Genomic DNA, 69,667 nt, shown 5'->3' on the forward strand with positions numbered 1-69,667 from the left:
GACTCATGTCGAGGTTGACATAATGTTAATGGCATGGCCAGAACTAGATGCCCCCAGCTCCCTTATTGCCTGCCCAAAGTTGCCACTCCTGCATTCATGCCACCATCATAACCTGACACTCCTCGCTTCTATATCCCCCACAGTGGGAGTTGATATTCTTCATGCACCATCAGGATCCAATATCCCCCCAACGCTCACACTGCCCCCAGATGCTGTCTCCCTGCACTCCAGGATGTCCCTCAGCTCCTGTATCACCTTGAGCCAGCCAGCACCCTGTCCTCATAACAATATCATGGCATGAAGTCCTGCCACGCCCCATTGCCACCGGAGGTCATCACCCCACAAACCTGGCACGCAGGGCCGGTGCAAGGAATTTTTGCACCCTAGGCGAAACTTCCACCTTGTGCCCCCCCAACCCTGCCCCCTGTGGCAGCTAACCGAGCCCCCCACCGGGGATCCCGCCACCCCCCCGCCCAGGGAGGCCCCCCCCACAGCAGCTACCTCCCCTCTGCAGCTAACCCCCCCTCGCGCCCCTCGGCAGCTAACCCCGCCTGGGGAGACTCTCCCCCAACCCCCCGCAGAAACTAACCCCGCCCGAGGAGCCCCCCCCACGGCAGCTAACTCCACCTGGGGAGACTCCCTCCCCCCACCGCGGCAGCTAACCCTGCCTGGGGAGCCCACCGCAGCTCTCCTCCACTGAGCATGCCGCGCCGCTCTAATTCTCCTCTCCTCCCAGGCTTGTGGCAACGATTGAAGGAGACTTAGAGTGGGGGCTGCGTGCTCAGCGGAGGAGGCAGAGTGGAGGTGATCTGGGGCGGAGAGCGGTTCCCCTGTGCGTCCCCCCCCGTTACTGCAGGCGGCCCTCCCCACGCCCCCCGCCCCAGCTCACCTTCACTCCACCTCCTGGCCTGAGCGGGCTTTTAGGCGCCCCCAACCACTAGGCGCCCTAGGCGGTCACCTAGTTTGCCTAAATGGTTGCTCCGGCCCTGCTGGCACCATCGTACCCTGGTGTCCTTAAGTCAGCCCCCAGAGTATGCCATGCCTTTAGAGCCCACTGAGTGGGTTGAAAGAACATTCAAAGGGAAAGGGAGAGTGGGTAAATTGGGCTCACTTAAAAATATCCTTGCTACCAGCATGAGACACAAAGGGCCAGCCGGAACAGTGGCATGAATGCTTACAGAGATGTCGGGTGAGGACTGGGATTGCTCAAACCAGTCCCTTCCATCTCGCTCCACAGTGTTCTGCCCATCCATGGACCTAACCTACGCAAGTGCTCGCTGGCATATCATGGAGTCACTGAATCATTGTAACAGGTTTCAGAGTAGCAGCCATGTTAGTCTGTATCCATAAAAAGCACAGGAGTACTTGTGGCACCTTAGAGACTAACAAATTTATCTGAGCATCACAAATCATTGTAGCCTCTCCAAGGGGAGTGGAGTCTCTCCTAGGCCAGGATGCTAGAGTGGGAATGGCTGCAGCAAACCTCGATGCAGTCACTTCTGGGGAGTGGCGGAAGCACTGCTGCTTGGTGCCCGGATACCACGGTGATGGGAGACACTCAGATGGGTGGCCGAATGGATCACATTATAGACTCCTGTAGATAGCCTAGACAGACAGACACAATGGACAGACACACAATAGATGTGTCTAGATAGCCTAGACAGACAGACACAACGGAGAGATACACAATAGATCAGACCACATTAAGAGATCACTGAGGCACAGATTTATGATCGCGTCCACAGCTCTGTGGCTTTTCACGAGCAAGGGAGAAATCTCACTGAACCATCCCAGTCTCCTTTGTCTGTCCCCAAAATCTGCTGGCGGCCCCCCATTGTCACAGCTGTCTCCCACATCTTAGGACAGCTGAACAGGCCTGTGTCACGACTCAGCAGCATGATGGGGAGACACACACCTGGCACAATGGGTCTGGCTCGGAGCACCAGTCCAAAAGGGCAACAGGCCGAGTGGTGCTCTGGGCTTTCTCTAGGTTTGCAGGCGTCCATTTGCATCTCGCAAGAGGCGGGCTGAGGAAAGCAAGAGAGGAAGGGGCTGTCCGCAGCTAAAAGGGCCCCTCCGGGGAACAAATGAACCGTGAATTAATCTCATCCCATGCTGAGCCCGAGAAGCAGAGCCCAGCAGCTGCTGTCCCTCAAGGACAGAGTCACTTGTCCACCTCTTCTGTGCCTGTGACAGGTGCTTGGCTCAAACGCTGCTTTGTGTGTGTGTTTGCAGGTATTGGCCTTCCCCCTCTTTCTTAGGAAACCCCAGGTGGTAAATGAGCATGTTTGTGTGTATGTGTGTGGGGAGAGATCAGGGACCTTTTCCCCTGCCCACGGTAGTTTGTCGAAATAAAGGCAGGGTTGATCACAGGTAATTTCCTCCTCCCTCCCTCCTTTGCTTCAAAAGGTTTTGTGCTTGATTTTGCCTCCCTCTTGGTTATTGTTACATTTGGAATAAATTAAAGGACGTTTGGAGAGTGAAGTTGTGGGTCTGTTATTGTTATTCTTATTAGTCTGTTAGTGGTATTAACGGGGTATTACGGTACAGCCTATCGGCCTCAGGTGGGAATCAGGGCCAGTTTGCTGGCTGAGACTGGAAACTCTCCAAGGCAGGGACCGTGCATTCTTTTATCTCTGTACAGCACCACGGCCACCTATAGTGCTAGGTGAACAAAACTCTACAGTCGAGCTAGAGCTTGGCAAAGAGTTTCAGGAGCTTCCATCACTCCCCCTTGCTCATGCTCCTCAGTCCTGCTCTGCAGCATCCCCTGCTGTTCCAGACCAGAGACACACCCCAACCCCGCTCCCTCAATGCCTCTTACCTCTGCCCGGCAGCTCCCCGCTATTCCATTCCCAGGCCATGCCACAGTTCTGCCAATGCACCTCTATGCCAGCCTTCAGCTCCCCCTGCTATTCTAGTCCTTGGCTCCCAGTACAACCCATCTAGTGACCCTTAATCCTGACCTGCAGCATCACCTACTACTGGCTCTGCCATGGTACTTCAGCCTTGATCAGGATGCATGGGCTATGCCAATCAGCTGGCGGGAAGAAGATGACATTTTCCCCCCCAGACTGAAATGTAGATGAATTTGTGGGTGGTGCCCAGAGTGGGGGTGTAATTTCCTTCCTTATAGACAGTCTGGAGCTGTTGACTTCCCCATAGCGTGAAGCTGACTCTCTGACAAGCTATTAAGTTCCTTTCAGAAGGGCATGACTCAAGAACGTGCACAATTCTACATCTAGCGCCAGCAATGGAGTGACTGACAGCTTCCCTGATTGAAACCGCGTCAAAGGCTCCTCAGCAGCTGAGAACAGGGAGCTGGTGGTTTGGGGGTAGGGGAGCAACCCGCCTGGGGCTGAGGCTGAGACTTCACAAGAGACTTTAAACTGGCTATCAGATCCCAGGCAGCCAAGCCCTTGAAAGGGTTTTCCCAAGAGATGATGTGACGAACGCTGTACGGATGGTTTGCAGCCTGTGATTCTCTCTGCTCGTCTCTCAGACACATGGGCACTTATCTCCCAGTGATCATCTCATCAGGTCTGGGAGTGATAACATCGTGAAAATAACTCATTGGTGCTTTGGAGACAGAGCCAGCATGGGAACTGATATACTTAAGGACCTCACCCTGGGGTTCAATCAGCTCCTGAGCCGATCATGAGCCAAATTGTGAGCCCATGCTAGTCTGTCTCCCATCCACGTAGGCACTTGTTCCTGTATCAAACACATGCACACACATGCACTGGACTTCTGGACCACACAACCACATGTTGATATACATGTGCATGCACCTCTGTTGCAAACACACATGCATGTACCTTTATATCCCAGCATACTGAATACACAGATGCACTCCTGTGCCATTTTTAGAGTCTGATATCACACATAGCAACATGCATGCACTTCTGTAATACACACACTGTCATGCATGTATTATCTCACACATAGGCATGCCCGTGCGTAGTCTCCTAATAATGCCTCGCAAACTGACATGTACATGCATATTCTGCTACATCACATGTGTATAGTAACATGCAGCGGCATATACCCTAGAATTACACAGTACTGACAAATACAGGCACCACTGCATCACACACGACACTGACATGCACATATGTTCCTCTATATGACAGACAAGCACATGCATATTTTCCGCCACACTCAGTCACTTATTTCTATATTTCACAGAGAGAAAGGCTTCTGCACGTGGGTGCAACATGCAAGTATTTAAACGCACACTAACACAAACACACATGTTGTCCTTTATCTTCCCCAATTACACACACACACACACACACACACACACACACACACACACACACACACACACACACACACTCCTATATCATGCACACTGGCATACGCAGTCTCCTGGGGCACCCACACTGGTGCATACACACACACACTGGTGCACGCACACAAACTCTAATACACATGGTCTCCGATACCATACACGCATACAGGAGGTCTTCTACAGTATTCAGAAGTCCTGACCTCTTGCTACGCCAGCTGAAGTCAACGGGAACCATGGGTGCCCAGCACTGTTGAAAATTAGGCTTGTATTCCTGTTTCATATCGACACTGACAATCCAGTGCGCCCACCCTTATACTGCACCCGTGTACTGACAGCTGCATTTTCTCCTAAATCTCTTTCTTTCTGCCACACCCACACCCTTTCCCGTTTCATAGGCCTGCGCTGCCACATGCCTACATGTAGTCCCATATCACATACCATCTGACACATTCATGCTGGATCATATTCAGTAACTGAGCTATGCAGGTCCTCCATGTATGCCCCACTGTCACACAAATACACAGCAGCCTGCACACAGTCCTACATAGCACCCACACACACCCACACCCACATCCTTGTGTCACATACTGACACAGACAAATCTCTCCCGTGCCTGCATGCTCTTGTATGTTACATGCACAACCATCCCAGTCCCACCGCCACAGTAGGCAGCAGAGGTCAGAGAGAAGCAGAGTGTGGAAAGGGCTTTAGCGGGATAACTGCCTGAAAGGAAACGCTGAGCAAGAAGACAGCTGCTGCTGGTGTTGTGGGAGGACAGTGCCAAGAAAAACGACACCAGGCAGGCCATTCAAATTACCAGTGCCCAGATGGCTTCATGTCTGTGACAGGGCACAGGTAACGCCAGCCTGGCAGTATTACCTCTGCCACCAGCTGGGGTGGGGGGTGAGGGGCAGGGGAGCAGCTGTGCCAACACCAGGCAGCTAAAGATTCTCAGCGCAAACTGGTGGGCTGGGAACATGGTGAATGGTGCCAATGCGTCAGGGGGTGTCAGGGAGCCAAGAGCTGAAGGAGTAAGATGCTATTTCCACCCCCCTCCCCTCCCCCAGCAGCTGCTGCCGCCGCCAAGTGAAATGCTCAGATACTGTGATGATGGGATTGGGTCCATCGGGCCCGCACACACCTGGGATCTTATGCCTGCTTCAGGTGGTTACAGCCGGACCCTTGGGCTCTAGTTCCAGCTCTGCCACAGAGTCCCTGTGTGATCTTGGGCAAGTCACGCAGGTACTCTGTGCCTCGGTTTCCCCAGAATGGAGCTATTCCCTACTTTACAGGGGTGACTCACTACAGCTGAGTGCTAGTGACAGATGGTTATTCCCTCATTTGCACTGGCTCTAGCATCTGCAGGTCCCCAGTGCCTTCATAAAACCCTCCACTTGGGGGGAACTCAGCGATAAGCCTAGGAAGAAGAAGGGAATGACCTCTGGGGAAGTGTGTCTGACTTAGACTCCTCCTTGGCCTTGCATGAGCATGTGTGTCGGTGCTTGGAGCCAGCCAGCCAGCTGAAAATCCAGCTGGAGAGTCCTCCTGCTGGTCCCTTTCTCTGAACAAAGTGGAGCCTATCAAACTCCTTCCCTTTCCTTGGTGCCTTTAATCACTTCCCCCAAGCACCTTGCTTCATGCTTCTGGCCCTTTGCACCTAGTGGTACCTCCCTGAATGCATCACGGATTCTCTCCTGTCACTAAGTGAGCACTTGGCCTTTCGAGAGTGACTGACAGCTTTCGCCAGAGAGCCCAGATTCAACCTCATGTGACACCCCTGTGAGGCTAACCCTGTTTTGCAGAGGGGGAAACTGAGGTAAAGAGCTGTTAAGTGATGTGCCCAAGGCTGGGCAGGGAGTCGATGGCAGAACGAAAGGAAGCCTGAGCTGTGATTGGTGCACTGGACTGGCTCTTAGGAGATCTAGGTTAAATTCCCAGTTTTGCCACTGACTCTCTGTGCCACCTGGGGTAACTCACGTCCCCTCTCTGTGCCTTTGTTTCCCATCTGTAGAAGAAGACACTAATCTCGAGGCTTTCTTTAGCTAGTGGGCTCTTCAGGGCTGGGACCGTCTCTGACTATGTCTGTGTCCAGCACCAGGGTTTGTTGTGGGCACTCCTGCAATGCAAATAATGAATAAGGACTGAACAGAGGAATGCTGAGTCTTTAGGGCGCAACCTCTCTGCTTGTCCTTTGGCTTCCGCACACGCTCAGGAGCGGCAGCGTGTGATCTCGGGTGATCTTGTTGGTCCCTTCCATCCCTTCCATCCCTCTGGTCCCCCATCTCCCCCGCTACCAGGGCCCCTTGCAGCCCAGCTGTGGGGGGAGGGATAGCTCAGTGGTTTGAGCATTGGCCTGCTAAACCCAGGGTTGTGAGTTCAATCCTTGAGGGGGCCACTTACGGATCTGGGGCAAAAATTGGTCCCTTCCAGTTCTAGGAGATTGGTATATCTCCAATTATTACCTTTACCTTTAGCTCCTTCCATGCTCCCTCATCCCTGCGCCTCCTTAGCTCTGCTGCCATCTTTGAAAGCCAATAACAGCCGCCCTGGGGGGATGGAGCACCACACACAGTGCCACCCACCTGGGAGGCACCCTGCTACCCTATCCTACTTGCATTCAGGCTGGGAGGAGGTGGGCACCAGCCTTTCTCCAAGAGATAAAACAAGACTGGGGGGGAGGGTAGGGGCAGGGGGAAGGTTTCAAAAATAACCAAGGCCTTTTAAGTTTTCAGTAGCTGATGCCGCAGCTGTGTTGGGTTGGCGGGGAGGGGAGCGGGGAGAGAGACATCCGTATATCTCGGCTAATGCTCTCCGGCAGATTGGCGGCGCTAATGGATATTAAACGTGTCAGCGTCAAGATTTAGCAAAACGGTACCTCTCCGGATCCATCTCATCCTGGCACATGGAGCCCGAAGGGGGAGAGAGAAGAGCCAGCAGCTTGTGCATGCTAGTTGCAGAAGCCACTTCCCACCCCATCAAGGAGCTCACTTGCATGAGTCCCCACCTTGACATTGCAAATCCAGTGTGTGTGTGTGTGTGTGGGGGGGGGGGGGCGGGAAATGGCTGGGCAGGGGGTAAGGGGAAAGGAAGAGGCAGCAGGCAATTGGGTGCATCAGTTGGTTTGTTGAATGAGGGTGCCGCTCTCCTTGCTGGAGGTCTGTGGTCTCTGCTCCCATCCCAACCTGCTGGGCCTGGGCAGTGGGTTGGGCTGGTAGACACAGGGCATGCAGGTCTCCCTCTAAAGCTGGAGAAGAGGGAGGCAGGTTCTGATACTCAACGGAAGTCTGGAGCCTGCCCTGTCTTCCCTGCGCCCCATCACGGTGTTAGGCAGTGAAGTGTTGGGTAGTGGTTAGCCTATGCCTCCTGGGCGTGTTCCCTGCCAGGGAGCCCGGCGAAGCTCTCCTTCCTTATCTGGGTGTGCTCCAGCCCTGGAGGATGGAGGTACCACCCGCTCTGCTCCCCAGCACAGCACTAGGTGACAATGTGCTGCTGTCCTTCAGCATCCGGCCCTTGCTTGGGACCCCGTCCAGACTGGCTCCAGACAGGACCTGGTCCGGGGCTCCAGAGGAGACCTGGTCCAGAGCTCTTCATATGGGGGAGTGGGGGATGACTGTAATATCTTTGAGCTGGTGAGAGAGATGGAGGAACTGAATGGGATCCCAAATACCCTTCTTGGAGCAATGAGCAGTCCCCATTTCCCTCCTCCAACTACCCCTTCTGGCCTGCCCCACCATGGCACTGCACATGCCGCGGGGCTATCAGTGGAGCAATGGCGACACCCAGTGGCTAGTCTGGGTACTGTGTGGAAAGCTGAAGGAGGACAGGTAGCGTCCCACCCAGGTTGCCCACTCCCACCTTTCAGTGTCAGAGAGCAGTGTGCAGCAGGGTGGCTTGAATGGGCTCCACCAGCACCCACCCCCTGCCTGAGTGAATCCCGAAACTCCCCCCCTAGGAGTCAGAGTAAAGCCCCTGAAGGAATGTTCCTTCTTCACTAGGCAGCCTTGGTCTCCTCCCGGCCTCCCTTGGCTTTCCTATCTCTGGACCCCATGTCTCCTCCCCATGGCTGGCTGCCATGTTCACAGCAATTAGGGACAGCAGGTCAGGCAGCTCATCCCCAGCTAGCCAAAGAGCCTTCCCTCCTGGGCTCTGGTCAGTGACCCAAGTGATGGCAACTGACCTTGGCTGAAGATCCCCAGTCTCAGTTCTGGGAGGTACTCGTGCAAAGCGCCTCCATCCCTCAATGCCCCACCCATGGTACAGCCTAAAGTGCCACAACATTGGTATCCCCCTGCCTATGGTCTATGCAAGGCTACTTCCTGCCTTTGCACAAGAAGGTCTACCACCCCCGACTCCGCTTTAACCTGCATCCGTCTCTCCACCTTGTGCTGGAGGTAAGATAGGGTTTTCTGGAGGGGGAGGTTCAGCAGGAGAAGCCGGGTCAGGTTCTGCATGGGTGGTGCTGTTTCAGGATAGCTTGGGCTTGGGTAATGGGCTGAGAGGAGTCTTCATCTCCAGCGTCGTGGGGCAGGATGCTCTGAATCGGATTGGTGGGTTAGTTTCCATAACAATGATTCAGTTACCAGGACACCTCCAAAGGGTAATGAACTCATTTCAGCTTAAATGGACAGTGCTTGTTAAGAAGCAGCCAAGGAACCGTGGCCTCGTCCCTCCCAGTCCAAACCTCAGGAGAGTTGGCAGGTAGAAGCCAGAAAGAAAAGGGGGGAAGTCAAAGCGAGAGTGAGGAAAGCCACAAGCAAGCAGAAAGCTGGAGACCGGTGAGAAAAGCACAGTGGAAGAGGAGAGGGAAAGAGGGTAGACGAAAAGGAGAGAAGAGTGGGGAGGTCTGAACTCCCTCCGGGCCTCTGGTTTACTTTGCTATTGTCTGAGCTTTCATAGCACAAAGAACCAGCCATTCCTGAAACTGCAGCCCCTCAGCCCCCTTGTTAGTCTGTGTATTGCCACAGCACCTGGAGGCCCCAGCTGCAATCAGGGCCCCACTGTGCTAGGTGCTGTACATACACATTGTGAGAGAAGGTCCCTGCTCCAAGAAGCTTACAGTCTAAGCAGGCTGGAGACTGTACCTTGGAATGGAGCAGTGTCTTGAGTCTCCCACACTGAGCCCTCCCAGCCCGGCCCCTCTGAGGCAAGTCCTCCAGCTCTGCCTCACTAACCTGCTTGGTCCTTCTTCCTTCCCCTTCTCCGTCTCTTTCCATCCTTGCCCCTTGCTCGCTCTGGCTCTGAGGCAGGCATCAGCACACAGAGCTTCGTCCGGGCGGATTCACTGGTGCTCCCTGCTAGACACCCAGGGCGGGGGCGTGAATGGAAAGTCACCCAGTTCTCTCCACCCCCGCACCCAGAGCTGGAGAGAAGGGCAGCGGGTGCAGCACCGCCCATTCATTTCAGGGTGCTGGTGCAGAGCCTGTGAACGCAGTGGGGCGCTGGCGCCAGCATTCTTCACCCTCTGCCCAGCTCTGAAAGCAGCAAGACTCACCCCCCACGGGGCCTGATGTGCTTTGTTTTCCTCCCTCCCGGTGGCACTGCACTGGGGTGGATGGGAAACAGGGCCCTGCAATAGGCTGGGGGGGAAAGAGCTCCACATTCCTCTCTGCTGAGCACCCTCCCCTAGCGGATCTCCCCCTCCCCGCCACAGGACTCCCTTCCCCCTGGAGCAACCCTCCCCCCAGAGAATCTCCCCCTCCTGGGCTCTCTCTCCCCAAGCACCCCTCCTTATCTCACAAACCCACCCTCCTCCCAAGGATCACTCCCCACCTTGAACAATTTTCTCCTTCCACCTTCCCCGAATCTCCCTCCTCCCCCAAAGATTCCAGGCCATTATTGCCCAGGAAGCAGATGCTCCTTTGTGTTCTCTGTGGGAAGCAGGCCCCAGGCTGTCCCATCTCCTTGCCCCCGGTCCTGCAGCAGTGACGGCTGAGGAACATGCTGCAGAGGGGGCGGTGGCTGTCGCAGCACGAGCCCGGCGAGCCGCTGAGCTGGTTTGGGCATTCTGGTCGCGGCAGCGTGCAAAATCCCATTATGGTTTTACTACGGTGAGTTTAATACACTGAACCCTCCGCTGCTCCAGCTGCCCCTGCTAGGCGCCTCTGTAATTCACACCAACAGGTTTTCAATCTCTCAGCAATTCCAAGCTGGCAGGCCGTAGCTCGGCTGGGGAGGGAGGGGAGCATCAGCTCCCGGGCTAGCGGAGAGCGGCCCATCACCCACGGCAAAGACACGGGCAGGCCTGCTGAGCGCTGGCAGCTCCCCTTCAGCTACTGTCCTGCTCAGCAGCTGGGAAATCAAGACAGTGAGGGGCAGGGCCATGGGGCGCAGCTGTCTCCCTTGGGAGCCCCTGGAAGAGAGCCGCGGGGAACATCTGCCCGGTGCACTTCCTGGTCCTGCACTGTGATACTTGTGATGGGCCCACACCTAGGCTGGATTTCACACCCTCCTCCTCCTGGGTCAGAGAGCTGCCTGCTGAGTCCCACACCTCCAGCTGCCTAATGTCGCTGGTGTGCCGGACAGGAAGGAACGGCTTTGTGCTTACAGCACTGGCTTTGGACACTCACAACATTCCCGTCTGTGACATGAGGCCAGTTGTCCTGGTTTGTTTGACTAGCCTGCAAGGTCTTTGGGGTGGGGACTGTGTCTTGCTGTTTGTACAGCACCCAGCGCAGTGAGGTCCTGCTCTTGACTGCAGCCTCTGGGTGCTTCTAAAATAAAAATTAAGAAAAGACAGCCCAGCCAGATTGTCACCTCTCTTTTGGCCACGGATTTGCTGTCTGGCTTGAGAGTACAGTTGCATCAGCGTGAATATGCATGTAGATGTATGACAGGGTGCTCTGGGTAGGTACATTGACTCGGTGTGGAAGGGACACATTAGTTCTCCCTGTCTGGATAGCTTGGGGAGAGGAGGGGCTTGAGTCGCCACTTCCCTCAGCAACATTTTTAGCACCTTCCACCCAGGAATCCCAGTGTGCTTTGCACTCATGAATCTGAACTCAGACTAGCTCCTGTTAGTTGAGTATCTGTTTGACAGCTGGAGGGGAAATGAGGCACAAAGAGGCAAAGTGACATGCCCAAGGTCACAGGGGAAATCTGTGGCAGTGCTGGGAATAGACCCCCAGATGCCATACTTTAAACATTAAGCCATGCCTTCTCTCTAAAATATAAAACTACTAGAGATATGTGTTTGTATTGTATTGGGTAGGAGATGTAGGGCTCTGGGTGTTTAGGGGTTATATTTATGACAGCGGGCGTGGGAGTGTATTCCTATCTAGACTGAAATGTGTGTTTAGAGGCATAGGTGTGCACGCATTTAGGGTCATAGGTATTGTTGGGACTGGGTGTCTTTAGGGGTGTCAGCAGAAGGGTGGCTATGCTCAGAGGGCACAGGAGTAGGGGTGGGCAGTGTTGCCAATGCTTGCAATATTATCATGACTGCCATGATATGTGATGTTGTTCTAAAAGCCCAAGCTCCTGGAGTCATGGGGTCAATTTAAAGAAAAAAGCAAGTGCCTAGCCCCGATGGTTGCTGAGAAACACTTGAAAACGTAAAGCAAGTGCACCCTATAGACTCAGAAACCAGAAGGCAAAGATAAAGACCCGACAAGGTACAAATCTCAGGATCTGGGAGTGGAGGCATGATTGCGGAATACTGGGGGTAGGAGTGTAAGCAGCTAGTGGTGACGGAGCAGGGGGTGTATCTCTTGAGATGTAGATGTGTACGGGCAAAGGTGTGTGTGGGTTAGAATCATAGAATCAAGATTAGGGTTGGAAGAGACCTCAGGAGGTCATCTAGTCCTACCCCCTGCTCAAAGCAGGACCAACACCAACTAAATCATCCCAGCCAGGGCTTTGTCAAGCCGGGCCTTAAAAACCTCTCAGGATGGAGATTCTACCACCTCCCTAGGTAACCCATTCCAGTGCTTCACCACCCTCCTAGTGAAATAGTGTTTCCTAATATCCAACCTAGACCTCCCCCACTGCTACTTGAGACCATTGCTCCTTGTTCTGTCATCTGCCACCACTGAGAACAGCCGAGCTCCATCCTCTTTGGAACCCCCCTTCAGGTAGTTGAAGGCTGCTATCAAATCCCCCCTCACTCTTCTCTTCTGCAGACTAAACAATCCCAGTTCCCTCAGCCTTTCCTCATAAGTCATGTGCTCCAGCCCTCCACACATTTTCATTGCCTTCCGCTGGACTCTTTCCAATTTTTCCACATCCTTTCTGTAGTGGGGGGCCCAAAACTGGACACAATACTCCAGATGTGGCCTCACCAGTGCCGAATAGAGGGGAATAATCACTTCCCTCAATCTGCTGGCAATGCTCCTACTAATACAGCCCAATATGCCTTTAGCCTTCTTGGCAACAAGGGCACACTGTTGACTCATTTCCAGCTTTAAATAAATAAATATTTTGAACTGGAAGGAACCCTGAAAAGTCAGCAAGTCCAGCCTCCTGCCTTCACTAGCAGAACCAAGTAATGATTTCCCCCCAGATCCCTAAGTGGCCCCCTCAAGGATTGAGTTCATAATCCTGGGTTTAGCAGGCCAATGCTCAAACCACTGAGCTATGCCTCTCCCCTTCTTGTTGACTATAATCCCCTAGTTCTTTTCTGGAGAACTACCGCTTAGTCAGTCAGTCCACAGCCTGTAGCAGTGCATAGGATTCTTCCATCCTCCGTGCAGGACTCTGCACTTGACCTTGTTGAACCTCCAATCCTCCAATTTGTTTAGATCACTCTGGATCCTATCCCCACCCGCCAGCATATCTACCTCTCCCCCAGCAAACAGATAATTAATGAAGATGTTGAACAAAACCGGCCCGAGGACCGACCCCTGGGCACTCCACTTGATACCAGCTGTCAACTAGACGTTGAGCCATTGATCACTACCCATTGAGCCCGATGATCTAGCCAGCTTTCTATCCACCATATACTCCATTCATCCAATCCATACTTCATTAACTGGCTGGCATGAAAACTGTGAGAGAACACGTCAAAAGCTTTGCTAAAGTCAAGGTATATCACGTTCACTGCTTTCCCAAATCCACAGAGCCAGTTATCTCATCATAGAAGGCAATCAGGTTGGTCAGGCATGACTTGCCCTTGGCGAATCCATGTTGACTGTTCCTGATCACCTTCCTCTCCTCCAAGTGCTTCAAAATGGATTCCTTGAGGACCTGCTCCATGGTTTTTCCAGGGACTGAGGTGAGGATTCTCCTTCTTCCTCTTTTTAAAGATGGGCACTATATTTGCCTTTTTCCAATCATCTGGGACCTCCCCCGATCACCACAAGTTTTCAAAGATAATGGCTAATGGCTCTGCAATCACATTAGCCAACTCCCTCAGATGCATTGCATCTGGCCCCATGGACTTGTGCATGTCCAGCAGACTCCGAGCTGGGGCAGGCGGTTGGGGTGCGGGAGAGGTTTCAGGGTGCAGGGTCCCACGGTGCTTACCACAGATGCCAGAAAGCGGCCGTCATGTCCCTACAGCCTCTAAATGCCTGGGTGGCCAGGAAGGCTCTGCATGCTGCCCTCACACCCGCAGGCACCTCCCCCACAGCTCCCATTGGTTGCAGTTCCTGGCCAATGGGAGCTGCAGAGCCGGCCCTGGGGTAGGGGCAGCGCACAGAACCTCCCTGGCCCCCCATGCATCTAGGGGCTGCAAGTATCTGGCAGTTGCTTCTGTGAGCTGCGCGGAGCTAGGGCGTGCAGGACCCTGCCTTAGCTCCAGCCCCCCACTGCGCTGACAACTGGACTTTTAATGGCCTGGTCGGCAGTGCTGACTGGAGCCGCCAGGGTCCCTTTTTGACTGGGCGTTCTGGTCGAAAACCAGACACCTGGCAACCCTAGCCGAGTGTCAGCGATGTAAATCCAGAGGGACCCTGCAGGAGTCAATGTCGTCCTCTCAGTGGAGGAGACAGTTCCCCTCTCTCCTTGCAGGCCTGGGCTTTCCAGGTGCTCAGCCCTGTGCAGTGCTGGCTTCTGGAAGAGTGGTGAGGTGTTTTCTCCAGTCAAAAGGCAGCAACTGAGGCAGAGGAACCCTGCCGGCTCCAGACAAATCACTATAATCTCTGCCTCCACTTTCTTCTGCTTGGAGAGAGCCATGTATCTTTTCCATTTAGGTAATAACAGACTGCTGGCAAAGCTTTCAGCACAGAGCCGAGCTGCAGGTGATCAGCCGGCGCTGTGGAGTCTGGCTCCAGTTCAGCGGCTTGCCCTCCGGTGATAATCGGGGGCTTTCCCGGGGCCCTGCCAAGGAAAGGCCTTCACTCCCTGAAGGCAGCCTGCTCGGGGAACCTTCTGTGCCCTCAGAGAGCTCTAGGGGCAGCACCACCCCTGCTGGGGGGCCAGATGGGGCTCTGGGGAGGGGCGAGGGCAGAGAAGGGGCGAGGGTACAAACTCTTGGGTTAGCAGCTAGTTGAGAAACAATAGGGGTGTTTCATGAAAAAAACCACTAGTTTTCTTGAAGTGATTGTGGCAAACCTCCCCTTGAGCATGGAACCTGGTTTGATGATTGAAACCAAACATTTTTCCCAGATATTTTTCTTGTTTCCTTTTTTCTCTCTCTCCCTCCCCCATCCGTTCCTCTCTCATTTGCCCCTGAAAAAGGACAGGGAAAGGGAGAGAAGTGGAGGAAGGGGGCAAGAAAACAAACCTAAACTAGATTTTTTGAGGGGTGGGGGAGTGGATTGGGCAGTTGTTAAAATAGCAGAAAAAAATAGGAAAAAAACCAACCATTTTACACACATGTAAATTCATGTAGAAAAAGGCCAATTTCACACACTCCCATTGCACCACAAAAATCAACCAGCTCACAACCCCCCCCCCGACACAGATACAATCTCCAATCTCCCTGACACAGACACACTGGCCCCTCTTGGACCCCTCACTCCAGAGGCCTCCGCGCTGCCCAAAGAGGAGTGTGGGGAGGGGAAGTGGGGGGGGGGCGCTCTGTGTGTGTGTGTGTGAGATGCCAAACTGTCAGGGCTGTGACTACAGCTGACAAGTTTGCTTAATAGAAATAAATATTCATATAATTGATTAGCCATAATTACAACCCAAATCACCCCCTCTTCACCCAGCTCAATGAGCCTGTGACCCGCACGGGGAGAAAAGGCAGCAGCAAGAAGTGTCTCTCCTGCCAGTATTATTAGGAGGTCTCTGTCCTTAATAGGAAAAGGCTGTCTTGGATCTTCTCACCCTACAGCTCCTTGTCCCAGAATAGCCCCCACGCCCCACCCCAGAAATAGGCCTGTCTCAATAGCTGCCCCCTCCGAAGAATCCCCTGGGCCAGACTGGAATGGTGCTGTATCTATCGATCTCTCTCTCCAACTCAGCTGGGATGTGTCTACACTGTGGAACACCCCACTCAGGACTTAAGCCCATGCCTTTTTGCAGTGTAGACATATCCTCCGACTCCCCTCCGCCCCACGCTAGCAGCCCTCTCACTAATCTCAACTCCCCATTCCCCCACTGGGGTGAGTCTCTACAGGCCAGAGATCCACCCCGGCTGCGGCCCCCTGGGAGGTGAGACGGGAGCTGTGACTGGGCCTGCAGGCAGAGCTGGGGTGAGGAGCGGAGGCAGGCAGGTTTCCAGCCCCATTCCTTCACCTTGCCAGGAGGGGGCCAGCGCTTGGCTCCCCGCTATGCTTAGACAGTGATGCCTTTGCTGGTTTTGCGGCTGCCCCCAGCTGGGCGGGGGGAGCGGGCGCATGCAGAATGGCAGTGCCCCCCTGGTGGCAGCAGGAAGCGGCCCAGCCAGGTGAGGGGTTGGGGAGGGGCCCCGGAGCACAGAGATATGGAAGGAGGGCCGAGTGCCTTCTCCCCGGGAAGGAGGGGGCTATGGCTGGTGCCCCAGTCTCATGGTCTGTACAGTACCACAAAGTCCTGGGGAGGCACAGCCTGCTGGAGGTAAGCAGAAGGACCCATAGCCAGGAAGGCCTTTTACTGCTATTCCTGGCCGTGCAGGCAACCCAGACACCCGGGGTATCATGGGGGTGCTGGGTGGCTAATGAGGACCCATCACTCCCCCTGCCCCTTCCACTGCATCACGTCCGGTCTCCTGGGGCAGCATGCAGTGGGAGGAGAAGGTCCAGGGGACACATTCTGGCCCGGCGAGAACGAAATGACGTGTGAGTCCCTGAGACAGGCCCCATTCATCTTCGTCAATGGGCAGGGGAAGAACTGGAAATGGCAGGGCGAGATTAGACTGCAGCGCATCCCTGTCACAGTCATTTAGATCCCCGCCACCTCGCCAGTGTGTGAGAGCGTGGGCACCTATGGTGCTGTCCATTCAGGAACCTCGGCACTCCCCCCACCTCTGGAGCCAGCCTCCCCTGGGGGGTGGGGAAAGCCGCTCAGACCCTCTGACATTCGGGAATGGGAGGGGTGGGTGGCTCATAGTACAAATGAGCACCACCCTCAACCCCTGTCCCAGTCAGATCCTCCCCTTTCCCCCTGTGCTGCACCCCTTCCCCTAAAACGCAGATTCTCCCACTCCAAAAGCAAAAAGCACCCACTTCCCTGCCAAAGGAGAACCCTCATTTGTTTCCGGCAGTACGGGGCATATGACACATAGTTGAGCAGTGCTGATTCCACCCAGTAGGGGGCTAACATGCGACAGCAGCACTGAGATGCTGTAGTGAGGGGCACTATAGCCAGGCCTCAGAGAGAAATGCCCCAGTCAGCTCATTAGAATGGGGGACAAACCACCCCTGGTGACAAACTACAGAACTAAATTTGGTTCAGAATCCAACCCCCTGAGCTCAGGCATGGCTGGGCTTGAGGACCCAATGTGTCCTTTCTATAGCCATAGGTGCAAATGGCATTTGGCTCCGGAGCAGAAGGTTAACCCGGAATACAGTTTTGGGCCCATCCAGGTGTCCAGCTCTCCTATAAGCTTCCCCGCACCTTCCTCTGTGCTGTGCTTTTAATGTACCTTGCTATATATACACTTCTCTAAGCTGAAGTGCCCGAAACCCCTGGCTTCCCTCCCAGCTGCCACCTCCCTTGCTGGCAAATGATTTCTAGAAAGCCATTTAAAATGTATTATCCTTCCAAGGAGGAGCCGATAAACAGGCGTGGGAGGGGCAGGCGCGGGAGGCACAATGCAGTGAGCTGCCATATTTCCTGGCTTTGCGTTGTTCCCCTCCTGGCCTTTTACCAAGATCGATGGCCATTTATTATGAAAATAAATTACCAGCTGTGTGCAGGAGTCCTTGATGGGAGGGGGACAAGTGTCAGCCTGCCCTCCTTGTGTGTGTGTGTGTGCACGTCACCCGCGCCGCCGGTGACGAGAGAGCGGCGCGTTTTTGCTAGCCATCGATCTGTCAAATTTACTATCTAATGGCATGTGTGCGCGTGCTGTGATTTCTAGCAGCGAGACAGGAGGATGGGTGTCTGTGGCCAGTGAGACACAGCAAACGTCCAGTGTCTGGCTGTTGGAGCCACACAAATCACTCATGTAGTGAGTTTGTGGGTGCTGTGAATGTGTGTGCCAACAGCACGCTGATTTGGGGTTGGGGGAAACTCAAGTTTTGGCTGTCCAGTATGAGGCATCCCTGGCCAGGGGGGGCCAATGTTGACACTTGTGCCCATTCTGTGTGAGCATGGGGCTGGGTTGGGCTCTCGGTAGGCATGTGTTCAGGCAGGGTGTGTGGGAAGCGGGTGTGCCTGTCTAGTGAACTTAGTGTGCCTTGTGTTGTCGGTGGGTGACATGCACTAGGTGGGTGGTGTATTGGTGCTGTGCTGGGTAGAGCAGATGGTGCATGGACGACTTGGGAGATGAGATTTTTACACTGGAGTCTTGGAAGGATGACAAACTCTGCCCCCTGTCCTCCCCTCCTCAACCCCCTGGAGAAGGGAAACCCACTACCTCCATTCCTGTCTCGCTGGATGAGTTGGATGGATGAGTTGAACAGCCGCCTGCCCCATCGCCTTTTGTGTAATCCCCCCCATTGCCCTTCTTGCCCCCTCCACCCTGAAATAATCCTGCTCTGGAGAGAACTAGCTGTGGAGTGCATGGGGGGCAGCCCAAGGGGAACTGCAGGAGCTAACCAAGGGAGGACTGAGATAAGAGCCCTGCACTAGATTTCCACACTAGACTCTGGGTCCATGCCCCCAAGAGGAAGGGCAGAACCTGAACTGGAGCCCTGTGGCCCCTGGAGTGGAATATGGCAGGTACTGGGAAACAAGGACTGAAAACGATCCCCAGAATCTCTTCTTCTGGGCAAGGCCGGGAAGCTGGTGGCATCTTTTAAAATTCACAGAGGATTTTTGGAGAAGTTGACACCTGAGGGCAAGATTCTAAGCCCCTCCCTCATACCCCACCCCACCCCTGCCCCCCATGATCCAGCCTTCCCCACACTGGAGCCCCTACAGATGAGAGACTCGGAGGTTCAATCCCAGAGACATTAATAAAAGAGACCAGACAAAAACATTCACGTTCCTTCTCATGGGTGAGCACGTGCTTTGACTCCGAGATACAGTCCCTGCCTCTTGAAATTAATTCCTCATCCCTGGTGCATCGGCAAAATAACTAATCTGGCTGCGCTGGGTTTGCTGCAGATTTCCTGGTGGACAGAGCCCCCTGCAGGAGGAAAGGGGGAGGAAGGAGGGCACAGCAAGGAGCCAGGGAGAGGTAGAAAACATGGATGGTAGGAGAGAGGAAGAGACGCAGGGGCCCTGCAAACTACAAGGTTGGGAGCGTGTGTGATTCTAACCTGCAATTCCCCTCCTACCTACCGTCCCCTGGCTTGTGGGGACCTCTCCCAGTGGGCATCATGGTCTTCCATGGCTCCCTGCCACTTCTCCCCTGGCCTGTTACCACGCTCACCGCCCCCCTCCTGCCTGCATCCAGCTACTCGGTGCCTTTCCGTGTCCCGATACTGCGCTGAATCATCACCCTGTGCATGCAGCTTACTAAAGAAGGCAATGTGACATCCTTTGATATCGTCTGTGCAATTCTTATCTTTTAATGATCATTCCACCCTGCGGCTTGTTTGGGTTTTTTACACAAGAGACCAGAGTTCAAAACCCCAGGACACTGTATGTGCTGGGCAGTCCCTGCTCTCCCCGCTTCTGGTTGGGGGCAGCTGGGATGCAGAAATCTGCCCCCCTGAAACGGTGCAGCTGAGTGACCCCTGGGAGCGCTGGGAGACAGGCTGGGAGAAGACCCTGAAGACCCACACTAAGGCTTCTCTCCAGAGCCTCAGCCCCTCACAGAGACCTGTTTGCCAGGCCCTGAGTATGAGAGACTTGGGAGGTAGAAGAGCAAAGCTGTTACCCTGGCCCAACGGTACCGTAGCAAAGTGCACCATTTCTCCTTGTCCCCACCAAACCACCTTGGCTTCCTGCAACCCATTGTCATTGTACACAAATATACACATTGGGGACTCCAAACGATTAATGCTGTCTTCAGGGGCCCTGTGTGGGGGACCCTGGAATGACAGGGTGCAGAGAGGGCTCCCCAGTGCACGGGGTCACGTCCCTTGGGCTCTGGTTTCACCCAGTGACGACCTCTTTGTGGTCACAGGCCTCTCACTTCTCAGGTTTACTTGGGTAGAAGAGATGCAGCTGGCTCTTGAAGTCTGCTGCTGGCTTGGACAATCCTGGGGGGAGGAAACCTTCTTGGGATTCCCCCAGAAGAGCCCACAGGCCTGCTGCCCAGCTCAGTGGCTGGGGAGGGAGCCTGAGAAACCAGACATCTGCAGGACTGTCCTGGCCAAGTCTGGGGGCTGGAGACCCCCGCAGCTTGTCCAACGTGAGGAGGCCAGTGTGAGGCGTACATAAGGCTATGTCTTGTCATAGAGCCTCTGTCAGTTCAAGTGTAGGAGAGGCTGTGCCCATAGCCCCGGCCTCCAGATCCACATCCGCATCAACCTACTCCCCTTCAGATTTGAACTCCCAGATTGGAAAGGGAGGAGCCAAATGGGACTTATCAGCCTGTCAGTCACCTTCTGGCCAGTCAGGAGGTAGGGGAAGGTGCTGGTCCCTGAGCCACCTTCGCTGATAGAGCCCAATGGGGGAGGATATGGCCCAGCAATTAAAAATCATCTGGGCAGCAACGAGTGGGCCGGGAGCTGGCTCAGTTTTTGCTGGCGATCTTTTTCTTACGGGCTGAGACCAGGTCATAGAAGGGATCCTGGGTGATGCTGGTCCTGGATAGAGGAGGAACGAGAGAGAGATTCAGGGCTGGGAAACGGCATGGAAAACCACAAGGCTCTCTCTGAACCTACAAACAATGGAGCGCCTCCCTCCCCAGAACAGGGGATCTGCAGGCCCCTCAGCAGCACCCGGCGCCTCCAACTAGTGTAGAGTCAGGCTTTGCAGGCCAGAGGAGGAGCCTGAAGGTTCATTGCAAGGGCCTCCAGGCCCTAGATGGCTAATGCACTGGAGCATAGGGGTGGAGAGGCGAGGGGGTCAGGGATGCCCACAGGTGTGAACATTTATCTCCCTGGGGGCGATGCCCCTCTGCTCCCTTGCATGTGAACTCACTACTGCCCAGGTGCCCCAGAGAGGCAAGGTGAGGCCTCCAGGTCTGTATGCTGGCACAGCGTTGCCATTCACCTCTCTGCCCGCCGGCACACCGCAGGCAGCTCTGCCCTCTGCTAGTGCCATGTCTCCCCTGATCTCATTCCACCCCATTTCACCCTGCCTGGGGGGGTCCTCTCATCTCCCTCAGGGCCCGTCCCCTCACCGTATCGCCTCAATCCACAGGTCGCGCTCCTCTGGCGTGGCTGCCGAGATCTTGTAGGACTGGTGCTTGCCTTCTACCACCTTCCCATCCCCGTCAGTCTTGCAGGCTTTGATCTTCTGCCCCTTGCAGTTGGGATTGAAGAGCTCAAAGCAGTTCTGCAGGGAGAGACGTGGAGGGAGTCAGGCAGTAAGACCATTGTTCCAGGGGCCCAGCTGTGGGAGGTCACGCTAAGGGAGTTTGCAGAGGTGGCAGTGGGCTTGTCTGTTCCTGAACTGGGGCCAGGGCTTTGCCTGTCATGCTCTGGGGATCTCAGCACTGTTGAGTTAGATTCCAGTAGCTCAGAGACTTCACAAGTAAAAACCACAACACTCGGCACTCTGTGACTCCTGCACCGCCGCGGCCACCAAACCATGTTTTACAGAGAGAGAACAATGGCGGAGACTCTGGAAAACACCCTGTGGTTTGTGCTGCACCCCACGCAGCCTGCCAGAGACAGTTATACAGGAACATTGCCTAACAGCTTTTGGGCACCTCTGACAGGACAGCATCACCTGTCATACTACAACCAGCACTGGCTATGCACAAGGGACAGACAGAAAGGGGGGGCTAGTTGAGGTAAGCTTTCTTGGGGAACCTCTCTAACAGCACAGCGCTATTTCTAAATCATAGACTTTAAGTCCAGAAGGGACCATCATGATCATCAGTTCTGACCTCCTGCACATTGCAGGCCACAGAACCTTGCTCACCCACTCCTGTAATGGACCCCTAACCTCTGGCTGAGTTACTGGAGTCCCCAAATCATGGTTTAAAGACTTCAAGTTACAGAGAATCCACCATTTACACTAGTTTAAACCTGCAAGTAACCCTTGCCCCATGCTGCAGAGGAAGGCGAAAACCTCCCAAGGTCTCTGCCAATCTGACCTGGGGGAAAATTCCTTCACGACCCCAAATATGGAGATCAGTTGGACACTGAGCAAGGCCCACCAGACAGACAGCCGTGAAAGAATCCACTGTAGTAGCTCAGAGCCCTCCCCATCTAGCGTCCCATCACCAGCGATTGGAGAGATTTGCTGCTAGCAGTCGCAGATCAGCTACATACCATTGTAGGCAGTCCTGTCATACCGCTCCCCCTGCCCCCCTAAAGCTCAGTCTTGAAGCCAGTTAGGCTTTCCTCCCCACTGCTCCCCTTGGAAGGCTGTTCCAGAACGTCACTCCTCTGAGGGTAAGAAACCTTTGTCTAATTTCAAGCCTAAACTTGTCGCAGGCCAGTTTATACACTTCCTCCAAAGTAGCATACTATGGTGTGGCACAAACTCCTGATGAAGGAACCAAATCTAGAGCTGGGCAGAGAAACGTTGTTTCGTTTTGTGGAGGATTCCGATATTTCAAAATCTGGTTCCATTCAAACTCAGAACAAAACCCAGACATTTCAGCAGTGTCCATGAAAGGGAAAGCCTGGGGTCCCTGACTCTGAGACAATTTGCCCACCAAGTGAGCTGGAGAGGTGCTGGGTGGGTGAGCTGGCAGGATGCCAGGCAGGTTTCGAAAGCTGCCTGGTTTCTGGAGGAACTCCGTCCATATCGAATCATCGCCACAGAATGTTTCAATTTCAACTAGTTGGCAAATTCCCATGAAAAACTTCACTGGAATTTTCCCACCCAGCTCTAACAGAACCATAACTTCCTGGCCTGAAGTCAAGACCTCTGTGCCTTGAGCAATCAGGTCTTGTTCCAGCCCCTGCTCCAGTATACCAGTAGCTGCTATAGAGAGGGACAGGACTGCCAATGGGCAACTCAAACGTACTGAATTTAATACTGATCTTCCACCAGTGTAACCCAAGTAAAGGGCCACTGACTCACGTGTTACTCCTGGTCTATAGCAGCATAACAAAGACTACAACTGCAACCTTGACAACAACCTCAGCAGAGAGGCCAAGCACTGAGCAGGCTATGGGGAATGAACTCCCCCCGCCACCCATAGTGGCAGCCCCTCCTAGACAGACCTGAAGCACATCAGCAGGGCTTAGGTGTGTGGGAAGTTTATCCTGCCGCTGCCCATGCTGTGCCTGCCCCTGTCTTGGGGGTAAAGGGAGGGCTTGGTCTCTGCAGCTGTTGATCCCGTGTTTCTCACCTGCACTCATGTGGCGCTTTAAAGAGAATCTGCCTGGGGCTGGGTCCTGGGGTGGGGCAGTTCAGACACTCCGCCCTCCAAGACAGCAGAGTGCTGCCTGGGACAATGCCGCTGAGCGGGGCAGGAGGAGTTAAACCTGCTAGTGTCTCTGACGACACATGCTTGTCCCGGTACCAAACGGTGGAGACTTACTGGCTTTTTGGGGTCCTCCACCTTCCGAACCGATAGATTCTCCAGGGGGATGATCCCTAGAGGTTCTTTATCCTGGAAGCCAATGAGAAGCAGGTATGAGGGTCTGACATGTTCCCAGCACCCAGACCAATGACGTGTTGTTCCCCATTGCCCTGGCATACACATTATGGCAAAGCAGGCCCCCCAACACAAACACACTAGCAAATCAAAGGGGCGCTTGGAGCCCATGGCTATAGCTGGCCAGAGTTCTGCCTGACAGAACGTACCATGGTGTTGATTCTAATCAGTCTGGAATGGCAGCTGTGGGTCATAGCTTGGGGCGGGGGTTGGGAATGGTGGGGCTCAGTCTGACCGCAGTCCAGGGATGACAGAGCGGGGTGTATCCCCATCCCTCATTACCCCTGGAAAATACAGACCCCCTGGGAGAGAACTGCTTGACTTGAGTGCAGCCTTACCGTGGTGTATTCAAAGTAGTACAGGCAGTTGTCAGTCAGAATGAACCAACGGCGCTTCCAGGTCTTCACCCGGCCTCCTAGGGGCAGCAAGATTCAAAATGTGTCGGTCCCTGACAGCTCCCCCTCACAATCACCCCCTGAAGATTAGTGCCCAGGGATATAACCTCCACCCCATGCTGAACGCACCCCCGGAACTGCGGGGAGGGGAGGCATCCTTCTCAGCAGACTGGCTTTGGGAGGTGCAGGCATGGGCTGGCTAGAGAACAGCCGGTAGGTTTGAACACCAGGGGTCAGACTCAACCCGCGGCAGCAGAAGGAAGGGCGGCTGCTGCAGACCTCCACAGGGTTGCATAGGAAACTCTTGGGGTGATGCTAAGGGTGGTGAGCTGCACAAGGAGGCATTTCGTACCCAGTTTAAGGAGCCAGCCCTCACGGCTGGGGTTGAAGAAAGTGTGCGTGAGGTCATTCCCATCATCTTCCGGGATGGAAAATGGCTCGTTCTTGATGCTCTCGAACAGATTCTGCTCCATAGAAAGAGGGAGAGAAATTAAAAAGCTGGCATAGGATGACTTGACTTAACTCACTGACGTTCCCTACATGTGGATGGACAGGGGCTGCTGGCTACGTGGTACCCCTTAATGCTCATCTCACAGGGACAAAATGGGAGTGGTATGTGTGCGCTCAACATCCCTGTGCCGAAACAGGCCCTAGTTACATATGCACACACACACACACACACACACACACACGCAGGCCCATGCGGACAGCATGCTCTTTTGCACAGACACGCACAAGCGCAGAGGGGAGCAATGAGAAGCAGACACACCCACGTGTGAGCTACCAGGCACACCCCAGTACATTGTACAGCTGTGGGAGGGGGATTCTGGCTTCTCGTCCTGTATGGGGATGACACTGTGCTACTGGGATTTGACATCATTTATTACGCAAAGTTCTGAGTAAAAGGTTCTTGCAACTTCCTCCAAACAACCGTCAGGAAGTGACATGACCCCAGAAAGCTGAGCCCTTCCCACTGAGGGAGGAGTGGGGCAGAGGGGTGCTACACGAAGCCAGGGCTGCTGCTGGGGTAGGTGGATGTCATGAGCAGGACACAGGGTTCTGAATGCCAAATCATCCCTGTGGCCTGTACGAGCCCCCTGATGCCAACCGGCAAAGGGTGCATGGTTATGTAACAATAACCCATCAGGCCTGACAAACTCACTACACCCAACATACGGCTGTCAGAATATTTAGCCAAACACTGTCTTGGAAGGTATCATATGAAAACTGGTGCCACGCTGGTCATGAAGCTCATTGGGTGATGGGTGTATAAAGAGTTGTGTATGGGCACTGGCAATATGTTGTGGAGGCAGTCGATGAGCAAGCCTGCCCTGGAGAAAGGAATGTGGCTTTACCTGCCAGCATGGGTCAAGCTCTGGGACAACAGCATGGCTTGATCACAAGCAAAGGCCAAGGAACGTACATTTGCATCCAAAGTGAGCAAGCCAGCTGAGAAAGCCAATTGACCAGAGGAGGAGGAGTGGGCTTATCCCCTGCACCCCGAAGAACAAACAGCTGAGGAGAGGAGCCTGGGGTTACTTTTCGGATAATACATTTCAAAGGTTTTTTGGACTATAAAAAGAAGCAAGGGGACTTCTTTGTTATCCATCACTTAGGGGACAAAGGGGGAAGCACGCTCTGACCCTGCCTGTGAACCGTGGGTCCTCCTGCCTGAGGGGCTGGGGATGCAGATAGCTTGATGGAGGTGCTGAGGCAGATCCCTGCTTGCTAAGGTTAGGTTTGAGTCACTAGAAAATGTGGTTTTTTTGTGTTGTTTGTAACCATCTCTTTTCCTCCCGCTTAGGATCTCTTCAGTCTCTGTTCTGTGTTCAGACACTTAGGCTTGGCTTTACTACACACCATCTCAGCGCTGTGTATTGAGGTGAACAGGGTGTCCTCAGTGAGCCAGCTGGCTGATGTGGAGTCTGTCTCTTTGGAGGCAGCAGCAGACTTGGTATTTCTGTGGGCATCCAGGGCTGGGGCTGGCTGCTGCAGAGGAACACTTTTCCTGGGGGCTTGGGAACGGGTTCACTGAATGTTACCACAAGGCCAGGTTAAGACTGGCAGGGGGGTAACACAGCGGTTTAGAGTTCTGGGCACCCCAAGAAAGAGCTACAATTGCAGCACCGGGCAGGGCCCCTCTCCACAGGCTAAACCTGAGCAGGAGACACTAGAGCAGTGGTGCTCAGACTTTTGTACTGGTGCCCCCTTTCACACAGCAAGCTTCTGAGTGCGACCCCCCATATAAATTAAAAACACTTTTTAACATATTTAACACCATTATAAATGCCGGAGGCAAGGTGGGGCTTGGGGCAGAGGCTGACACTCGTGACCCCCCATGTAATAACCTCACGACCACCTGAGGGGTCCGAACCCCCAGTTTGAGAACCGCTGCACTTGACCTCCCCAGGCATTGTGTGAGAAGGGAGGAGCTGTCATGCTGCCTTCCCTGAGGAGCAGCCATGCAGTGGCTGGTCTCCACAGCTCTGGGATTTGCACGGGAGAAGCAGGGTACGCACACGCTGCCAGTGCAGGCCAGCGGCAGCATTGGGTCTCTTAGGGCCAGACTTTCTGCCTCCATTTAGGCCCCTGAACAAGGGCCACAGGGTGCTGCTCTGCTCTTTTGGAAAGAGCCTGGCCATTAAGGCTCTTCCTTGCCCAAGCCTAACGACTCCCTCTCGTAAGTACGGATCCCCGTCTGATCTGGGTACTGATACTGCCAAGGGAGCCAGAAGGTGAACCTGCAGGGGGTGCCACCAGGATCCTCAGCAGAGGGAGGTCTAGCGAGAGGGAGAATGGCCCCCGGGCAATACAGGAATTCACCAGGTAAAATAAATCCCTTGAGGCTTTCCGAGGCTGAGGCCAGGGGCACAAGGCCATTCGGGATCAGAGAAACCTGAACTACAAATAGCACAAAAGAGACGCCAGAGTCCTTCCTTGAGCAAACACCCCGCAGTGAAGACACATGGCAATCGCAGAGCCAGGCTCTGAGACCCTTATTCACGTCAGCACCTTACTCTGCAAGCTGTTCCCCGGGAGTCAATGGGGATGTTCCTGGGTGCTACTCAGTGTGAGTAAGGTGTTCAGAATTTGGCCCACAATGACATCATCATCATCATCATCATCATCATCATCTTGATGCCCCAGAGGTACACACACCATGCCCTGAACAGCTTACAGACAAAGGCTGGGGCTAAGGGAGTCAGGTGCCCAGCTCTCTTGGCAAGTTGCTGGGCGTTGGGTGCCTCGCTCCATTAGGTCCCATTGAAAGACCCAGCCCGACAAAGGCAGGCATGCTCACACAGAGATATACACTCGCAGACACACGCACCACCCACACACCCTGACAGACACACCCACCGCTAACCACACTTGCAAAGGCGCACGCAACCCTTGCAGATTCATTCTCTCTCTCTGTCGTATACACACACACACATACACTTGCTCATCCACACACTTTCCGCCCCACACTCTCCTGGTCTGCAGCACACCCTGGCCAGCAAGGCCACATTGGCAGGCTCTCTCCAATGTACCTTCCCTGTCCCCGGGCCAAAGCACATTCTCTAATCTTCCAGACACCCATACCCCCATCCTGGAGCACCCCTGCTCCCCCAGCTTAGGAGAGTCCACTTATTCCTCCTTCCTCAGCAGCTGGGTTACTAGGGTTGCCAACTTTCTACTCGCACAAAACCGAACACCCTTGCACCGACCCTCCTCCGAGGCCTGTCCTGCCCCACCCCTCCTCCGAGGCCCCGCCCCTGCTCACTCCACTGCTCCCACTCTGTCACTCACTCTCCCCACCCTCACTCACTTGCTCATTTTCACAGGCTGGCTCAGGGGATTGGGTTGGGGTGTGGGAGGGGGTGAGGGCACTGGCTGGGGGGTGTGGGCTCCAGAGTGGGGCTGGGGATGAGGGATTTGGGGTGCAGGAGGGGGCTCCGTGCTGGGGGATGGAACCAAGGGGTTTGAACTCAGAGTATGGGAGGGGGCTCTGGGCTGAGGCAGGGGATTGGGGTATGGGAGAGGGTACTGGCTCTGGGCTGGGGATGTGGGTTCTGGGGTGGGGCCAGAAATGAGGGGTTCAGGGTGCGGTAGGGGGCTCTGGGCTGGGGCAGGGAGTTGAGGTGCGGGGGGTGAGGGCTCCAGCTGGGGGTGCGGACTCTGGGGTGGGGCTGGGGATGAGGGGTTTGGGGTGCAGGCTGGGATCGAGGGGTTTGGAGGGCAGGAGGGGGATCACAGTTGGGGAAGGGAGGCAGGGGTGCAGGGTGGATGAAGGGGGCAGGCTCTGGGCGGCACTTACCTCAGGCTGCTCCCGGAAGCAGCGGCATGTCCTCCCTACGTCTCCTATATGGAGGCGCAGCCAGGCGGCTCTGTGCACTGCCCCGTCCGCAGGTGCCACCCCCGCAGATCCCATTGGCCACGTGGTTCCCGGCCAACGGGAGCTGTGGAGCTGGTGCTTGGAGTGGGGACTGCGTGCAGAGTCCCCTGGCTGCACCTATGCCTAGGAGCTGGGGTGGGACATACTGGCTGCTTCTGGGAGCCGCGCGGAACCACGGTAGACAAGGAGTCTGCCTTAGTCTGTCTGTGCCACCAACCGGACTTTTAATGGTTCAGATAAAAAACTAGACACCTGACAACCTTGTGGGGTGATATACCTTGGGCCCAGCAGGCCTTTGTCTCCTTGCACTCTCAGAGCCACTGAGGAGGGAGGAATACATGGACTCTCCCACTCATGGGAACCATGGATGCTCCAGGAAGGGACCACCCAGAAATCGGCACGATGCCCCAGGGAGAGGTATCGATGATGCCTTTGGCTGGGTTGGGTATTTCTCCCAGCTCAGCACCCGGCAGCAGGCCAGGCGAGCAGGCAGGAGCACTTACCCGCAGGAGCTCTTCAGGTAGGTCCCCTCCATTGTTGATGCCTCGATTCATGGCCACGAACCTCTCGAAGGGGGGCTTGTCCTTCACGTTGGGGTTGTGCAGGCTGGTGTTCAGCATGATGACGGAGAAGGAGAGCACGTAGCACGTATCTGCCGGTGAGCGAGAGAGCGCAGAGGGGTGTGGGTGCCTGGCAGCATCGCCACTCCAGACACCCCTGCAGGGGGAACTGTGCCCCTGGGGTTCTTGGGGGAGGTGGGTGGGAGGTTTCTCCATTCCCATTGAGACTCTAAAAGGGTTCCCCCTGCAGTGGGAGGAGGCTGTCTCCCTTTGCCTGAGATCTGCTAATGGCCCTTCGCTTGCCTGTTCCTTTGGTCTCCAGTATTGAGAGCTTGGATCCCATGGAGCCCTTGGAAAGTGGGGGAGGGTGCTCACCCCACTGGGGTCTGGTGGCCAGCAAACGGGGCCTGTCAAGGGCCAGCATCATGTGTGTGGAAGGGACACAAGTCCCAGGTAGAGGATGTGACATTTATTTGCCTCCTCAACCTTGCACCATTTCGTGATGATGCTGATTTAAGACAGGTGGCTGTCAACGCTCATAGACTTTAAGGCCAGAAGGGACCATTGTGATCACGAGTGGTTCTCAACCTGCGGCCCATGGGCTGCTTGCAGCCCAATCAGCACACAGCTGCAGGCCATGTGACATCCTCAGGGCCATACAGATAGTATTGAATGCGGCCCACAATGGTAAATTGATTGAGAACCATTGTCTGACCTCCAGCACAGATGCTGATCTAGGACAGCATCGCGGTGGGAGGCCACAGTCGCTGGGACACAGTTATTGTGCCCATCCCAACCCACATGAAATGCTGGAACATGAAGCATGACTGGTGGGAGCTAGGAATACACTGACAGAGGGGTGGCCTGGGCCGATTATTCCAGAGCGTGGAGCTGTGAGCCAGAGACACAAGCCTGATGGTGGTGACAGGCTTTTCCACTGCTGGGACAGGATGGGTTGGGTTGGCATCTAATGGTTCAGCTATCTGAGTGCAGATCACTAACAGCACTGCTGCTGTCAGATGGCCAGGAGCCACTATCCCAGGGGTCGGCAACCTTTGGCACGCGGCTCGCCAGGGTAAGCACCCTGGCAGGCTGGGCCAGTTTGTTTACCTGCCGCGTCAGCAGGTTTGGCCGACTGCGGCTCACACTGGCCGCGGTTCACTGTCCCAGGCCAATGGGGGCGGCGGGAAGTGGCGCGGGCTGAGGGATGTGCTGGCCATGGCTTCCCGCCACCGCCATTGGCCTGGGATGGCAAACCGCAGCCAGTGGGAGCCACGATCGGCCGGACCTGCCGACGCGGCAGGTAAACAAACTGGCCCGGCCCGCCAGGGGGCTTACCCTGGTGAGCCGCGTGCCAAAGGTTGCTGACCCCTGCACTATCCTAAGGTGTCGGGTGCTGGTATGGAGCCAACTGCCTGAAGAGGGACAGTGATGATGGAGTGTGACACGAGGGGAAAGGAAGGAGAGTGGCAAGAAGGAGGAGGAGAGGAGATTGGCCAGGGGAAAGAAGGAAGAAGAGATCAGAGATAATAGGGGAGGAAAAGGGAAATCAAGGCAACAAGGGGCAACTCCTTTTGTAGGTAAGAGACTAGAAACTTGGTCTAGATCATAGAATCATAGAATATCAGGGTTGGAAGGGACCTCAGGAGGTCATCTAGTCCAACCCCCTGCTCAAACCAGGACCAACATCAATTAAATCATCCCAGCCAGGGCTTTGTCAAGCCGGGCCTTAGAAACCTCTAAGGATGGAGATTCCACCACCACCCTAGGTAACCCATTCCAGTGCTTCACCACCCTACTAGTGAAATAGTGTTTCCTAATATCCAACCTAGACCTCCCCCACTGCTACTTGAGACCATTGCTCCTTGTGCTGTCATCTGCCACCACTGAGAACAGCCGAGCTCCATCCTCTTTGGAACCCCCCTCAGGTAGTTGCAGGCTGCTATCAAATCCCCCCCCTCACTCTTCTCTTCTGCAGACTAAACAATCCCAGTTCCCTCAGCCTTTCCTCATAAGTCATGTGCTCCAGCCCCCCCCACATTTTCATTGCCTTCTGCTGGACTCTTTCCAATTTTTCCACATCCTTTCTGTAGTGGGGGGCCCAAAACTGGACACAATACTCCAGATGTGGCCTCACCGGTGCCGAATAGAGGGGAATAATCACTTCCCTCGATCTACTAATGCAGCCCAATATGCGGTTAGCCTTTTTGGCAACAAGGGCACACTGCTGACTCATATCCAGCTTCTCATTCACTGTAATCCGTTTGTCCTTTTCTGCAGAACTACCGCTTAGTCCAGGGGTAGGCAACCTTTGGCACACGTGCTGAAGGCGGCACACAAGCTGATTTTCAGTGGCACTCACACTGCCCGGGTCTTGGTCACTGGTCTGGGGGACTCTGCATTTTAATTTAATTTTAAATGAAGCTTCTTAAATATTTTAAAAACCTTATTTACTTTACATACAACAATAGTTTAGTTATATATTATAGGCTTATAGAAAGAGACCTTCTAAAAATGTTAATATGCATTACTGGCACGCAAAACCTTAAATTAGAGTGAATAAATGAAGACTCGGCACAGCACTTCTGAAAGGTTGCCAACCCCTGGCTTAGTCAGTCGGTCCCCAGCTTGTAGCAGTGCATGGGATTCTTCCATCCTAAGTGCAGGACTCTGCACTTGTCCTTGTTGAATCTCATCCGATTTCTTTTGGCCCAATCCTCTAATTTGTCTAGGTCACTCTGGACCCTCTCCCTACCCTCCAGCGTATCTACCTCTCCCCCCAGCTTAGTGTCATCCACGAACTTGCTAAGGGTGAAATCCATCCCATCATCCAGATCGTTAATGATCCCCAGCTGGGGTCAATCCATGTAGACTCCACTGGCTTCCCCGCAGTTGAGTGGGTTCACGCCAGCTGTGGACATGGCCCACTGGGTTTCTGTCAGTGGAATGGAGAGCAGCATTGTCCCTTGTCTCTAGAAAAAACACCGACAGGTAGGAACTGGCAGAAGTGATATGGGACCGGGGCCAAATCACCTGACCTAAGGGAAGCTAAAGCTGGAGGTGCCGTCTCTACTGTTCAAACACTACATTCATGGCTCCACTTTAGCAAACATCTGGCAGCTCATTCCCACTCCCCGCCTCTGCAGCTACCTGTTGACTGGAAGACTCCTGGGTTACACTGGCAGTACCAGTTGGCGAAGGCCTCCATCATCCGATCAATCTTCTGGGCCTCCCCGGGCAGCCGGAAGCTCCACAGGAACTGCCTGCAAGGACACCGGGCCCGTGGGCTAGTCACAGAATGGCCAGGCAGGCTCCATGCTCCTAATGCACAGGGGCGCCCTCCTTCCTCCCATGGAAGGGTGTCCTCCCTCCACACAGGGAAGGCAACAGGACATCCTTATGTGCAACAGGGGCCCATTTCTTCCCAAGACGGCTGCGATGGGACACCCAGCCTAGGACCCAGGCAGCTTTCCCCTCAGCACCCAATGGGACACCCCGCCTGGGAAACAGGGAACCCTTCCCTCAGCTCCTAGGGCAACAACTAGACACTGTCCCTCAGAAACGGGGACCCTCCCCCAAAACAAGGGAGCAGGACAGGACAGCTGCTCCAGAGCCCGGGGCCTCTCTCCCCATCACATAGGCGTCCAGCAGGATGCTCTCTTAGCAAACGGGGACCTCTCTCCCCACTGCACTGCCTCAAATGAGACGCCTCCCTCAAGGATACAGGCTCCCTCTGCTGCTAGTGCACAAGAGCCCGACGAGAAGCCCGCATGGGCAATGTGAGAGCTCAATGAGATGCCCTTGAAACGGGGGAGGGGAGGTGTCCCTCTCCCACAGCACACGGACACTACCCACATGGCCACCTCTGGAAACAGCTGATCCACTCCCCCCATGCTGGGACACCCCAGGAAGAAGGAGGGGGGCCAACCTATGACAGAGTAGGATGCACTCCTATGACATATAGGTGATTCTTCCCTAACACAGGGAACTGCAGCAAGATGCCCCCCAGGGAAATGGGGCTCATGCTCCCCAATGCACCGCACAGCAATGGGACACCACCCCGGGAAGTGGCTTCCCCTGCATTGGTGCAGTCGGACACCCAAGTATGAAAATGGGGGCGGGGGTTCCCTCCCAGACGAATGCTTGGGAAGCTCCGTCCCCGCTCTGGTGTGCATTCGCTTGCTTTTGCAGCGAGGCCTGAGCACCCACTCCCAGGCCTCTGCTGCTCTCTGCCTGGGTGCTCACTCACCTTAGTGCCTGCACTAGGTTGAGGTTGGCGAACGGGTGGCATTCCACAAAGGCCTGAAGGATCTGCAGGTTCGCTGGGTCCCTGGTAAAGGAAACAGGGCCGAGTGGGAGGGTGTGGGGAGAGAAGGAGACTGTGACTCAGTGCTTTATGATGCAGCCTTTCTATGTGACCTTGAGCAGAGCTGGGCTCAGCCCCCTCAGAGCTCTGATTCCCCCAGGAACATCTCTTCACACACCATCTCCCTGCTTTCCAAATTCAGCTCCCTTTCCCCCCACAAAAAGACACCAGGACCTTTGGCAAGGTTGTTACACTGATGCCTTGTCTGCACCGGGAGTTCCCCCCAAGTACATCCATCAGCACCAGTGCAGCTGCCCCAGTGCTAGCCCCTTGCATCTACAGGGTAACCAGCCGGAAGCCGAGCTATACACGGCTTATCTCCCTTTCAAGCAGGGCCGAGCTCCCCCAGTGCAAGTGGCAGCTCTGCCTGTCTATGCTAGGGGCTGCTCCAGTTCAGCTGCACTGGCTGCTGAAGTTGGGTCTAACCCCCACTGTAGACAAGGCCTAAGAGAGTTAGATCAGGTAGGGGAGGCTCACCTCTCTCCCAGGTAATCCCCGATGGCTGTCTTGTTCAGGCCTTCTCCCTTGTAGAGGAACCGGGCGATCTCTCGCAAGTCTGAGGACAGCACCTTGTGCTCGGTCAAGTACTGGATCCCCTGAGGGAAAAGCACACCCAGGCTGTGAGTGAGGGGGTTCGGGGGGGGCAGGGAAGGGCAATTTAGTGGGGGTCCAGCCCGACCATCTCGGGACATCATGTTTCCCCAGCTCTGCAGGCCTCCTCCCAAATCCAGCTACTCCTCCTCCCCCTCGGAACGCAGCCAGGGAGCACACAGCCAGACTTGCTGTCTGAATCCCTCCCCTCATGTTCCACATAGGAGCTAATGTTGTACCCATCCTGGCCTGGCCCGGGGCACCTACTGTCGGGGAGCTGCCCGGTTCCCGAGGAGAGCTGTGCGGAGTGCGGAAATTCCGTTTCAAGCAGGATTTTGAGATTTCAAAGTTTGTCTTTGTTTAGATCCAATAGAACCGGAAAAGCTCAAAATTCTCCACAGAAGAAAATGACACCTCCCCCTCTTCCCCCAAATTCATTTTGGGTTGATCAAAATGTTTTGTGCCCACAAAATTGGTTTGGTTCCATTCTGATTTTTTTAAAAAAGGCAGATTCTATTATAATTACGGCATCATGCACAGTTTAAACCATTCCGAAAGGAAACATCTTTTCAAAAGGAAAATGGAAACGTTCCATTCTGAATGTGTCCAAATGGGGTGTTTCGACACCATCAGCACTCCCCTCCCTTCTCCCCGCACACGCCTTTTTTCTCTGAAACAGAATTTCGATGAAATCAACATGATTTTGTGACGCCTTTTGATTTCAACAGAGCTGCGTTTTCCAATGGAAAATAGCCCCCTCTAAGTTTTTCCAACCAGCTCGATCCCAAAGTCGCACCCACTGCCCCCCTCCTGCCCCACCACCCCTGGGCGGAGTCTGCACTCTCTATGGGTGCAGCCCCCTCGGCACACAGGGGCCAGCACAAAGACCAGACATCACTAAAGTCCCACTGAAGGGCTCAAAACAGGGCTTGATTTAACTCTACGTAAGAGACCACAAGGGGCCGGATTGCCAGGTGGGATGTAAACAGACAGAAGTCCTAATGCTGGTTTGCTGGTGCTCTGGAGTGAATGTCACCCAGACTGTTCTCCCCCTTTGGTGTGCTGGTGGGTATTGCCAGCAATTGCTGTGATGGTACTGAAGTGTAGAGGTAGTGCTAGCCCACTGGGGGCCCTAAGCAGGAAGTCTCCCCCCCGCCCATACAACACATCATAAAAAGGGAATAAGGGGCCCCCTTGAGCTGCTCGGGGCCCTAAGCAATTGCTTAGTCTGCCTAGTACCGGCTCTGCTGGAGGGTCCTCTTTTGCGTCCCAGTGGGAGGGGGCGGAGGCATGATGGAAAGTTGGTCAGAGCAGCAGCAGTTGAGCTGGAGCCAGTGAGACGGTTGCTGTGGTTAAAATGATGGGGGCTGATATTACTGTTGTAGCTTGTGGTTTTCTTTGCTAAGCACAGACTGAGTGGTCCAGCAGAGCGGGGGAGGGGAGAGAAAGCGGCCTTTAGGTCTCTTCTTGTTATTCACATTCACCTCTGCCTTTACACCCTGCTCTGAGTCTCCTGCTAGTGGGGTGGGGAGTGCGGGTTGCGCTGGGCGGAGGGTTGGGGGGAGTTATCCAGCGGGTGGGAGACCCGGATTTGCTTTGCAGACTCTCATGCCCAGGCCAGCAGCAGGGGCGGCCTGGCTTGGCCGGGCCTGCTCTGAGTGCGAGAAAGCCTCACATCCTGTTGGGTGACCTCCCTTCCTACCCAGGCAACCCAGGAATAGGTTTTAGAGAAATCTATAGGTGAGAGAGCCTGAGCTGGGGGCTCTCTGGATTTGTGCTCCCTGGACAGACAGAAGAGTCAGTGGTTGGATTAAGTCTGGCCCTGTCTCTCCTCCTTCCATTTCTCTTCCGCTTTGGGGGTGCTTTGATTGACACGTGTCAGCACAATGTGTCATGGGGAGGCACCATTGCTCAGAGCTCTCAGAAGATATCGTGGCACGGGGCGTTGCCTGATAGTGCTATGTCGGGCTGAGAAACGAGCCTACCCCCACCCCATCGCCAGTTCCTGGGACCCACCCGGCATGTGTCTGCCCCGATGGCAGAATGAATGTCTTTGGAGTGGGTAACTCGCATCTGAGCCGTAGTAAAGAGGGGTCCATATGGGATGGCAACAAGCGGCAGTCGGAACAGTACACTTTACCTTTGTAGGGTCCATGTTGAACTTCTTCCGACCCACACACAGATCTTTGTCCCTCTGGACCATTTTGCTGCAGATGCAAAGGTGGAGAATCAAGCCTGGCACAAAGAGAAGCAGCCAGCTGTATTCCCCTCAAAGGATGGGGCAGGAGGAGGGCTCCCAACAAGAGTTTCCGGATCTCAGCTCTGGCTTGCTCCAGGGCCGAGAAGAGAAGCCACTCACCCACGCCTGCCTGTGTCCATCCTAAGGCAAGGGGGTGTTAATCCCCATGGAGACTGGAATCTCTCAAGGGGCTGGTGTTTTACTGAACTCACTGCTCTCTAGTAAAGAGAAATCTCATGGAAGAGAGAGAGTGCGCAAGCCAGCTGTCTCCATCATTTCCCCTGTGCCCAGAAAGATTCCCCTCTCCTGGGACATGAACCAAACCCCATTGATGTCAATGGAAAGGCTCCAGCTAGGGCATTAAAGCAGGCCCCTGGTTCCTTCTCCACCCTGAAGAAGAGCCATGCCACCTATGCACCAGAGGAACAACCATGCAATCGCCACCTCCCTGCAGGCATATGACTGGATCCTCACCTCTCTTCTGCACTTTGGAAGCAATCTATCTCCGCAAACACTTGTGCAATCTCCTCCTTCAGCTTCTGTGGGAGGAAGAGACAGGGGGTGAGAGCGAGCCAGGGTCATGGAAGAGAGACCAGATGTCTCACCTCATGTCTGGGTGGCTGCCAAGCACTCCTGGCATGGGCAGGGCCAGCCCAGTTCACTGGCTATTGTAACGGGACCAGCCAGGGTGTCTTATCAAAAAGGGGGCTGATCTCAGGTCGCCTTCTCCACCCATGTTGGACACTGGCTGAAGGCGGGGGTGGGGAGCAAATGTTCCAACACCTATTGTCAAATGTGTCTGAAAAGTTGAGTGCAGAGAGAGCCAGAGAGCAAGAGAACAGGTGCCCGCTCATGGCAAGGCCTGTGCCTGCTCTGGAATGTCTGTGCCTGCTCTGGAATGGATCATGGGTGCTGCGCTGTGCCCCTTTCCCTGCTGTAGCCCGGCCACGCAGCCGGGAAAGGTGTGCAGAGAGGCAGTGGAACCAGCTACCAAGCAGGGGGAGTCACCTGGGAGTTGGGTGTGCTGATCCTATATCAGAGGGAGCCAAGGCTGGCTCCAGACCCCAGCACACCAAGCGCGTGCTTGGGGCAGCATTTTGTCGGGAGGGCGGCAGGCGGCTCCAGCGGACCTCCCGCAGGCATGACTGCGGAAGGTCCGCTGGTCCCGCGGCTCTGGTGGACCTCCCGCAGGCATGCCTGCGGATGCTCCACCGGAGCTGCGGGACCAGTGGACCCTCCACAGGCACGTCTGCAAGAGGTCCCCCAGAGCTGCGGGACTGGCGACTGCCAGAGCGCACCCCGCGGCGTGCCGCTCTGCTTGGGGCGGCGGAATTCCTAGAGCCGCCCCTGGAGGGAGCTGCTTGTGCCCCTGTCATTCAGCAGTTGCCGCACCGACAGATGAGCTGGTGGGGCTGCTCCTCACTATATTCTATCATTTAAACATGGAATTCATCTCCTTTGAACACTTCATAGCTCCCGGTCCCTAATTGGCTGCCTCTGGGTTACAAAGGGAGCCAAGTTCTTGGGGTTCTCTCCATGCCTCTCTTTCCCCTCCCACCCTTTGCCTGGCGAGTTGATTTAGATTTTAAGCCCTTCCCTGTGAACATGTTTGTACAGCACCTAGCACAACGGATCTCTGAACTTGGCTACTGTGATACAAATGATTTACTGTTATTATTCCTATTTCCTGGCACTATCCTTCAGCTGCTCAATAGGCAATTTGAGATCTCCCAGCTGTTTAACCCCAGTGATAATGCACCAAGATTGCTGGAGAAATTCCCAAAGGGACGAATCTCCATCCTGGGACCCTGTTACCTAGGCACCTCCTGCCCCAGTGGGGAGTGACTGGTTACCAACCATCTTTGGGGAGATGATAGATTCAGACTATTGACCCATCTAGTCCAGTATCTTGTCTCCTGTCACACTGGGTCAGCCCTCTGGTCCATCTACTCAGGTTTCCTGCCTCCTACGTTGGCAGTGGTATGGCAAACAAACAATGTGCATGGACAGTTGGGTAAAGCTGTACCTGGAATGGGGAGGGGGCTTGCATTCCTGACTCTATGGCAATCACTTCACACCACAAAGCACGAGATGGGATTATTCATCTGGTAGCACTTGGCTTAACCTTCTGTCCTAGTCACCTGGGCATCCGGGCACCTGCAGATCATGGGCCAGCTCCTCAGCTGATGTAAATCAACATAGCCCCATCGATCTGGCTCAATAAGCTCTTCAAGGTGTGATGCTGGCAGGCCAGGTGCCAGCTCATGGCAAGGCCCCTAGGCCTCACTGAACACTGACAAATGCATAGCTGGAAACCAGTGGCTCACTTGGGTATTAGTATTGTTAAAATGGGTATTAGATTTAGAGAGATGTGTTTGGACTTTATGGAATGCTTGTGAGTTGCTGCATGCATTAATCTCACTGGCAATATCTGTACCCCATGCTATAAGGTAATATTTAAGTGTTTGCTATGAAACTGGAAACCCACACAGTCAGGAAAGAAGCATTACCAAGCATGAAATACTAATTTACCACAAGAGGTGTCATCTCCTGCCCAACAGAAGAAGGCCCATAGACACCAGATGAACCACCATGGAACATCAGTGGACAAAAGACTTTGCTGATTGTTCCTCCCCACACCCATGAAGAGGGACTTGCACAAACCCTCATCTCATCACAGTCTGAACTCTGGGGGAAGGGAATAAAAATCCCTGACCAGAAGGATCTTTATCACTGGGCTCTTGGAATTTGGAGAGGGCAGTATTTCTAAGCATAAGCAAGGGATCCCCAAGCTGCTTAGCTGGATTAACCCTAAAGGACAGCTAGTGCTTGAACATTACAACAGCTTCTATTTTTTAAACCTATGATTGTAACTCATGTGTGTGTGTGTGTGTGTTTACCTGCTTTAACCTTGTCATACCTCCCTTATTTCTTTTTCCCGGTTAATAAACCTTTAGTTAGTTTAATAAAGATAGGGCCCTACCAAATTCACGGTCTATTCTGGTCAATTTCACGGCCAGAGAGTTTTTAAATGGGTCAATTTCACAATTTCAGATGTTTACATCTGAAATTTCAGAGTTTGTAACCATGGGGGTCCCCACCCAAAAGGGGATCATGGGGGATGAGAGGGGTTGCAAAGTTGTAGGTGGGTCCCAAGATGGCCACCTTCACTTCTGTGCTACCTTCAGAGCTGGGCTCTAAAGGCAGCACCCTCCCAGCTTCCTGCAGTTAGAGGAGATTCCCAGAGGTGGAGGTGGGTAAGATGTCCCCCAATGCTGCTGGGAGCACCCCATCTGGGGAGTCCTAGCTGATAGTCCATGCCAGGGACAGATAAAGGCAGGGGCCCCATGCCAATTTGTGGGCCCACCAGGAAAAATAGGTGCCCCAGCCCTGGAAGAAGTGCCAGGGCAGACACCCCTACCAGGTCACCCCGAGTCCCGGCAGGAGCCACAGGGGAAGAAGCCCCAAACCTAGGTGCCCCGACTGCAGCCGCAGGGCTGAAGCCTCAAGCCTGGATTGCCCCAAGCTCCAGCTGGAGTGGGAGGGCGGGCGGAAGCCCAGGGCCCAGGTTGCTCTAGCTGCAGTGCTGTGAGCGAAAGCTCCCAGCCTGGCAGGAGCCTGCGGGAGGAAGCCCCAAGCTTGGCGCCTGGTGCTGCGGTGGGAGCTGTGGCAGGAGCTGGGGAGAGGGAAGGGGAATGGAAGCCTGGAGCTCAGTTCCTGGGCTGCTCCACTGCAGAAGTGAGGGTGTACCACCCTCATTTCTGTGCTGCCTCTGGAGGTGGGTCTGATTTCCCCACCAGGAGTGGCTGTGCAGGGGAAGGACAACTCCTGTCCCTCCCCAGTGTGGCCGGACTAGCAGCTAGGAGCCCTGGGCTCCTAGCAGCAGGGGAGATCGGTTTTCTTGTGGGAGTGTTGATTTCATGGTCCATGACACTTTTTTCACGGCAGTGAAATTGGTAGGGCCCTAAATATAGGATTGGCTAAAAGCATTGTCCTTGGTGTTGGGTTTAAGGTACAAATGACCTGGGGTAAGTAACTGGTCCTTTGGGACTGGGAGTAACCTGAATATTGTGATTTTTGGTGTGAGGGACCATCTGTCACAAAGGCAGGCTTGCCTGGGTGGCAAGATAGATTGAAGTGCCCAAGAGGACTGTCTGTGACTCCGTGTTAAGGCTGTTATAGTGCCTGTGGAATTCACACATGATGGGTGGTTAAATCTACTGACAGAAACACACAACCAGTGTGGGGGTTGTGTTCTGGCTGGCACCTGCGTTCGTGAGCCACTCCAGACAGCTTGACATAGGGCAGGGGCTCAGATGCCATGACAATGGGCATGGAATAGAACAGAAACTATCTGTTTTGGTTTTGTACACTGCCATGCACAGCTATGGCACTACACAAGTAATACGTGCTAATGAATAGTAACTCCACATATTGAGACAGCTGCTGTAAATTGGCATAGATTCCATTCATGTCAACAAAGCTACCTCCATTTATCCCAGCTGAGGATCTGGGCTGCTAGTAATATTGCTCATAAAGTTCGCCAGCCTTTTCAAAATGTCCAGTTATAGTGTTTGCTTTGATGATCTCTTGCAACGGGGAGTTCCCCAGGCTGGATGCTGCTAACTGGTGGGACTGATGCCATTTGAACCTCAGCATTCCAGATCTGATGGTGCTTGGGAAAGTATCTCCTGCCAGGCCAGGGAACTGTTCTAGATGGGATGGGATGTTTGTAAAGAGTTCCCCCAGAGAGCAGGTTCTGGGAAGACCTGTCTGTCCAGAGATGGGCAGGGGTGGGGTGGCCCATACCTGAATGTCCTCCAGGAGTGCCATCCTGTGCCGCTTGATGGTGTCTATTTCAGCCTCTTCAGCCTCACTCAGATCAGACGACCCTGGAAATACAAAAGGGAAAATGAATGCCAGTGAGAACGGGAGTTGTCTCAGGGCAAGCGGAGCCCCACAACGTTGTAGGCAGGACAAAGCAACCCCTGCCATTCCAGTCCTGAGCTGCTCCAGCCCGTAACATTCTGCCATGGCACCTCCCTACTGCCCTGCACCCTGCCCTCCTATTCCAGTCCTGGGACCCAGTCCCAGCTCTGCCAATGCTCCTCCTGATCCTGCATCACCCCCTGACACACCAGTCCTGGGCACCATACCTCAATGCTAGTGTCCCTCAGCCCTGATCTTGCAACAACCCCTCCGTTTCACTCCCAGGACTCTCCTAAGTAGCAATGTTCAATCTTGCTACATTTTGTTTTGTGGTTTCTCATACAAACGAGCTTCTTTCACGAGCAAGATCAGGACAAATGAACTTGATAAAGCAGTGACCTAAATACAAAATCTAACCCAATCAAAAGCCATTGGCTTGATCTCTCTCGATCTCTCAGAAATTCAAGCTCTTCTATTAAATGCAGAAACAGATGCAAGAAACAAATGCAAATGGGATACAGAGAAATGATTTAAGAGAGAGTCTAAATTGATGCCATTTTGAGAGGAGGGAATTTGGGGGGGTCATCGGAGGAAGAGGAGTGATGGGGCTGGGAAGATATTCCAATGACCACAGGCTAAACACAGATGTACCTAGCGCTGCTCTTGCTTCCTCTCTTCTTCACAGGAAGACAAGTGATGACAGAGACGAGAAGACCACAGAATGATTCATAAAAGACCTAGAAGAAGAAATGGAGTCACAGCAGACCAGCTAAATATATTCTGGCCAGAGCACAGCATTCAGCAAGAATCAGAGGAGAAATAGGAAGCTGCAGCAGCAGAAACTGAGAGTCCATATCAGCGGCAAGGGAAGGCACGGAGTTCAGGGGAGCCACAGATCAACCCACGTGCACTGCCTTGTCGAGAGCTCTCATTCAGCCCCAGGCCAGGAGCTTCTCGTAGGCAAACACCTTCCCTGCCCCTGCTTCAGGTCAGTCCAGCAGGTATCCTGCTCCATTGGTGCACACACCAAATCCCCTGGGCCTCCCGTGTCTGGGGGGAAAGGGGAAGTCTCACCAGCTGTCTTGGAAACTCTCTTAGTGTGCCTCGGACACACGGAACAATGTCTAAAAATAGGGTGGAAAAGGGGAAGGAATCAGCTGTGGCAGGGGAGAGAAAAGAGAAGGAGGAGAAAGAACAGAGATCTCAGAGCACAGGGGCTTGTTTCCTGCAGCGTCCCAGAAGAGTGAAGGATGGGGCAGCCCCATTAGAGTCTTACCACATGTTCTCACCCCCCCAGCGCTGCTCACTGAATTCTACTGGTTTCCTTCCAGGCTTCGCATGCCCTGGGGATGCCCAACACAGACTAAGGGGGCAGAGTCACTCCAAGCAGTAGCCCTTACCCAGCTTCCTGCAGACAGATGTACACATGCGCACAAATTGCCTTGACTGAGTTGAGGCCACTGAGACTGGGGACAGCTGCATGGATGGGAGCTTGAAACCTAGGGCTGGGAAGCAGCATATCCCCCAACTCTGGAGGCAGCCTTGGTGGAGACCTGCGGGAAGCTGCATTGTCCAAGTCCCCATTCAACACAGGTAGGATGGGAAAATGCCTGCTCTCACAGACTCATAGATGCTAAGGCCAGAAGGCTAACCATCATGACCAGCTAATCTGATTTCCTGCCCACCACATGCCACAGAACCTCACCCACCCACTCCTGTAGTGGACCCATGACCTCTAGCTGAGTTACTGAAGCCCTCAAATCTTGATTTAAAGACTTCAAATTACAGAGAATCCACCATTTACTCTAGGTGACCCGCACCGCACACTGCAGAGGAAGGTAACCCCCACCCCCAGGCTCTGCCAATCTGACCCAGAGGGAAAATTCTTTCCTGACCACAAATATGGCGATCAGTTAGACCCTGAGCATGTGGGCAAGACCAACCAGCCAAACACCTGGGGGAGAATTCTCTGTAGAACTCAGAGCTGCCCCCCATCTAGTGTCCCATCATTAGCCATCGGAGAGATTTGCTAATAGCGGTCATGGATGGGACATATGACATTGTAGGCAACCTCATCATACCATCCCCTGCATAAACTTATCAAGCTCAGTCTTAAAACCAGTTAGGGTTTTTGCCCCCACTGCTCCCCCTGAAAGGCTATTCCAGAACTTCACGCCTCTGATGGTTAGAAACCTTTGTCTCATTTATAGCCAGTTTATATCCATTTGTTCTTGTGCCAGCATGAGCCTTTCACTTAAATAACTCCTCTCCCTCCCTGGTGTTTGCCCCTGTGATGTGTTTATAGGAAGCACTTTGTTAAGTTAAGCAAGTCAAGCTCCTTAAGTCTCCACTCAGGAGGCAGGTTCTCCATTCCTCTGATCATCCTAGTAGCCCTTCTCTGCACCAGTTTGAATCCATCTTTCTTAAACACGGGAGACCAGAACTGCACACACTATTCCAGACGTGGTCTCACCAGTGCCTTGTATAATGGTACTAACACTTGCCTATCTCTACTGGAAACACCTCCCCTCATGCATCCTAGGGCTGCATTAGCAATCTGTGACAACCAGACCTGCAGGCTTGACAAGTGAATTATGACGGCTTACTGCCTGGCAAACGGGCTGCCTAACTCCAGTTCAAAATCCCAGCCCCAATCCTGTACCGAGTGCAGCTCACAAGGGGAAAGGGGCAAAGGTGGCTTGATGTGACTTTTATGCCCCCTTATCCCAGGGTCAACAAGAGACCCGGCCAGCCCCTGGTGTGAGCAAGAGCAGCCTCAGGGCTGCTACGATCTTTGCCTGGGGCTGTTCGGGCAGCCGAGGAGCAGCAGGGGGGGCACATATTCCCTAGCCTCGCCCCCAGCTATGCTCCACAGCCATGAGAGCATAGCTGTAACAGCTGATGTGCTGCTACGGATGGGCTGCATCACTTGGGGGTATCTTCCACTGACCAGTGAAGCCGGCACTACGGCTGCTTTGCTTTGGTGAAACAGCTTAAAGCATGTAGCGAGCCCAAGGATCTGGCCCCCCAGAGGACATCCACTGACCCACGTGGCCAAGCTGAGGCTGGAAATAACAGGGCTCCCTCTCCTTGCGAATGCTGCCAAACAGCCGAAGAAATAAATGAATCCCCTGCCTGCCTTGTTGATAGTGTTTATAAATAATTTGCACTTTCAAAAAAAACCCACAACTGACTGGAAGAGAAAAGGGTAGACAAATGTAAGGGGACTCTTTCCCCCTTACTAAAACTGAGTGGGGGTGTTTTGGCTGGCTAGCTCCCAGTGCCAAGGGGAAATCAGGTTCCTGAGACTGACCGTCCCCAGGAACAATGGGCAGAGGCCAGTGCTCCAGGTCAGCCTGATTGACAGGGCGGGCAGGCTAATCAGGAAGTCAGGAGGCCGGGGGAGCGGTCCCGTTCTCTATGTGAGCTGGAATTGCCTGGGTCAGACAGAGTGGGGCTGAGCTAAGGAGAGAGCAGGGGCCCAAGCTGAGCTGGGGAGAAGAGCTGTGCCAGCCAGAGGGGCCAGAAAAGCAGCCCAGGAAGCAGGTCAGTGCTGGGAGCAGAGTCACAGAAGCAGCCCACAGAGCAGACCTGCCCTGGGAGCAGGGGCGGCTCTAGCAACTTCGCCGCCCCAAGCACGGCGGCACGCCACGGGGGGCGCTCTGCCGGTCGCCGGTCCCGCGGCTCCGGTGGACCTCCCACAGACGTGCCTGCGGAGGGTCCGCTGGTCCCGCGGCTCCGGTGGAGCATCCGCAGGCATGCCCCAAGCATGCGCTTGGCGTGCTGGCAGGGGCGGCTCTACGTTTTTGGCCGCCCCAAGCAGTCATGCGCGGGAGGCGCCCCGGAGCCGCGGGAGCAGCGGACCTCCCGCGGGCATGACTGCAGAGGGACCGCTGGTCCCGCGTGGCTCGGCTGGACCTCCTGCGGCTGCGGACGGTTCGCGGGTCCGGCGGCTCCGCTTGAGCTGCCGCAGTCATGCCTGCGGGAGGTCCAGCCGACCCGCGGGACGAGCGCCCCCTCCGCAGTCATGCCTGCGGCAGGTCCAGTCGTCCCGGGGCTCCGGTGGACCTCCCGCAGGCATGACTGCGGCAGGTCCGCCGGCCCAGCCTGCCGCCCCCCCCCGGCCGCAGGGGACGCCCCCTAGATTTTGCCGCCCTAGGCACCAGCTTGTTTTGCTGGTGCCTAGAGCCGCCCCTGCGTGCTGGGGCCTGGAGCCGGCCCTGCCTGGAGCAGAACTGCAGCAACCAGAGCCAGAGGGGCCAGAGAAGCAGCCCAGGGAGCTGTAGGCAGAGCAGCAGCAGCAACAGCCGTGCTGAGGTAGAGTGGGGCTGGAGCTGAGGCAGAGTGATGGAGCTGGGGCTGGGGCTGAAGCAGTCCAGAGCCGGGTGTGGTGAGCAGCTGGGGAGAGCAAGGGGGACCCTGGGCAGCGGGCCCAGCTCAGGGAGACACCCCCAGCCAAGATGCCTTGCAGGCCAGACTTGGAGGGGGATCGTAACCCCAATGGGGTGGGAGTGATGCTGGGAAGAGGGATCCTGCCACCTAGAGCCTGAGAGCGTGTGGCCACTGCCAGAGCACGTGTCCGACCCGCAGCATCCCTGCAGCACAGCCAGGGCCTGAGGAGGAGGCCTGGGACTTGTGAGAAACAGACTGAACTTCCCTGACATTCCAGAGACGCTGGTTGTGATGTCCCCGTGCCATAGAGTGGGGTGACGTGTTTTCCTTTAACCTTTCCCATTTTTCCTTATTTTTTTAAATTGATTGCTGTTTAATACTTTGTATTTGCTTTGAACTGTATGTAATGATCAGTGGGTCAGGGAAGCATCCAGTGCAGAGAGAGCACCCCGGAGTGGGGTCACCCTAGCCCCTGCCCTAAGTGACCACAGCAGGGTTGGGGGTCGAGCCCCCCAGGAATCCTGGGCCCAGCCTTGTTGGGGTTACGAGGACTCTGCCAGACAGGAGAGTGGAAGGGGAGCCCTCGAGGGCAGGCAGGGAGGCCTCTGGGTAAAGGAAGTGGGAGCGAGGACTCAGACCCTTTCGCTAGCCCATTTCACTGGGACAGTGTATAGGCCAGGAAAGTTCCCCACAATAGCGGGACCATTCCCCCGCTTACACAAGGATGGGGGCAGGGAGAAAGTGATGGGCAGACTGAATCAGACATGGAAGGGGAGACAAGGGGAATAAAGATGAGAGTGAGCAAGAAATGGGGCAGTGGGTCAGATTTACGAAGGGATTTAGGCACCTAAAGATGCAGAGAGGCGTCTAGTGGGATTTTCAGAAGCACCTAAGCAGGTGAGGTGCCTAACTCCGATTGGAAGTAACTGAATAAGTACGTGAATTTAATGTATGCGCCTCTCTTTCATGGTGCTTCCCTAGCAGGCATCGCAAACCTCTGCATTTTGGTAGCGGAGGCACGAGAGGACTAGTTTGAGTCCTTTTTGCCTGCTTTGGATTCTGTAGTTAAATCGGTGGGGAAAGGAGAGAAAATAACCTAAAATTCACCCGTTTGCCCACAAAATCCTGCAATGAGCCAGAATCGAGTGGTTTATTTGAAGAACTGTCCATCGAATCAATTGAATGGTTAAATGAGGGCAATTATTCTACTTAGATTATAAACTCACTGGGGCATGGGCCGTCTTTTGGTTCGGTGTTTGTACAGCGCCTAGCATAATGGTGTCCTGGTCCATGCCTAGTGCTCCTAGGCACTGTGATAATAAATAATAATAATGCGCATCGACTCCAGTGCAGGCAGCGGGCCTCTATTTTCCCAACAGCAGAGGAGGTTGAAAGCAGCACCATGGTTCCCCTTTCTTTCTTTCCCTGCTTTTATAGAAAACGGAGCCTGGGAACTTGGGAAAGGCGAGTCCCAGTGGATCTTCGCACTGGCCCGCTCCAATACCTTAAAGATGAGCCTGGGCGTAGCATTGCAATCACAGGGTGAAGAAATTCACATCAGGTACAGAGGATCCACACAGAGTCTAGGCACTAGCTAAGTTCCACGTAAGCCCTATGTTGAGGACTTAACTGGGACATAAATGATGCATAGACCATGTCTGGGCCCTCTGCCCAGGGGTAAATTTCACCCACACTGAACAGGAATTAGTTAAATCAAGTCCAATGCATCAGTGAGTCAGTGCCCCAAAAGGTTTAATCAACTCCTATCATCTCCCCCAGACAGGCTCAGACCTGTATTTTCAAACCCCACCTCCAGCGTAGATGGTGCAAATTTGGTGACCACACAGCACACATGCCAAATAATGATCACAATGATTTAACTAGTCAGACCCACCGAAAACCACACACTGTAGCTAGGCATCTAAATGCATAACGCTGCAGACACGAACAACTGCACCTGCAATTTCCTTCCTCCATCAGAAATGGGGACAAAACTGTGCTGGCAATACTAGAAGCCAGGCTAAATGCAAGATTCACAATACACAGGCCTTTGGTCTACCTCGGTATGAGGCTGAGTTTACAGCCAATGAGAGGAAGTAGCAGACCCCGGAGCTCCTCACCCACCTCCTTGCATGGATCCCTCTCCCAGCCTCACCACTGTTCTGATTCTGACATGATCATCTCCCCATACTCCATCCTATGAGCGCGGGCTCCATCGCACAGCCCAGCCCATGGCCCTGCCGGCGTAGCTCTCTCCCACACACAAGATGAAGTTGCTCACCTTGCCCGCCCCCACACCTCCAGGGAAAGGGATGGGAGCAGTGGTGAGCTGGAGCCAGTTCCCACAGGTTCTCAAGAACCGGTTGCTAAAATTAGACCTCCATGGAGAACCGGTTGTTAAAGGGCCAGGGAGTGGGCAAAGAACTCCAGTCCGCAGGCCGAATCATCCTGTTGCTCCCAGGATTCCCAGCTGGGGAGGCTGAGGCTCCCCCGGCCCTTCCCCCGCTTCCCCCCAGTTGCAGCGTGGCCAGCCGCCAGCATCAGCTGGGCAGCTCAGCTGAGCTCCCGAGTCATCCTGCTGCCACTTTTTGAGAGGCCTGGCAAGGTGGGAGGCAGGTCCTGCTGCAAGCTCCAGGGCTGGCCAGAGGGGAGGGGAGGGGGCAAGTGGGGCAATTGGCCCGGGCCCTGCAGGGGTCCCTGGCCTCATGAGGATGTCTTCCCCCGGGCCCTCCCCCACCCCGAAGAGCCGCAGCAGGGCCAGCAGCTGGGCAGCTCAGCTGAGCTCCTGAGTCGTCCTGCTGCTTTGAGCTGCCGGCAAGGTAAGGGGGGAGGGGGCTGCAAGCACTAGGGCTGCCAGGGGGGCAAGTGGGGCAATTTGCTCTTGGCCCCACGGGTATGTCTCCCCCCGCCCCGGCCCCTCCCCCGCTCCCACCCCTTAAATCAGAACTTTTTATAGGGAACCGGTTGTTAAGATTTTGGCAGCTCATCACTGGATGGGAGTCGCCACCTTTCAGACTTGCCCTGTCAGTCATCCATGGACTGTGAAGGAGGAGAGGAAGTCAAACATTTTCTCCACAGAAACAGACAATGGGCTTGATTCCCCGGAGCTGGCCCAGAGAGGTGCAAAGGGCATCCCCCAGCACCAGCAGGGGTTGCTGCGCCCCAGTGGGATTCACTCCAGGCAGAGGACAAGGGAGTATTCACACCCCCACCCCTCACTGGGGTCGTGCCATGGGCTGGGCAACCTTAAACTGCAGAAGCTTCCTCACTGAAAGCTGCTGGAGGGACACACTCAATTGGGCCAAACTCTTGGCCCCCTGACCACACCTCCGCCCCAGGCAGCACAAATGACTTTTGAACCGGTGCCAGCCAGCTGTGGGTCCCCAGCCGGGGTGGGGTTGTGGGTGGGTATCTTTCACTGCTCCAAAGGCCTCAAGGCAGATTTCCTGCCAATGAAGACCCTTTCCCAGATGTCTGCCAGTGTCAAACTAAGCCCAAAGACGAATAGCTCAGATCAGCAATAAAATCATAGGCCTAGATATATCCACGCGAACCACAGAAATACAATGACTCCACTAAAGCTGCTCAGGGCAAGGACTTTTTGTGTGTTTGTACAGCACCTAGCACTGTGGCCCCTGGTTTACAATCGGGGCCTCAGGCACTACTGCAGTACAAAGCACAACAATATTAATAACGTCAAGTAACTCACTGCGGCTATTAACAACATTAGAGCAACCATATTTTCGTGCTGGACAACCAGTTTTGAGATCCACCTTTTCCTTGGACAATTGACCTTGCCAGCGTGAGGCCAGCCAGGATCCTTTTCTCTGTTGGCTCCCCTCCTCGTTGCCCACCACTTACCAAACCAGGAAATAAGTTTTTTATCTTGCTCATCGCCTCCCAGCTACTTCTGTCTTTCTAGCTTCTTTTGGAGTCCATCGTGTTTCTGTGGTTTGCAGGGATATGTCCAGGCCTATGATTTTCTTGCTGAGCTGAGCTACTGGTCTTTGGGCTCCCTCTCTCCCACCCCCCATTTCCAGCTGTTGAGGAGAGGGCAATAGCTGTGGGCCATTCCCTGTCTCCTCTGTCAGGGGGCTGATTTACTGTTACTGTGCCCCACAGGCAGTTATTAACACCAGTGCCACGCACTGCCCAATCAGAACGCTGGGGGTTACACACACTCACTTTGCACTAGCCCCAGCTGGGGCAGGGAAATGAAGGCTTTCACAATTTCACTCCTGAACTCACAAGTCATGCTTTTGCACCTCTGTTCCTGTCACACCGAGGCTGCATCAAAGGAATCTGTTGTTTACGGTCAGAGCACCAGGTACCTCTGATGCCCCAGGCTGGGCCTGGCCCTGGCATACTCCATGCCTGCTTCTTATCTAGCTAGTCTGAGGGTCACTGACATGAGGGATTCAACTTTCCTCCTCAGAGATATCCTGTCTGTACAAAGCTCAGTAACGGCTTGTCCCATTAATGTCAGTGGGTCGGCTCCCAGTGACATCTGCAGGGACCTGGATCAGGTCCTGAATAACTGGGAGGGATGGAGGGAGGTGAAAATAGCACAACACCTGCAAGCTATAAATCCCACCCAAAGCATCTGGGGAACTCCTCGTCTCCCCTTTCCTCCCCAGCACCCCACTCCAGCTGGTGACACTGCCCTGCCAGAGCCTAGTGGGTTAGCAACACTTGCAGCAACAAGACAGGAGAAAGACTTACCGACGGGACAAACATCCATCCTGAGACCCGCTGAAAGAAGAATTCTTTCAACAGCCGTCAGTTTCTCTTTCTCCACTGCTCTTGTGAGTGCCTGCCACAATTAGCACTACTTCAGCCCAGTAGCTAAAAGTGTTTCAGCTGGACGGCTGCGTTGTTTTGAGGCTCCACCCCCACCTCCTCCCCATATTGCTCATATTGGTGACGGCAGTGATGAACTCATGTTTCTCAGAGCGTACAAACCCTTCTGGGTTACTTCCTAAAAATAAAACGGACCAAGCCACGAGCAAAAGCCATGCTGTTTTAACATGGGCAGCCATTCAGGTCTTTGCTGTGGGGGTTGGTCTCGAGATTCACTGTCATCTGGTTTGATCCAGCGTGCTCTGGGAAGGGAGGAAGAGGGAAGTTGGCAACTCAAAGAGCCAACTTGTTAGTGGATGGTTTTGTGCTGGGAAACGTTTACCCCCCAACCCCTGCGCTAAGCTCCCAGAAGAAATCAGCAATAGGTGGCGGGTAGGTGAGTATTCCAAAATGTGTGTGTGCCGGGTCCTGCACTGCCCCCTGCTGACAGCTGATGGACTTGTATCCAGACCAGGTTCCTTTCTCCCCATCCCATACTGGTCCCTTTTGGGCAGGCTCCTCAGCAAGGATTGACTGGGCCATGGAGAGTGAGCTCCCCTCTCATCCCTAGAGTCGCTCCCTCCCTTGTGGAAGCCTTGCCCCAGTAGGGCAGTGGAGGGAGCTTGCCCCGGCCCTGCCTGTGCTATGTCTGTTCTGGAAAGTATAGGACTTTAACCACCAGGGCTGTCAGTGTCAAGCTCTCTCTTCCCCTCCCCCCAGCCCCGGAAGGCTGCACACTTCCCCTTGAGGTAATTGCACTTGGTTGCCAGTCTATCATCTACTGTACATGGTCTGAGGGGGAAGGAGGGGAGGGTATTGTGCCCACAGGGGGAGCTCGACAGCTGGCATCAACGTTCTGAGAGCCTCTTGCAGGGCAAGGGATTCACAGGGCCTTACACGGTTCACTGTAGAAGCGATCTGGTGGCTGGCCACAGGATTCCTCTCACTTACTTCTCTGTCAGGCTTATGGCTGAGGATGGTGAGACAATGCCAGCTGTCTTGAAGCCGAGCACAACGCGAGCAGGTGTCTGGCAGGCTTCTCCTCCACACATCCAACAGCTCTGCCAGAGCACCTCGCTCCTGCCCGGCAGCACTCTATGCTTCTTCAGTTCTGCCTCCCAGCTCTGCCTGGGCCCCTCACTTCAGCCCTGCAGCACCCCCTGCTATTCCAGCCCTGAGCCCACCCCCAGCTCTGCCTATGCACCTCACTGCTGCATGCTGTGCTGTTCCAATTCTGCCCTCCACCAACCATGCCCATGCCCCTCGGTCCAAGAGCACCCCCTGCTACTGCATTAACATTACCTCTCTTGAGCAGCCTGCAAAGCCATTTCCCCAATCCCTGCCTGCTATACTCACTGCACCGTGCACGGGACTGGCCATCAGGTTCTGGGGAGGGTTTGGAAGTTGGTTCAATGGGGCAACCCCAAAGCTAACTGGCTCATTTTATATAAAATGAGAAGATTGGAAAGCTCCTCAGGTCACCCTCGGCCTCCTGCTGCAAAGCTACAGTCTGGCCACTTGGGCTGGATTCTGTGCACAGTTGCTACCGTGTAAAACAGGTTTTCAAGGGCAGGGCTGGCTCCAAGCACCAGCTGAGCAAGTTCGTGCTTGGGGCGGCAGATTCCAAGGGGTGGCATTCCCGCAGGGTTTTTTTCCCCCTTCGCCGCTCCGGCCGCCCTGTAGGGGGCAGCAGCGTGGAGGGGGGGAGCGCCCTGCTGGGAGCGGTGCCAGATCTGTAGCAAGCCCGGCAGGTTGGTTTTTTTTCCCCTTCGCCGCTCCAGCCAGCTCACAGGTTTGTGTCCCCCCTAACCCCCCTTCACCACTCCGGCCGGGGGGCAGGTTGTTTGTTTATTTTCCCCCTTCGCTGCTCTGGCTGCCCGCAGGTGTTTTTTGTTGTTGTTGTTTGTTTGTTTTTGGTTTGTTTTTGGTTTTTTTTTGCTTGGGGTGGCAAAAAAGCCAGAGCCAGCCCTGTTCAAGGGACAATTTTCCAAATACACTGGAGGATTGGGGCTCACTGAGGGGGAAGGGAGCTTGTGGCAGCCCAGGTGGGGCCTGGGGTCCTCCCACAAATCCAGCGCCCCACAGCTGTGGATTACAGGTGTCCCAAAGGCTAAACCCAAGCAGCCACGGGTGGGGGGATGATCATGAATAACCCACGATTTTTAGGAAGAAGCAGTGACAAATCCCCTCACCCCTCAGGTTTACATGTCCAAGGCCATTTTCACAAGGCAAAAGGCTAGAAACTTATTGTTTGGGGCTTTTATTAACTGCAAGCTGAGATTTCTAGGTCCCACAACCCAGGGGAGGAACCTCTGCACGAAACCCACACAGTGCAGGCAATGCAGCTCAGTCCTTCAGCACACCCCGTCACTTCAGCCCCAGAGGCCCAGGCCAAGTTCTGCCAATGAGCCTCATTCAGACCTGCTCTCCAGTCCTCCCACAGCTCTGTATCCTGGCCTGCAGCACCCCTTCCTATCCCAGTACTGGGATCCCCACACGGCTCTTCAGAGACACCTCATCCCTGGCCTGCAGTTCTCCCTGCTCATCCAGTGCTAGCTGCTGACACAGCTCCGCCACTGCGCCTCGACTTTGCCCTGCGGTTCCCCTCGCTCTTGGCCCCCTCACCAACTCTGCCAGCGTCCCCTCTGCTATTCCCGTTCCAGGTTCTTTTCCTCATTGGAGGCAGCCAGTCTTGGGGAATCCTCTGAGTCTTGGGGAATTGGTGTTGCAGCTAAACATCCAGGGATGAGTGGCCTGAGAACTCCCTGCACTCATTTCACTAGTGACCTTATGTCTGAATTCAACCCAGGCGAAACGAACACGTCAGTTAATCAAAGACCACAGAAAGAGAGCAGTCGAGCAGGAAAGAGCCGCAGGAGGGGAAGAAGTAAAGGAAGAACAAAAAGCAGGAGGCAATTGATGGGAAGCTGAGCCGATGAGGAAGTGAGGCAGGCAAAAGGGGAATAGAGCTGGGGCTGCTCTTGGCCTAAGCTGGGGCTGGAACCCATCATGCTGCCCTTCTGCACCGGCCAGACACACAGTCAAGGATGCTCAAGTCCCCCGGGGTGGGGTGGGATGTGAGAAGGCTGCATCCCTTCTTGTGAAGTAATTGCCATTTGAGCCCTGGGTACAAATCTCTCCCTCCCCCCCGCCCCTGGATTGGTAGAGTCCTCTCGCTCATGTCCCTGTGCCGGGATACAAGACACCCCCTCCTCATCTATTCCCACTTTCATTTCCCATCCCCTGGGCTAGGGTCCAGGCCTCTTCATCTTCTCCCACTTCCTGCTTTCCCCATGTCTCTGTGCTGGGCTAGGAGTTCCCCTTCCCAGTCATTCCTACAGTCCCCTCGGAAGAGCCTTTCCCCGCTGCCGCCACGCCTGCTGGTCCTGGCATGGCGGGACAGGGTACACTGAGGTCAGAAGGAAGGGCAGGGACAACGGTTGGGCGATGGGACAGGGTGACATCTGGGATGACAGGAACGGGGAGCAATGGAGTAATTCAAGTTTCTCTCCTCCCTTGGATTTACAGGCTGGGGAAGCCTCATATTTGAACCCGCATCTCCTCCACCGCCTGACCCCTGCTCCCCTTTGGGTTCTGCAGCAATTCCACTCCTGTGGGTCCCCAAGCTGCAGAGCGGATACAGCAAGGCCTGGGTGAGTCTGTCAGAGCCCAGCCAGAGCCATCTCACCGACAAATTCCTCTTCCTCCTCCTCCTAGCTTCTTCCTCAAACTCTGTGAGAGAAACAAGACATGCCGGAAGCCAGCATCCCCTTCCCCCGCTTCCGTCCGGGCAGCAAACCCTGGCCAAGAGCACCCCTTGGTGGCTGGAGAGGAGCACAAGGCAAATCACAGCGTGCTGAGGATGTAGCTGTGCCAAGTAATTCCAGGATATGAGCCTCTTCCGCCCATGGGCCTCCAAGCTAGGGTGACCAGATGTCCCGATTTTACAGGGACAGTCCCGATATTTGGGCCTTTTCCTTATATAGGCTCTTATTACCCCCCACCCCGTCCCGATTTTTCACACTTGCTGTCTGGTCACCCTACTCCAAGCCCATGGCACTTGCACTAGTAGGTCTCAAGGGGGCAGATGCCACCAATTCTCCTAGTCTAATGTTGGCCTGTCTTAACACTGCAGTGCTTGACTTTGCAACCTTAATGTTCTTTTAACACAGATTTTTCAGAATGTAAATTTCTAAGTTTTTTAAACTTTTAAAAGCCAATAATTTCATCACATGGAACCATACTGACTGTCCTCCTCACCACCCTATGGGTCATCCACAGGGTTGGAATCTTTAGATTCACAGCACAGTCCTCTAGGCTGGAAGTAATGGCGTAACTGGTAGCAGTAGAAGTCTGTTATCTTCTCTGTGGACCTGCCAGTAGAGGGGGATGGAGACACACACTTTGCCAGGGGGTTTCACAGCTATTTGTTAGACAGCAGAGGAATGGTGAAACTCTTGACTCTTGGGCTCTGTGAACTTTCAGGTTCTATAGGGGAGTGTTCCCTAGTGGTTACAGATATTTTTTTCCCCAGCTTCTCCCTGTCCCCGTCTATCCTTATCCTCATTCCTGCCCCTGTCCTCTCCTTTGTTGCTATCCCCTTGGCTGCTTGCTCTCCCTCTGTCCAACTCCGGTCCCTGTCCCCCCATTCCAGTCCTCCCCTGGCTCCTGTCCTTGCCCCATCCTCCCACTCCTGCCCTTGTCCCCAGCTCCTGCACATCTTCCCCACTCCGTCCCACTCTTATCCTCCCATTTCCATGGCTCTTGTCCTCCTCTGCCATGCTTTTATCCTCCCCCATCCTTGGTTCCTGCCCCTCCCCACCCTTGCTCCTATCCCCCCACATCTGTCCCTCTCTACTCCTGCTCCTACCTCCCACCACACTCCTTTGTATTTGAGACAGGCAGCTTCCTCCTTCTCCTCCATCCTGCCTTGGTGCCGGCAGAGGGAGCACTGTGGCCCTGCTCTCAGCTCCTGTGCCTGGAGCCACAGGGTACGTGTATGCTGCAGCTGGGAGGTGCAATTTCCAGCTCAGGTAGACATATATGTAGGGTGACCAGGCAGCAAATGTGAACAATCAGGATGGGGGTGAAGTGGAGTAATAGGCATCTATATAAGAAAAATCCCTGCATATCAGGACTGTCCCTATGAAATCGGGCCATCTGGTCACCCTACACATATGTGCTAGCTTTAGGGTGACCAGATAGCCTCACCTGGATCACCTGGATCGATTGGCCTTCAGCTGTCGTTAAGACTGCGCTGATCACAACACGTCTGCCATTCTTCTCGCATTCTTGCCTTTCTTCTCCACGTTCATCCGAAACGTTTAACAATGTCATCTTCCCATCTTCTTGGAGGCCGACCAGGTGGTCTTTTCTGTTCTCGCAGGTACCACTCAGTAATGATTGCAGTCCACCTATTGTCCATGAACCGTGCTATGTGGCCCACCCATCGTATCTTATTATATCTGCTTTCCACAACATCTTTCACACCGCTGCGTTCTCTAATCATTTCATTTGGGATACGATCCAGAAGGGAAATTCCCAACACAGCTCGTTCCATTGCCCTTTCAGCTACCGACAGCCTCTGTTCTTCTCTCTTCATCAGTGCCCATGTTTCACTGCCATACAGCATGGCTGGCAGCACGTTGAACTGAAGATATTTGTACCTGTGGTCTTGTCAATTTTTCCTTTGAGGATGTCCTTAATGGAATTAAACGCACACCATCCTGCTCGAATAATCCTTCGCGAGAGTTCTCCGTTCATGTCTTGGCACATATTAACTTCTTGGCCCAAATATATGTACTGTTCCACTTCTTCAATTTCTTCTCCTGTTACTGTTATTCGAGCTTTTTGTAAGACATCTGATCGCATGTATTGCATTTTGCAACAGTTCATTTTCAGACTGACGCGACTGCTTTTCTTGTTGAGTCTTTGTAGCATGCTCTGTAGTTGGTTGGTGCTTTCGGCAATTAGTACGATGTCGTCCACGAATCTGAGATGAGATAATCGTTCTCCATTTATATTAACACCACTCCTCCAATGGATCTTGTTCATAACCATTTCAAGGCCGGCGGTAAATAGTTTTGGTGAAATCATATCTCCTTGCTTTATGCCTTTCTCGATTGGGATGCAGAGGGGAGTTTCAAGGAGAGTAATGTCTGTTGTACATCCAGTATTCGCTTACTTCAACTAACTGATGTACTGCATGTTAATGCCCTGCTCTGCGAGCGCCTTTAATAGTGCGCTGAACTCAACGCCATCGAAGGCCTTTTCATAGTCGGCGAAAGCAATGCACAACGGGAGTTTGTATTCCCTCGCTCTTTCTAGGAGCTGTCTAAGGGTAAATATATGGTTGATTGTGCTGAAATTTCTTCGAAACCCTGCCTGCTCTCTCAGCTGTTCATCCATACTCTGCGAGAGTCGGTTTGTTATCACCTTTATAAAGAGTTTATAGATATGAGAGAGCAGGCATATAGGGCGATAGTTCTTAAGATTTTCTCGATTCCCCTTCTTGTACAGCAAGATGGTATTCGACTCCTTCCAGCTTGATGGTATTTTTCCTTCTTCGAGATATCAACTGAATCTTAAAGCGAGGGCCTTCCAAAGTTTTTTGCCTCCTGTGGAAATCATTTCTGGCGTTATTCCATCTTTACCTGGAGCTTTTCCCTTCTTCATCTGGTGTAGTGTGCTTCGGACTTCGCTGACGATTATTGAGGGGACGTGTTCTTCTGACTCTTGGAATGTTGGGAGAGGGACGTTGATTCTTGATTTGAACAGTTCTGTATAGAAGTCCTTGCAGACCATTTCCATCCCTGCTCTGTGTATGGACCGATGTGTATGTCTGCCTGAGCTGGGGATGACACCAGCCAGCTCCAGTATAGACATAGCCACAGCTGGTAGCTCCACCTAGAATAAGTAACAAGGAGTTGTGGAAGGGTTGCATATCTTCATGCTTCAGCACTAATGCCAGCGTCTAGCAACTGGAGAAACTTCCCCTGGGGGCAGGTTATCTCGTGACTGCCTACCTACTGGGAGTCTTGCACCTCCCTCAGAAAGCTTAGCGACTGGCCGCTGTTGGAGGCAGGACACCGGAGAACAACCTTCCCAAGTACCTCCGTTCTCTCCCAAGCCCAGTCTTGCTAACCCCAAAAGTTCAAAATTGTGAGTCAGATGCCCCCCAAATCAGGAGATTAGCCCTAAAATCAGATTTTTTTATAGCTAATATTGTGGTTTTGGTCTGTCTGCTGGTTTTTGAACTCTCCCGGCCCAGCCCCAGTGTAGTGTGTGCGTGTGTGGGTGGGTGGGTGGGGAGGCACGGGGTGCAGTAAATGTATATACTAAGATGGGTTTTGTCCCCACCACAGGGCTACCTCTGGCTGCCTGATGGTGCTTTAAAATTATAATTAATTAATTCTGTGCCCCCCCAGTCCCACACCTGCTCCTTGCCCCTCAGTAAACCACTACTCCCCCTGCAGCATTCCCATGCCCCCTTCCAGGCCTGGGAATGCACCAGGAATGGGAGTTGGGGAGGAGGAGCGGAGAGCAGACTGACCCATTGTTCACAGGAGGGGAGGGAGGGAGGTGAAGAACTGCCCTGAGCTGCTAGGTGCTTTCTAGTCTTTCCTCCCCTGCTGTGAGAATGGAGTTGGCTAATCCCTCTCACCGTTGCCCTACCCAAAAACTCCCTTGGAGTAGGGGGAAAGCTCTGCCTGTTTACTGCAGCAGTTGTGATTGGCTGCTTTTTCCCAGAAGCAGCCAATCAGAGGGGGCTCTACCACCCACCCCAGGCTGAAATTCCAGTGTGGGTGGCAAGGCTGGCTGGTAGAATTGGTAACACTGCAGTCCCTGCCCCCAGGCGGCTTGGTTCTCAAGATGCTGCATTGTACAGACTACCCGGAAGGAGTCCTTGGGCCCTCTGAGAGAGAGACACAGAGCACCATCTGAGACCCAGCATCCAGGGGTCTGCCCTGCCCTGCCCTGCTGGGCAGGAGGTTAGGGCATGTGTACTGGCTGGGACAATGGCAAGAGGTCTGAGATGCTTCTATAGCTATAGCAACCCCTGCATTATTTGGTTTGTTATGTTTTCACTGAATGGCTCACAGTCTGGCCCTCCATGGATGTGTGCCGGTGTTTCACAGACTAAGCTAATTTCCCCTTTTGTTGTATAATCATATCCCTTCCAGCCAGCTGAGGGTCCCTTGTTTAAGAATAATGCAAGCAGATTGGATAGAAGGGAGACCATCTGCTCAGGCGCACAGGGCCACGTGGCTGGAAGTGGGTCTGAAATGAAATGTTCACTTGCAGTTATGCTGTTCAGCCACTAGATGTCTCTGTGGATTGTATAGCATTCCAGGCAGGGAGGTGGTTCCTGGTAAACAAAGGAGACAAAGCTGGGGCTCAAGCTGCAGGGAAGCCTGGTTTTGCTGTAGTTGTAGCTGAGTTGTTTAATAAAAGTCTCCTGTTTAAGATGGACTGGGTCTCCATATAGCATGAAGCTAGCCAAGGAGGCACTTAGATACTACAGTGACAGACACAGTATAAGAATTTACCTGGTACAGATAGATCTTCCTTTAGGAGAAAGGAGATGGATAGGAGACTTGTCCAGGTTGGGACACCTCTTCTTCCTCCATCAGGAGCTGCTACTGCTGCTCCACCTAGGGGTGAGTCCTGTTTCTTCACAGTAGCAAGCCGAGCAGGAGGGGGAGCGAGCGGGGAAGATTCTAGGCAGAAGCTGAGCAGTGAAGCAGAGGGAGAGGCAGAGTAGCAGTAGGGATAACGCTGCTTTCCTGATTCTAGTAAAGTTCCTTGTTCAGCTTTCTCTGTGATTCTTTACCACTCTCACCTGACAGCAGGAAGGCTGGGAGGCTCTGAAACTTCTCAGCCAGGAGCTGGCTCCTCCTCCAGCACCCACAGCAGATTACCCTGACTGGTGAGTCCTCACTGCATTTGCCCGAGAGGAAAGGGAGCTCTGGGGAAGCAAGGAAGAAAAGGGGGACCCCTCCCTCTGCTCTCTGCAAAGGGGAGGGAATGGTGTTCCCCCTTTCTCCTCCTTAATTTAACGCCTGGCAGGATGCAGCACAGCACCCCCTGCTGCTCAAAGCTGGGGGATAGGAAGCATAGAAAAGAAATTGAGTCATCTGGCGCATGAAACTGTCTTTCAAACTGCATGTTTGCACATGCCCCGCCTTCAGCCAGTGGCCTGGACTACCAGAGGGGAGGGACTGACGGGAAGGGGAGGGTTAAGTAACATTCTCTCTTCCACTTCCTCCCTCCCCACGATCTGCTGCTCCCTTCAACGCTAGATTTGACATTACATTTGTACAGGTCTTTCCTCTGATCACCTGAGAGCCTTAGCTGTGCCTGACTCCTCCTGCCCCAGGAGCCGCCCTCCTCCCTGAGGCCAGAGAAATGCAGGCCATCAAGTGTGTGGTGGTGGGAGATGGGTACGTACCCTTCTATTTTGGGGGGAGGGGCAGAGAAGGGGGAAGGCTGTTTCTTGGTGACATTTCATCTTTGCTTTTGACTTCCTCTGAACTGCTTTCGCTCTCTTTCTCTGCCAGGCAGGGCGTGTAGGGGGACAGTCTGCAATGGAGGTCGTGCGTTATGTCGGGATGGGGGACGGGCATTTTCCAGGGAAGGTGTAAAAGGCCCTCTGAAGGACGAACTATTTGTAGGTTGGCCGATCTCCCCTACGTGAAGGTGGCACTGGCCCCTCTACAGTGCCGCCCCCGCTGCAGCTTTGCTGGTAGAACTGGAGTCAGGTTTAACACATAGTGGGGGAGATTGTGGTTTCCCTTCTACTGGGTCACGCCACAAGCCATGGGGGTGGGGGGAGGCGGTGACTGACACAATGCAGTGGTGCATGGATAGCACTGGGGGTCCTCTTCTGTGGATCTCAGAACCCACGCTCTCTCCATGAGTTGTCCAGGAGATCATTCAGTGGGACTCGCATGGATGCAGCAGGGAGGAGATGTTCCTTTCCCCTTTGCCCCTGAGACGCGCGATGCTTTCCGTCTGCCTTAGGTATGTGAGGCAATGAAACCCTGGGCATCTGAGCCCAGCATAATCATTGCCTGGCTTATCCACCGCTTGGCCAGTGTGCACCCTGCTGTCAGTGGATATGGCCCAGCCAAGGCCTTCAACAGCAGGAGCTTCTTCAAGGCGGGCTCCAGTGGGCTGCTGCCCCGCCGGGGCACTGGGAGACAAGCAGCCAGGGCCCAGGAGAGCTGTAAGGCAAGAGTAGTGTCTGGCACTGTGAGGGTTAAGCCACTTCCAGGCTAGGAGCTGGTGATGCTGTTATCTGGGGCAGCTATCGGTAGCAGATGAAGTGACATTTGCAGAGGCCCTGCACCCCGCAGTCACTTCCTCCTTTCAACTGGCCCCAGGAGGAAGTTTGCAAACAAACGATCAAATTATAGAAACCACCTTGGAGCCAGGGGCAGGCGAGAGGGTGGGGGAGGGACAAAGAAATACAGAGCAAACCCCAAACAAATGGTGGTACCTGCCAGGAAAGTACCGGAAAGACCAGAAACTAAGGGCTACAGAGCTGTCCCTGAAACCACCTGCACAGGAAACACCCTGGGACTAACCCCACAACCTCTCCCCAGAATTCTGCTAACCCCCCAACCCTCCCCCAACACAACGCCAGTACTCTGCCCCATAACTCAGCCAGCCCCAGAGCCTCCCCCATAACTGTTAACCCCTTCAACCCTTTAGCTCTGCTAGCCCCATATCCCTCCCCACTGACCCCATCACAGCTGTCCAACACAATAATCCCATAACCCTCCCCCATAGCTCTGCCACCCCATCTCCCTCCTTCAGCTCAACGGCTCCATCCCCATAACCGGCCCCCAGCACAGTAACCCTATAACCCTCCTCCAGAACTCTGCTAATTCCATTGCTTTAAGGTGCTGCCACCCACCCAAGAGGCAGGTCAGTATCATTATCTCCATTTTACAGATGGGGAAATGGAGGCACAGTAAGGTTATATGACTTTTCCAAGGTCACCCAGCGAGGCAGAGCCGGGAAAGGCCAGTCCATTAGCCACTAGGCCATCCTCCCCCTGTTTGTCTTGGCTGCGATTCCTTTCCCTCTCTGTAATCTTTTTTCCTTCACAGTCGGCTCCCTTGCCCTTCATTAGAGATGGTTGGAAACTTTTCCGTGGAACCTTTTTTTGTGTGACAGAAAATGCCGATTCATTGGAATGGTGTCTCAGGTCCAGGATGGAATTTCTGGACACAAAGAGAGGCTGGTTTCCCCCAAATATCCCATTGCCTAGTGGTTTGAGCACTCAGGCTGTGGGGGACATAGGTTCAAGTCCCTGCTCTCCCTGCATTTCTTTGAAGTCCCTTTGGCCTGGGCTCTCTCCCAGTAGCGCCCTCTTCTAGGGTTGGACTGTATTGCAGCTCTGGCCACCTAGTTCTCCACCAGGCTCCATTGAAAGCTGGGTGGTGCTGGTGGCCTGCGAGGGTAGGTCTGCACAGCAAAGAAAAACCCGTGACTGTCCGTGCCAGCCGACTCCAGCTCACAGGGCTGTTTCATTGCTGTGTAGACCTCTGGCCTCGGGCTGGACTCTGGGCTCTGGACCCTCCCACTGTGCTCCAGCCCGAGCCCGGAAGTCTACACAGCAAAGAAACAGCCCTGCTCCGTGAGCCTGAGTCGGCAGGAACAGGCCAGCTGCAGGTGTCTAGTTGCTGTGTTATACAGGAAGTCAGACTAGATGATCTGATGGCCCCTTCTGGCTTTAAATCTTATGACTCTATGAGAGGAGGAGGGGGGAGGAAGCTTTGGCTGCTTGCTCAGAAGCCCCAAGAGCAGCCTCACTGCCGGTAGCCTGGCTCATGAGTGCCATGTCAGCTGGAAGGAGTGTGCGATGACGCTTGGTAGGTAGCCTCAGGAAAGCCAATATGGTGCCGTGCTCATATAGCGTGAGGTGTCCTTTCCCTGGTACTGGCACCATGTCCCATCATGGCATTAGAGAGTGCTGTCCTGTTGGGGGTGCCATCTGGGTAATTGCATTCGGTTACTCTGTGTTGTCACTGCTGAATCAAACGGATACATATACTCCTCCGTTTCCTGTCAGAAATTCTTTGTTGCTGTGCACTGATAAACAGCTGCTGTGCTCCACTCCAGAGTGACTGCATTTCAGCTGAGTGATCCCTGTGTAAGGTCTGTAAAATACCTCAACTTTCAGGCTAGAAGACACTAGCACAATGTAACATCCTCACTCCTTCTCTTTCCCTCTAACACTCTAACCCTGCTTGTGCAGTGCTTAGGGCTGGGAATCTGGATTCTCTGTTCTTCTCCTCCAGCCCTCTGCTACGTTTGGCTTTCTGGTCAGAGAAGGCATGATACCCCCCAGCAGGAATCACAGTAACAGGTCCTGGGTGTGTTTTCTGTCTCTTTCAGAGCTGTGGGTAAAACCTGTCTCCTCATCAGCTACACCACCAATGCCTTCCCAGGCGAATACATCCCCACTGTGTGAGTATCCAGCAGATGGGAGGTTGGGGGGCCAGGCAGAGAGCAAGCAGGAGGGCAGAGGGGGTCACAAGCATCGGGAGTACTAGCTCTCTGCACCCATAAGTCAGTACTGGGTCAAGTCTCGACACCAGAAAGCTGTTCATTTGTAGGCTGTGGGGCTGTCTGGTATCTGGATAGTCCCAGCCTTCAGTTCACCAGCTGTGAAATGGACAAGGGGCCTAATTCGTCATTGCCCTGTGACTCCTTTGCACCAGGGAGCCTGACCTAAAGGGACCACAAGGAAGACATAAGCCTTGGCACAGGGAGCCTTCATACCTGGTGCAGAGCCAACTCTCTGCTGCCTCTGGGGGGAGCCCTAGCTGTGGGGGACAGGGGAAAGGATGCAAGGAGCATGTCCAGGCAGCAAGGTGCAAGGCCGGGACTGATCTGCACCCCTGCGAACTCCTATAGTGGCCACTGAAGCAGGGATGCAATTTAGGATGGCCCCAAGCACAGGCTACTAGCAGCTCTTGATTAGGGATGGTACAAGCTGACAATCCTCTCTCCCTTCACCACTGTTAGCATGTATGTGAGCACATCCCTTGTTCTCAATGAATAGCTTCTTACTGCACAAGAAGTCCCACTGAAGTCACTCCATGTATGTGGGGGTAAGGGTGTCAGAATCTGGCCCTTAGGGTTCCAGCTCCCTGGAAGAGACAGGTGTGTGTTGCTGTTATACCACAGTAGCAAAGCAAAGCATCCTGGGAAGCTGCATCTAAATCACTGTGCAGACAGGGCTGGGAGCACCTGAAATCCTCGCCCTTTGGCATGGTCAATTTGAGCCGAGCTTTTGGCTGCGAGAAGCCGCATCTTCTTGGTGGCCGGATTGTGCTGCGATACTGTCACCTCCTGTGTGCCAAACGGTGTGGTGTGGTGTAGCTGTGCAACGCCTTCTACTTGCTGTGCACCACACCCGTTCATATCTAGGACCCCTGCTCTGTGTGCAGAGAGAGGCAGCCATTTTGTTCTCTGAGTTGGGGCAGCCTGTAACAGAGGAGACATGCACAGGGTATGCTCTCTCATGGGGACTTTACTTTGGTTCTTTCTTGTTGCTCTTTTCTTTCACTTTAGATTGAGAGCTTGTGGTTGCTCTCTGCATAGGGAAAAATATAACAAATGGGTTCAGGATGGGAGACCTACAAGGAGCACCTGCATGGGTGGCAACTGTTCTCTGAGCTGCCAGTGACCCTGTGTCCCAGCACAGTGCCAGGGGATGCTCTGCCCCAAGACAGGAGAGCCTCACTGGCTATAGGCATTAGAGATACCACAGCATGTTTTGTACGAGTAGGGGTGCAAACCATGGCGTCCTGACCCAATTCCAGCGGGGCGCTTGGCAGGGAGCACGGTCCTGAGTGGTATAGAGAAGGCGGATGGCGTGAAACCGTTTAAGAAGGCAGTCTGGCTTCTAAAACAAAAGGGTGCAGATGAAGACTTAGAGAGCGCAGAGCTGGAACGGGGAGTGGGGAGGGCTTGGCAAGGGGAACTTGAGGGGAAGCAACAGATTGGGGCTTCGCAGGCAGGATGGAGCCCGAAAGGCAGTGGGAGAAGCTGGAGCTGGGAAGGAATTTGGGACAGCTGGGCTATGGGGAGGTAGGTTGCGGTGGGACAGGTGCAGGTATTCGGTGAGCCAGCAGGACTGAAGCACTGCAAGGGGGTGTCTTTTCCCCTCCTTCCCCCCGGGTGCACAAGAAAGAGGTGCATTGTGGCCATGGCCTCCTGCCCCCTGAGTGCTCTTCTCCCTAGTTTGAGGAACCGACTCTCTCTCTCTCTTTGCGTTGCAGGTTCGATAACTATTCTGCCAACGTGATGGTTGACAGCAAGCCCGTTAACCTGGGGCTGTGGGATACAGCTGGGCAGGAGGATTATGACCGGTTGAGGCCCCTCTCCTATCCGCAGACGGTGGGTCATTCCTCACTGTGCCCTGCTCCCCACTCATTGCACCCAGGGCGCATTCCCTTGGCGACATCTCCCTGTGCTGGAGAAGTCGGACTTACTATCGGCCTGAGATGGCGCTAGAGTTCCTCTCTTAATTTGCCCCTCTCTGAGAGCTCACCAGCCCCCGAAGACCCATCCCTGTTTTTGTATATGCTGTGCATCTGGGGGTCCAAAAGGGTGAAGAGATTATGGGGAATATTTTGGAGAGCCATCCAAAAATCATACGGTATCATTCAGCACTAAAGGTGTCTCTCATAGGATTTGAATGACTCTGGGGATTTGCAAATGAGGTATGGAGACTTTCATGTCTTCTTGTGTCCTGATTGTGAGACTGGAGGGTTCTGAGTCCATGAAACAGAGCTTCTTAAGTTTAAACAGGGTCTGATGGGCAGGGGGCGGGGGAGAGAATGGTGATACTCTACTCAAGCTCCATCCACAGTCTGCTAAAACAATCAGCAGTGAAATAGTTAATTGTGTTGATATGGTCATCAGTAAGATTCAGAGTCAACACACATCAGTGCTATTGCCCCAAGCAGTCTGGTTGCAGATTCAGGAAGGCAACCCTGCATCAGTTCACATTTAACAGGTTTCCTTCACAACTTGGAAGGGCTAGAAACATAGGCTCAGTGTTTTGTTTTTTAAACTAAAGTTTAAATTCTGCAGTGATGGGGCCACCAGAGAAGTATTTTTCTGAGTACCCGAGTACCAGCTAGGTCTCACTCCTGCATTTATTGTCACCAGTTTGAATCTGGCCCCACCTTGGCAGAAACCAAAACCGTCCCCATCTGATGATTGGTTGATGATCTGTGGGAAATGAGTGAGGGGATGTCAGTCCATTTCCCCAGCAGGACAGGAGTCCGCATCACAAAAACTCCACCGCCACACTTAGCAATGATAGATTCCCTCAGTAGCAGCGTCAGCTGTTACCAAGGGCTGGCTGGGCCAGGAGACTGAATAACCGTCTCACCCTTCCAGGTGGCTCACAAATGTCAGGACTGAGTTGCACAGATTGGGAGGGATGGAGGGAAGGTGCACGGTGCTGTACCTTTCTTGGGGGGGGGATAACAAGAGAGCTTGAGTCTCCAGGGCTATCAATCCAGCACCTTTCACCGGCCCACCCCTCTCCTATGCTGGACAGAATGCTTCAGCATGGTGCTGGGAGGGGTCCCCCTCAGCCTAATCCCTGAATGCTGTCGTGTTCTTACAGGATGTCTTCCTGATCTGCTTTTCTCTGGTCAGCCCGGCCTCTTATGAAAACGTCCGTGCCAAGGTAAGCGCCTCGTGGCTGGCGTGGAGGTGTCTCTGTGCAGAGAGCAGAGGTCTGCACTAACTTGCCACGTGCAGCTCAAGGAGCCAGCGAGAGCCGCACGAACAGGCACTGGCCTTGAAAAAGGAATGCTTGTGCAGTGAGCGTGGGCGGTAACAGTTGATGGATTATCTGGATCCTGAGAGCTATTTTCCTTTGTGTCTCTCTCAGGAGTAGCTAGAATATTGGCCTCCCACAGCCTCTGGGTTGTCCAAGAGAGATTAACGAACAAACCAGGCTAGATTCTAGGGCCCACCAACTGTGCTGCTCCAGGACACGAGAGCGGGCAACACACTGTTCCCGGTGGGTGCTTCCTTAGCACCCGCCCCCCACTCCTGCCCCTTCACTGCCCTGGCTCCAGCAGCTTTCACTGCTGCAGCCTGCACGTTCAGAGGGCAACTTTCAACCAAGACCAGCTCAGCACAGCTCTTATGCGTGGGTAATTTATGGGGCGTGGGGATATATTCCCCCAACATTCGGGGGTGGGGGGAACCCAACAATGTATTTCCCCCCAACTTTCAGCTCCCACCTAAAGGGGAGGGAGACAGCTGGGGGGGCAGCCTGAGGCTGTTACATAGCTCTCTCCCTTCTGCTGCTCCCGTGTCTCAACTCCTGGGGCAGGGAAGTCCCACTTTGGGCTCCCTTGTCAGGGGCTTTGCCTCTGGACCCCACCCACAGGACAGTGCAGGAGGAAACAGTGGCAGCTGGATTTTATTTGGTGTGTGAGTGTGTGTGTGTCTTTCTCTCTCTCTCTCCTCCCGGCCCCTTCTCAACCTCCCACTAGTGGTTCCCTGAGGTCCGACACCACTGCCCCAGCACCCCCATCATCCTCGTGGGCACCAAGCTGGATCTCCGTGACGACAAGGACACGATCGAGAAGCTGAAGGAGAAGAAGTTGTCGCCCATCACATACCCGCAGGGCCTCGCGCTGGCCAAGGAGATCGGTAGGTAGAAGGCCACACTGGCAATACGCCGAGGCCTCTGGGGGAGAGGACAGGTGTGTGTGTGCATGTGCTCTCCACCAGTTTGGTATGTGCTTCCTTGGCAGGGGATGGGGAACATGGGCAGGATCCCATGAAGCTGAGTGGGAGCTGCTACTGGGCACCTGGAAGAAATGCCAAGGGGTGTGTGACGGAACAGGGTATTGAGGGCTCAGGAAGGGCAGGCCTAGCCTTTTCTTTTTGTGACACCCTTTGTGAGGGAGTCCCACCCCTCGGCGCCCTGTCTTCTGCCCCTTTTCTGGCCGGGATCTTTTGCCGACCCATCCCCCACCAGCTATCCCTCCCTGGCCTCTTCTAGCTGGTCAGTCTTTGCTGTGAAAGCCACAGCTGCTCTGTTGGCAGAACCCTCCTCCCCAAGTCCGGAAGTAGGAGGGACAATGAAGTCTTTAACTTGTCTCAGAGAGACCCAACCGCTGCTTCCTCTTCCTGTCCCCGTGATCTGGGGTTTGTGCGAGCGACTAGGGGAAGATGGTAGCTCTGCCCCGCCCTTTTTGGTTCATCTGTGTCCCTCTCTTTCCCCTGCTCCGCTGTACAGTACAGCACTTCCTTGCCTCGTGTAGCCCCTAAACCCAAGCCGCAGCTAGGTGAGAGGAGAGGGGGAGACGCAGAGGCACAGGGTAGGGAGAAATGGGGTGTTTTCAGCTGGAATTTCAGAGAAGAGGGGGCTAGTCAGTGAAGCACAACCATCCCCCCAGGGATGAATCACAAGCACTCGCCCCCAACCTACCTCCCATTTCCACACAGCCACCACATCCTCCCCTCTCAGAGCGAGGGTGCTCTCCGCTCCACCAGCCTGGCCACATATCTTGACAGCCCGACCGGGGTTGGGGATCCATCAAATCTGTCTCCCATGGCTGTGAAGCCATTTTGGCAGGGCTGGGGCCAAGTCAGTCTCTCTGAGCCTCAGTTCCCCAACTGTGAAATGGGAGTAATAGCACTGGCCTACCTCACAGGGGTGTTGTGAGGATTGAGACGTTACTGACTGTGAGATGCTCAGCCACGGCAGTGTTGGGGGCCAGAGCAGACAGACAGAGAGACAGATGGATGCATTTGTTCTGGCTGACTCTGGCCCCTGAGATTTCTTCATTGGCATCTTCTGGGTGAGACCCCTTCACAGTTGCAGGGCTGGGATGGGGACTCCTGGATTCACTCCTATTTCCTCCCAGTGATGCTGCTCTCTTTTCTCCTGGCAGATTCTGTGAAATACCTCGAGTGCTCGGCATTGACACAACGTGGCCTGAAAACGGTGTTTGACGAGGCGATCCGAGCAGTTCTCTGCCCCCAGCCCACCAGACCGAAAAAACGGGGGTGCAGCCTCCTCTAGGAGTAGGTGAGAAAGGGCTCCCCTCCCCTCCAGACCCCAGTCTATCAGCACTAAGGGGATTTGTCTCCATTGATAACCCCCTCGCCCCTTCTCTCCCTTGAAAGGACCCTGATGCTTCCTGGGGGGAGCCCTCTGCCCTGAAGAAAGACCCCTCGCAGGACTCCCCTTCCTGCCACACCACTCTCCTCCTGGACTTCCTGACTCTACCCTGAAGAGAAGCTGCTGTCACCAGCTTCCCCCAATGGGATCCCAAAACCTGCCTCTGACCTGGGACCTCAGCGCTTCCTTGGAGGCAGGGGCGACCTGTTGTGGGGGTTGTGGAGCTTAAGCCCCTCCCCTTAATAATTGACTCACCATATACGGAAAACTGCAAAAAAGCCCCTCCCCCTGTATTTTTCCTGCTTGGCCACTAGGGGCTGCTTTGTGGCTGCCCATTACCAGGCAGCCGCTGCCTCTCCTCCCCCTTCACGTTGCTTCCTCTGCTCTTCCCCCGCCCTCTGCATAAGGCCGCAGGGAGGCAGGAGAGAGGCACAGAGTGGCCAGGGACAGGAGACAGCTGATCAGGGCCAGGTGAGGGAGAGAAAAGGCTCTCTTCTCTCCTCATGCCACAGCTGGGCTGGAATAGGAAGGATGGATGAGGTGGGGAAGGAGGGTGGAAGGGTACGTGCTGGCTTCACAACCTGCCTCTTCTTGGTTTCCAGATTCCAGATTCCAGCCCCAGCGCTCAGCTCGCTCCCTACACCAGGCTCTGCCGATGCAACAGGGGTTGAAGGTTTCAACATCTTGGACCTTGGTACCTCTTGGTGGTCACAGCGCTTGTTTGTTTCTGTTGCCTAGAAGGACCAGTATGGATCTGTAGCCCTCCTTTGTCCATTTGCACAACCTCCCTCCCTCCTCCTGTCAATTTCTGTATAGGGAATGAGAGTCAATAAACCAACTGTACCTTCCTGACATCAGTGCCTTGTGTCCCTTCTCTGGCACTTCGCTGCAAGCTTGGCTGTCCGGGTTTGATGCTGTGGCTGCACCATGTTGGCTGTGGCATCTCTGGCCACTCCACTCGGAGGGACCGCAGCCAACCAGCTGAATCCCTCCGGCAGCCGTCAGACTGGCTGGGCGTCACCACAGCTGAGATTCAAGCTGGGGACGGTGGTGGGGGGTTCTGAAGGCAGTGTCAGCTGCAAGCGAGCGGCCTGCTATCTGAGGCTGAGCTGGTAGGTGCCTGCATTTAGCTATTACTAATCTTCCTTCAGATCTGCCTGTGTCTGTGGGAGAAAGTCTCCTCTCCTCAGGGGCCTACCAGCCAAAGGGCCTCGCCTGACAGAGCCCAGGCAAGCCTCTTCCCCAAAGGCAGTGGAAAGGTAAGGCCAGCAAGTCTGTTGTGAGGGGCACAGGAAGGGAGCCTAGGACAACCTGAACTTATGGATCTTCTACAGCGCCTGCTAATATGGTCTGTCAGAG

General features: G+C 54.2%; 2 protein-coding genes across 4 annotated transcripts; one reads left to right on the forward strand and one right to left on the reverse strand.

The window, feature by feature from the left end:
• Positions 1 to 19,206: 19,206 nt before the first annotated feature.
• On the reverse strand, positions 19,207 to 50,142 carry CYTH4 (cytohesin 4). 2 transcript variants are annotated; one of them, XM_044986026.1, is made up of 13 exons: positions 50,008 to 50,142; positions 40,774 to 40,856; positions 36,439 to 36,503; positions 35,866 to 35,932; positions 33,612 to 33,730; positions 33,018 to 33,098; positions 31,919 to 32,031; positions 28,712 to 28,860; positions 24,183 to 24,294; positions 23,774 to 23,850; positions 23,319 to 23,390; positions 20,997 to 21,151; positions 19,207 to 20,457 (listed from the first exon to the last, which is right to left on the reverse strand). In XM_044986026.1, exons 1-13 carry the CDS (start codon positions 50,024 to 50,026, stop codon positions 20,385 to 20,387), a joined length of 1,185 nt encoding a protein of 394 aa, XP_044841961.1. In that variant the 5' UTR covers positions 50,027 to 50,142; the 3' UTR covers positions 19,207 to 20,384. The 2 variants fall into 2 exon arrangements, with proteins under 2 accessions (XP_044841961.1, XP_044841971.1); XM_044986036.1 differs by lacking the exon at positions 50,008 to 50,142 and adding an exon at positions 41,545 to 41,565.
• A 9,234-nt stretch (positions 50,143 to 59,376) lies between these two features.
• RAC2 (Rac family small GTPase 2) lies at positions 59,377 to 69,160 on the forward strand. Of its 2 annotated transcripts, none has more exons than XM_044986054.1 (7): positions 59,377 to 59,567; positions 62,533 to 62,604; positions 64,425 to 64,542; positions 65,786 to 65,848; positions 66,669 to 66,828; positions 68,079 to 68,211; positions 68,911 to 69,160. In XM_044986054.1, exons 1-6 carry the CDS (start codon positions 59,533 to 59,535, stop codon positions 68,207 to 68,209), a joined length of 579 nt encoding a protein of 192 aa, XP_044841989.1. In that variant the 5' UTR covers positions 59,377 to 59,532; the 3' UTR covers positions 68,210 to 68,211; positions 68,911 to 69,160. The 2 variants fall into 2 exon arrangements, with proteins under 2 accessions (XP_044841989.1, XP_044841981.1); XM_044986046.1 differs by having other exon boundaries at positions 59,379 to 59,567; positions 68,079 to 68,215.
• Positions 69,161 to 69,667: the final 507 nt, after the last annotated feature.

Source organism: Mauremys mutica, chromosome 1, assembly GCF_020497125.1.
Source record: "Mauremys mutica isolate MM-2020 ecotype Southern chromosome 1, ASM2049712v1, whole genome shotgun sequence".
NCBI classification, from domain to species: Eukaryota; Metazoa; Chordata; order Testudines; family Geoemydidae; genus Mauremys; species Mauremys mutica.

What these genes read in the sequence shown, in the direction of transcription:
- CYTH4 (XM_044986026.1), bottom strand. An exon ending in GGGGATTACCTGGGAGAGAG is followed by an intron (nt 33,099 to 33,611) that starts GTGAGCCTCCCC and finishes TTCCTTTACCAG; the next exon opens with GGACCCAGCGAACCTGCAGA. An exon ending in CTGTGGATTGAGGCGATACG is followed by an intron (nt 20,458 to 20,996) that starts GTGAGGGGACGG and finishes TCCTCTATCCAG; the next exon opens with GACCAGCATCACCCAGGATC.
- RAC2 (XM_044986054.1), top strand. Translation starts at nt 59,533, where the DNA reads ATGCAGGCCATCAAGTGTGTGGTGGTGGGAGATGG. An exon ending in GGCGAATACATCCCCACTGT is followed by an intron (nt 62,605 to 64,424) that starts GTGAGTATCCAG and finishes TTTGCGTTGCAG; the next exon opens with GTTCGATAACTATTCTGCCA. An exon ending in CCCTCTCCTATCCGCAGACG is followed by an intron (nt 64,543 to 65,785) that starts GTGGGTCATTCC and finishes GTGTTCTTACAG; the next exon opens with GATGTCTTCCTGATCTGCTT.